The 72,089-nt window shown below is 40.2% G+C and overlaps 4 protein-coding genes and 1 pseudogene across 4 annotated transcripts in view; all 5 read right to left on the reverse strand.

Moving 5' to 3' along the window:
* Positions 1-15,216, reverse strand: part of LOC132889556 (zinc finger protein 585A-like) — a 23,237-nt gene extending 8,021 nt beyond the window's left edge. Inside the window, exons 1-2 of the mRNA XM_060926193.1 lie at positions 14,959-15,216; positions 12,298-14,809 (exon numbers count right to left, since the gene is read on the reverse strand). Of these exons, the coding sequence (XP_060782176.1) occupies positions 12,298-14,669 (2,372 nt within the window). The 5' untranslated portion in view covers positions 14,670-14,809; positions 14,959-15,216. The remainder of the gene's footprint in view (positions 1-12,297; positions 14,810-14,958) is intronic.
* An 18,722-nt stretch (positions 15,217-33,938) lies between these two features.
* Positions 33,939-42,479, reverse strand: LOC132889557 (zinc finger protein 271-like; annotated as a pseudogene).
* Positions 42,480-56,240: 13,761 nt separating this feature from the next.
* Positions 56,241-61,115, reverse strand: LOC132889559 (zinc finger protein ZFP2-like). The gene is made up of 2 exons (XM_060926195.1): positions 60,858-61,115; positions 56,241-60,705 (listed from the first exon to the last, which is right to left on the reverse strand). The coding sequence occupies exon 2, from the start codon at positions 60,571-60,573 to the stop codon at positions 58,444-58,446; it is 2,130 nt and encodes a 709-aa protein (XP_060782178.1). The 5' UTR covers positions 60,574-60,705; positions 60,858-61,115; the 3' UTR covers positions 56,241-58,443.
* A 2,854-nt stretch (positions 61,116-63,969) lies between these two features.
* Positions 63,970-65,171, reverse strand: LOC132889561 (zinc finger protein 501-like). The gene has a single exon (XM_060926197.1). The coding sequence runs from the start codon at positions 65,116-65,118 to the stop codon at positions 63,970-63,972; it is 1,149 nt and encodes a 382-aa protein (XP_060782180.1). The 5' UTR covers positions 65,119-65,171.
* Positions 65,172-65,469: 298 nt separating this feature from the next.
* On the reverse strand, positions 65,470-66,162 carry LOC132888890 (histone-lysine N-methyltransferase PRDM7-like). The gene has a single exon (XM_060924985.1). The coding sequence runs from the start codon at positions 66,160-66,162 to the stop codon at positions 65,470-65,472; it is 693 nt and encodes a 230-aa protein (XP_060780968.1).
* Between the last annotated feature and the right edge of the window lie 5,927 nt (positions 66,163-72,089).

Below are 72,089 nucleotides of genomic sequence, written 5' to 3' on the forward strand. Positions count from 1 at the left end.
GTTCTTCTTACTGGGAAGGCAATTTTGCCTATAAAACACTAGCGGTCTGCTAATGTATTTCATAATGGTCGTATTTTGATGACGTTTAAACGCGCTTCCTGGGTATTTTACTGAAATTTTAAAAAAAGACGAGAAAAAAAATCGAAAAATGGAACTACATCTATTGTCGCGATCCCTTATGTCGATAACATAATGAAAATTGGCAGATGTTTTTTTAAATCCCATGAACGCTACTTTTTTGGGCTCCAGCTCCATAGGCTCCCATTCATTCTGGACTATCTCACGAGCGCCCCCTGCACACCCGGAAGGGAGGTATGAATGGACAGTCACCAATTTTGAAGTCATGAATGGAGTTATTCAGTTAACGAGTGAAGATTAACTGAATTAAAGCAGACTTCTATGAAACATGAACATTGTTTATGTTTTAGATTACCATCTTATCTTTTTTTAAACAGTAGGAGCATTCATTTTCTTTGAAGGTGCGATTTTGACACCTAAAAATTACCCTTTCAGTTGTCCAATTATCATAATGCAGGTATTAGTGTATTGGAAAAAGGTCTTCTTCTTCTTCTACTTCTTCTTTTTCCTTGCGTTAGTCCTACATGGGTGCAGGGTCCGCAGCTCGGCTCAGCTGTCTTCACTTACTCCTATCAAAGGCATCCTCTGGTTTTGCTTTTATGGATTTTAGGTCCTCCTTTATTGAGTCAGTCCATCTCTTTTTGGGTCTTCCATGTGGTCCCTTGCCATGTGGTCCCTTGCCAGGGGGGGAAAGGTTAGAACAATTCTAGGGGCCCAGCACTGCCATGGGGCCCTTTAAGGGGCTGATAATATGCTTTTAATGATTTTAATAAGACTTTTGAAATAACAACAATGCAATATTCCATTTGGTAAAATGAGCTAATTGAACAAGGTTGTCTATTTCTTAAGTTCTTCAACATATTGTCATTTAACCCTCCCCCTTTTGCGAAATGGTACGGTCCAGTTCTCGTAGAAGCGCGATGCGTTAAATCTGTGTGCTGATCAGTGCAACGCTACTTGCTGCTGTGTGGCGGTGCAGCAGCCAGCAGTGGAGTGCGTACAGTCTATGATCGCTAAATATGAAGAGTGGCTGTCAAAAACATAAAGAAAGGCAGCTGAAAACTGAGAGGGACCGGAGAGGCAGGCAACTGGTCACTCAGTTTTTCCCAAAGAAAGGTAGCTATCGCTCACATGTGTGTTCAAAATATTAGCGAATGGTAAATAAACAGTATGAACGTGGTTGGATTAGCCTATCAAGAGAACACTTTTACAGTTTGTACAGTGACATTTTTTCCATTTTAATAACTGAACTGACTTGTGTGATAATAAACAAGATGAAATATTACGTTATGCTGGTGCTAATAACTAGTGCTAATAACCAGTTTCATAACTAATGGGGTGCCCTAAATATGCACAGATTCAGCCTCAGGGCGACCTCCGCCCTACCAAACCACTGAACCCCCCTTTGGAGAAGGAGGTAAGCAGCAATACAACCCATAAATGCTTTAGGATTGAAGTTTTTTAATGAGCGAGCGCCATATACAGTTTTCTAGATTAAAGTGTTGCTAATAACAGACACCAGTCAAGTGTTTGACATGGTTACGTGTTCTGTGATTTATTAGCAGTCACATCACACATTTCACTACCAATTGTACTAGCACAAGAAGGCATGTGGCAAACTCTTGAATTTTCATTTGTGATTGTAAATGCACCAGAATTAGTCACTGACCAGTTTTCATCTAGTCCCTGGTAGGTTAATACATAAAATGTAATAACAAAGTCACAAACTCAAGGTCCATGGGCTATCAAAAGTCAAATAATGACAATAGTGCAATTGTGACGAGGGTGGGCAAAGTTGGGGGGCCCAAAATTCTAATCTTTCATGGGGCCCAAAATTTCTGGCGGTGCCCCTGTCCCTTGCCTGGAATGTCCAGTGCTGTTGCAGATTTAGCCACTGTTCCATCTGAGCTGTATTGGAAAAAGGTATATAAGCATCATTTCACTCTACACAATGCTACAATTTGGAATAACAGGTACATCCTACAGAAGAGGGAAACATTATTTTATAAAGATTGGATGGAGAAAGGAATCACCCTTCTGTGATACTTACATCTGCTGTGCTGTCTATAAGCAATCACAAATTTTTTTGGATCACAAATATAATAAAATTTCAAGATCATTGGTTACAAAATGGGGCGGCATGGTGGTGTAGTGGTTAGCGCTGTCACCTCACAGCAAGAAGGTCCAGGTTCGAGCCCCATGGCCGGCGGGGGCCTTTCTGTACGGAGTTTGCATGTTCTCCCCGTGTCCGCGCGGGTTTCCTCCGGGTGCTCCGGTTTCCCCCACAGTCCAAAGACATGCAGGTTAGGTTAACTGGTGACTCTAAATTGACCGTAGGTGTGAGTGTGAATGGTTGTCTTTGTCTGTGTCAGCCCTGTGATGACCTGGCGACTTGTCCAGGGTGTACCCCGCCTTTCGCCCGTAGTCAGCTGGGATAGGCTCCAGCTTGCCTGCGACCCTGTAGAACAGGATAAAGTGGCTAGAGATGATGAGATGAGATGGTTACAAAATAAAATTGTCCTCTTCCTATTTAAAGAAACATTTTATCTCAAATCTGTGCTCCGGTTTCCCCCACAGTCCAAAGACATGCAGGTTAGGTTAACTGCTCCCTGGGCGCTCTGGGCTGCCCACTGCTTCAGGTGGGTTAAATGCAGAGGATGAATTTCACTGTGCTTGAAGTGTGCATGTGACAAATAAAAAGGTTTCTTCTTCTTCTTCTAAATTGACTGTAGGTGTGAATGTGAGCGTGAATGGTTGTCTGTGTCTATGTGTCAGCCCTGTGATGACCTGGCGACTTGTCCAGGGTGTACCCTGCCTCTCACCCATAGTCAGCTGGGATAGGCTCCAGCTTGCCTGCGACCCTGTAGAACGATAAAGCGGCTAGAGATAATGAGATGAGATTTTATCTCAAAGGTTGTCAAAAGTGGATACGAGTGTGGGGATCTATGTGATTTGTAATACAGGCAGTCACACAACAGACATTCCTGGGAAGATATAAGAGAACTGCTATATCAAGTTTTGGCGATTTTTTTTTTTTAAAGACCTTTATGCTCCCACCCACAATGAGACATGGGCTTATCATCTTAATTCCAAAGCCTAACAACAACATCAGATTTATAGAAAACAGAAGTCCTTTCAGTCTTAGAAACTCGGATTACAAACTGTTAGCCTACATTTTTACTACTCGTCTTCAAATAGGGATTTCAAATCTTATTGCAGAAACACAATCTGTGTGTGTTTTTTTTTTTTTTTAAGGAAGATCAATTTACAATAATATAAGGCTGGTGATGGACATTCCTGAATACAGAAACCTTGTTAGTGATGGATTTCTTCTTTTTTTAGATTTCTATAAAGCTTTTGACTCGGTGGAGCGTTCATTCATCTTATTGGCACTTGAAAATTTTGGGTTTGGAGTCAATTTTCAAAATTTGGTGAGTGGACTTTATCAAAATATTAATAGTTGTATTTATTACCTCATGGCTCCCTCTCAGCTTCAAGATTAATGTAGGAATCTCTTAAGGATGTCCCATCTCACCATATTTGTTTATCTTAGTGACTGAAATGCTAGCAATCTACATTCAAAATTGTAATGACAAAAAATTAAAAGTATTAGGTCGAGACATTATTATTAGACAATTAGCAGATGACAACATTTTTAAAAGATAGACATCAAATTCCAATAACTATTTAATTTTTTAAAATAATCTAAAGCTTCTGGATTAAAATTAAATTTAAAAAAATGTGAATTGTTTACTGTACATGAAACGCCAATGAAAGGCGTATGTAATATCCGTATTAAATCAGAAATCAAATGGGAATACACCTCAAAAAGGACCATTAACCAAGTCCATCACTGAACATTAAAAGCAAACTAAAAAATTTAAAGCAAAGTTAAATTCTTGGCTCCAAAGAGATTTATCAATATTAGGCTGTATTTACCCAGCTTACTCTAATTCTATTCCAAACAAATTAATAAATTCTATCAATCAAATGAATGTGAATTTCATCTGGAGAAGCAAACCACATTATATGAAAAAAAGTAATATAGTTATAGAAATAAAAGATGGAGGCCTAAAAGTTATTGATTTTGATTGCCTTACTGGAACCTTGAAATTAAATTGGCAAAAATTTTGGATCAAACATGGCAATTCCTTTTGGTATTGTATTCCAAATCACTTATTTAATAAAACTGGAGGATTGAAATTTCTTCTTATCTCAGACTTTGACATTAATAAACTTCCTGTATCATTGTCAGAGTTCCATTAACAAATTTTGTGATATTGGAAAATGTACATACATAACTTTTCACACCACACGACCACTCTATGGAATAATAGGTATTTATTGTCCCAGAATAAATCTTTATTTTATATAGATTGGTTTGAGAAGAATATATGGTTTCTAGCTCACTTAATGGATGCAAATGGTAATTTATTATACTATGAACAATTCTGCACAAAACAGTTTCAACCCTTCAAATTCAGACTGTTAAATTACATAGTGATTTTTAATCCATCCATCCTTTATTTTAACAGGAAGGTCCCATTGAGATACAAGAGCTCTTCTTCCAGAGAGTCTGAGCCAAGATAGCAGCAAATAAGGTGAAAAGTTTCATATACAGACACCGGTAACATTACCACAGACACATACTAAATCTCAAAACAGACACAGAGACATAAGGGAATCAATGACGAAAATGAACCATGGAAAATATAAAAAAGGACACTTATTTGAAACAATGACACTATTCTATGAGAACTGAGTTTAGGAGATTTTTAAACACATTCAGAGAAGACAAGGAATCCAAATTCAGAATGTTTTGCAGCTCATTCCATTCATGTGGTGCATATGAACAAAAGGCAGATTTCCCCAGTTCTGTCCGTGTGGTTGGAGACTGAAGGATAAGTTTGACTGATGAGCAAGTACTGTATGTATTAGCACAAAGTGTCAGTAGACTGCATATGTACTGAGGTAACTTGCCCATTAAAGCTTTTGCAAGAAAAAACTAGGCTATGAATTTTCCTTATCACTTATAATGATGTCGATTAAGCCATTTCATATACTTTACATCGATGTATTCTTGCGGTCGTACCAGTTACAAACCTCAAAGCAGAATGATAAACATCAAGTTTCTTCAAATAGGATAAAGATGCATGCATGTATATTTCATCACCATAATCTAATACTGATAGGAAGGTATGCTGAACTAATCTTGTTCTAGCAGTAAAAAGAAAACATTTCTTTAAATGAAAATAAAAGCCTAGCTTCTGTCAAAGTTTTTTTTTAAAGACTATCTATATGGACTCCAATGGGTAACCTCTGGTTAAGCCAGATGCCAAAGTATTTATAAGAGGATACCCTATCTAGATAAGCGCCATCTAGTTTCAAAACTGTATAGTCAAAGGATGAGTGTGAATGTATAAATACAATGAATTTGGTCTTTTGGGCATTTAATACCAGCTTTAACTTGACTAGAGACATCTGTAATAGATTAAAAGCAGACTGTAAAGAATCCATTGCCTCTTGTAGTGATGATGCAGTAGTATAAAGAACTAGAAAAGCACTCGGAGAGCGCAGACCTCCGCCAAGAATCCTTTAAAAAATTCCGGGATCCAGAAGGTGATCCGGATCACCGCCAAAATTTAATGGATTGTTACTTGTGCCCATTCACAACTCTGGAAAAAATTTCAGAGCAATCCGTTCATAACCTTTTCCGTAAGGCCACTCATTTTTTATTTTTAGGTTCACGGATCCGCCGACGTGAGATAAAAACTACCGCTGAAAAAATAAAAAGTCTATGTGTACTTTTATTTTTATTTGAACTGCCGAAACTTGCAATTAGTAGATTAATGATTTTTTTTGACAACGTAATAGCTTCCTTGTAACAGCATTATAGACCCCTTCGCAGTAAACGTCATTCATAAGAAAGCAGAAATTGCGCGCGCAGCCTGGACCCAAAAAAGACTCAGAAATGCCTAGTTGTTGTGTTGTCGGGTGTCAGAATCGTAGCAGTGATGGGGTTAAAATGTCCAGAATTCCAGCAGGATCTCACCCATTCCAAAAAAATCGCCGACGTCTATGACTACAAGCCATCAAACGTGTAGACTGGGATGAAAGCACTATCAAAAATGCACGGGTTTGCAGTGCCCACTTCATCACAGGTAAGATCAGGCTATTTATTAAATCTTTCTTTTTTATTCTTTCTAGTCTTCGTTTATTGATGTAGCAAAATACTTTGGTAACGTTTGTCTGATTAGCTGGGTTATAGTTACACAATGTAATGAATATTGTTAGCATGTTAACTTAGCTTTGCATGCAATTTTGTTTGTAGGAGAGGTTTCGCTTGACTCAAGCAGTCCAGATTTTGTGCCATCATTCATTATTTGTGTATGCCGAAAATCACAATTTTAAAGCAAGGATGGAAAGGTAAAATTGTGTGCCCTCACTCTAAATGCCAACTTGCGTTGACTGCTGTAACCTAGCTCCCGCCCCGTTGAGTTTCATTTCTGGTCTCTGCCTCTCGCTTTTTACGCAGCTCTGATTTCTCTTAGCTGCACTCTTTACACTATCATTCCTTTCATGCCATTACCTCCTGCAAATTGCTCTTTAGTGTTGGTATTTGCTGTTGTAGCGAAAGCCACATTGCCATCACATCACTGGCATAATTTGATTAAAACAAAATGAATATGAATGTCCCATTGTTAATCAAGTTGTACATGCCCGCACATAACATAATCATATGCGTCTAAAGACTTGTAGGCACGAAGTTTTTCGTGGGTGTACACTGAAGTCTTGTCAATAAGGTACGAGTATATATCTGGCCATTGTATACCAGGGAACTTACTAACATCGTCCGTCCACTCTTTAATTAAATGCGGATCCGGTAGCGATGTCCACTTGTTAGAGTTAACTTATTTATGTAGCATTCTCGATCTTGTAACAACAATTGTTTGGCATAATGGTATTTCACCCACGTGACCAAGTCATGTGATGCTGCCATTTTGGACGTCACGGCTCGAATCAGTTTGAATGCGAGGAAGGCGACAAACGAAAAACATAAAAGAAAAAGGAGCGAGATGCAGAAAACATCTTCACTATCCAGTGACGTAGGGCATTTACAGGGTGAGCAGAGGGAGAGGTATTTGCAAAAATTGAGGTTAGCAGGCTTAGAGAACGACGTTTACCTGCTTCCACCAGGATTGTTCACTGACGTACGGAAGTACACGAAGCCCTCATCTTTACCTGACTTCGGCCCAAATGATCTGTATACCTATGTCGTTAAAAACCCATCGCCATACACAGGTATTGATCTGAAAGCGTATAAGAGTTTGGATGCCTATTTGTGTCAGGCTGGGTAACATGCCTACATCAGCGGGTCGTCCCTGGAGCCGGTGGTCGCCATCTTATTACAGCTAAGGTTTGTTCACATTTTCATTTACTTTCGGTCCTCAGGATAAACAAAATGTTATTAAATGTCATTGAAATAACTTCTTAGTCTGTTGAGACATGGCCCGTTATAAATTTGCTGTTACCAGGCAATCACCAAGAACTGTATTATTAGGGTCGGTGTAGTTGTAGTAGTGCACTAGCAGCTAGCTGTTAGCACTAGCTAATGTCAACAACAGTAGCTGGTATGTTACTGTAGCAATGTTTACGTTCAGTCATTTGGATGACTGTTAAAACCTTTCAGTCTCAAGTTTTTCCTTTACTGGATTTACTAGTTTACTGAGCTAGCGCACTCGGGCAAGCTGGGAGCTAGCCAGCCGGTGCGCGCTAGCTCCCAGCTTGCCCGAGCGCGCTAGCTCAGTAAACTAGTAAATCCAGTAAAGGAAAAACTTGAGACTGAAAGGTTTTAACAGTCATCCCAATGACTGAATGTAAACATTGCTACAGTAACATATTAGCTACTGTTGTTGACATTAGCTAGCTTGATGTTCAAAATGGCGGACACCGGGGCGTCACGTGACCCTGTGACGTCAGGTGAAATACCTCAGCGCCATTGTTTCTGGGTCCAGGCTGCGCGCGCATCCTGGCAACGGTCGGTTTACGAGTATACATTTGCGTTCGGTACATATCCTACCATGGTCACAGTGTGCAACAATCTAACCGCAGATGACTTGCAAAGGGTCAAGGTCGGTATCGGAAAAAAAGCCTTTCCCAGTTAACACTGGGGAATAACATGTTGTAAACACTGTTCGTTGTAAATTTCCGACTGGGATACTGGCAATTACCATTGGGAAGTTGCTTATCGAATTCACCAGCGTGATGGCAAAATGGCTTCAGTCAGTTCTGATCGTTATGTCAGCATTTCATGCGGAGATCGCAAATCGTTTCATCGAGTGGATTTGTTAAGTGGACAGAATGTTGGTGAATACATATCGCAAGAATTAAATGTAAGCAATGATAAAATGTGTGTACGCTTCCACAAAGGAGGGTAGATCCGATACCGGTACTAGAGCAGTGCTCGACATGCCAGTGGTAACCTTAGTCAGAGACTTTGACTGCTCCTATATTACTGTTGAGCTTGAAGAAGACGGAGACAGCACAGGCGCTATCGAATGTGAACTGGACGTCAGACATCCGTCAGCACTCGATGTGCTCATGGCAGCATCACGCTCATATGACCACTTGCCTTCACAGAAGTAAGTACTGCCTGGGAATACTAATCAGTGATCAAAAACATTCACTATATATCTATAACTTAGTACAAGCATTATATTTTTCTAATACAAATTAGACCTAGATGGTCTAAATATGAAAGCGTGGCAATAATTCAACGTATTATCGCTCAGTAAATATTGTAATGTTTAATATATTATAGCAGGGCAAATGCCCCAGACCAGCCAGGCTAGGCCGTCGTAAGGGGACATTATGCCCAACTTTTTATTTTCTGAATAGAATTTATATGTGTCGAACCTGCTCATCAGTAATTAGTGACTGTTCATAATGTTTTCTTGAACTTTAATGAAACATTTAAATCTTTTTGCATTTTCTGAATTCTACCTTCTGTTGAGACAACTTGTTTCCAATGAAACCTGGTCATAAAGCTTTCTGTCTGAACTTTTAAGAATTAAAAATTAAAAGTTGAAATTCGTTTTTCATATTTTTGATATTTGTGTTAAGTATAACTGTAGTGACTGTATATATATATATATATATATATATATATATATATATATATAATGTGTGTGTCTTTAATTTATATTATTTTCTAATCCCGACATTGAAAAATTGCCATTTGAAAAAAAAGAAAAAACAGACATTAACACTTTTATTTTTATTTCGACCGACATACTCTAAAATGTGTTGAAAAAATCCGTGAACCTAAAAATAAAAAATGAGTGGCCTAATGTTGCTAAAAGACAAACCAACGCTACCAAAAACATAACCTCCTTGGCGGAGGTAATTATGTTATCTGCATAAAAGGTGTAATTTTGCTGGATCTAAACCCATATCAAGATTTATATAAATAGAAAATAAAATAGGTCCCAAGATTGATCGTTGAGGAACACCAGTTTTCACGACTAGAGAGGCAGAATTACAATTATCTATAGATACACACGGAGTTCACCCAGTCAAATATTTGGAAAACCAGTTCAAAACAGTGTCACTGAAACCTACTGTATGCTTTGCAGTCTTTGCAAAAGAAGACCATGAGCTACAGTATCAAATGCTTTAGACAGATCAATGAAAAGCACAATGCATAGTTTTTTGTTATCCAACACAGTAATATCATTTGTAATTGAATTTATAGCAGTTACATTGCTGTGGTCTTGTCTAAAGCCTGATTGTGTATGACTTAAAATATTATTTTCAGATAAAAAGTGTTGTTCATTTACAAAGGATTCAAACAGTTTAGCTGTAACAGACAAGCTAGAAATGGGGTGATAGTTACCCAAAATAGAGAGATCACCTCCATTTAATAATGGGAGGACAAAAATTGACTTCCAAGAGCTGGGAATTGACCCACTGCATAGACCAAGATTAAAAATGGAGGCAACGGGCTCAGCAATCAAATCTCCCGTTATCTTAAAGAAATAAGGCTCAATCTGGTCTAGGCCAGCAGACTTTTTGCAGTCCAGGTTTAGCAAGGCCTTTTGAACTTGGGAGGTGGAAATAGTGGAAAAGTTGAAACAGAACAACTTGAGGTGGTAACCGCACTATCCCTAATATTTACTGGGAGACCAGACTGAGTGCATATTCCTGCAGTGATTAAATGCTTATTAAAAGCATCTACTATATTTTGTTTACCCTTGATTTCACTTTGATTTATTTTTAGAAATTCAGGAAGGGTAGGGGGCATCAGATCTCCTGCTGATGATTTGACCAACTTCCAGAATTTTCTCAAGAGATACCCCAAGAATTTGTGTTCCTAATGAAAAATATAACGGTACATCCACCAGCTACAACTGGCCCCACTATCAATTCAGGGGATTTTAATCCTGGACAAGAAATGTAATGATTATTTTATTAGAAACTGTCTGAGAAACCATTCACTGGAAGACAGAACAAAAATTGTATCCTACATACGTTTGATAAAAATTCAATCGACAGATTAAGAACTACGTATCTAACATTCACAATTTCCCCCAAAATGAAGGAAACGCTTTAAAATTGTCTGTCATCCAGGTCATTGTAAACTGTAGGTGCTAAAAAAGGCAACTGGACACGCTTGGAATTCTTTCAAAATTATGAATTGGCATTCATCCTTCTAAAGAATGACTTGGACTACATTTTAACATTGATCATTTATGTTCATGTTGTGAAAATGATATTGAAACTACAGACCAGATATTTCTCTCATGTGATGTAATACAAAACATTTTGGTTTGACATTTACAAATGGATAAAACAAAAAGTCTCATTAAGTCCAGATTTTATTTCAGGAAACAAAATAACATTTGGTATGATCTTGCAAAACAAAAATGATGAACTCTCTAGTAATGTAAACTCTACGTCTGGCTAAGTTTTTTTTTTTTATACACAAGAATAGAATTCTAAAACTCACCCCCGCAATTTCTTTCTTTCTTGACCAAATTTAAATTATACTTAAGATCCTTAAAACTTGTAAAAGGAGCAAATGCAAGATTGTATGATATTTTAAAACATTTTCCCACTGAATGAGATAAAATGACAGCATTTCCTGCATAACATTTTCAAATTTGTATTACAAGTTGTTTATCTCATCTCATTATCTCTAGCCACTTTATCCTGTTCTACAGGGTTGCAGGCAAGCTGGAGCCTATCCTAGCTGACTACGGGCGAAAGGCGGGGTACACCCTGGACAAGTCGCCAGGTCATCACAGGGCTGACACATAGACAACCATTCACACTCACATTCACACCTACGGTCAATTTAGAGTCACCAGTTAACCTAACCTGCATGTCTTTGGACTGTGGGGGAAACCGGAGCACCCGGAGGAAACCCACGCGGACACGGGGAGAACATGCAAACTCCACACAGAAAGGCCCTCGCCGGCCCCGGGGCTCGAACCCAGGACCTTCTTGCTGTGAGGCGACAGCACTAACCACTACACCACCGTGCCGCCACAAGTTGTTTATTTTTATCAAATTGTTCCCTTTGATAAATTTCTCTGTTCTTCCCAATATCTACTCAGATAACATGATGTTGCTGCCATATTGGTTTTGTACATTTTCAATAAAATGATTTTATTAAAAAAAAAAGAAAAGAAAAAGTTTCTGGAGCACAGAGAGCTGAATCCAGTCTCAGGTCACCTGCTTGCAAAAGGCCTTTCATAGACACTCATTTGTGCGGCGCCCGTAACCTGGAAACATATGTATTCACACAGAAGTTAAGCAAATATAGTTTGGAATCAATTTATAATGAATGCTGACAGACTACCAGGTGCACTGTATGAGTAAGTTTATATTTCACAATTACTTTGCATTATACAATGAATTTATAATTAAAATGTGGTGACGTAGACCTTCTCTAGATATTTGGAGAATGGGTGGTGCCCCAGTGCCCCGCATTGGCGAGCCGCCACTGGTGAACACATTCATGTAGTTTGATATCACTTGGATGAGTCAAGTCTTCTCCAGTGTTGGCACTGATACAGTTTCTTTTCTGCGCGAGTGCACTGGTGTGTTTTGAGATTAGACTCATCAATAAAACTCTTCCCACACTGTGAGCAGTGATACCGCTTCTCTCCTGTGTGAGTGCGCTGGTGTCGTTTGAAACTGTGATGTTAAGTAAACTTCCTCCCACAGTCCAAGCAGTGATACAGCTGCTCTCCTGTGTGAATGCGATAGTGTAGTTTGACTTGAGTCTTACGAGTAAAACTCTTTCCACATTGTGAACAGTGATACGGTTTCTCTCCTGTGTGAACGAGCTGGTGTGTTCGGAGGTGACTCTGTTGAGAAAAACTCTTTCCACACTGTGAGCAGGGATACGGCTTCTCTCCTGTGTGAATGCGATAGTGTAGTTTGACGTGACTCTTATGAGCAAAACCCTTTCCACACTGTGAGCAGTGATACGGCTTCTCTCCTGTGTGAATGCGTTGGTGTAGTTTGAAGGTACTTAGATGAGTAAAACTCTTTCCACATTGTGAACAGTGATACGGCTTCTCTCCTGTGTGAATGCGATAGTGTAGTTTGACTTGAGTCTTACGAGTAAAACTCTTTCCACATTGTGAACAGTGATACGGTTTCTCTCCTGTGTGAATGAGCTGGTGTGTTTGGAGGTGACTCTGTTGAGAAAAACTCTTTCCACACTGTGAGCAGTGATACGGCTTCTCTCCTGTGTGAATGCGATAGTGTAGTTTGACGTGACTCTTATGAGCAAAACCCTTTCCACACTGTGAGCAGTGATACGGCTTCTCTCCTGTGTGAATGCGTTGGTGTAGTTTGAAGGTACTTCGATGAGGAAAACTCTTTCCACATTGTGAACAGTGATACGGCTTCTCTCCTGTGTGAATGCGATAGTGTAGTTTGACTTGAGTCTTACGAGTAAAACTCTTTCCACATTGTGAACAGTGATACGGTTTCTCTCCTGTGTGAACAAGCTGGTGTGTTTGGAGGTGACTCTGTTGAGAAAAACTCTTTCCACACTGTGAGCAGGGATACGGCTTCTCTCCTGTGTGAATGCGATAGTGTAGTTTGACGTGACTCTTATGAGCAAAACCCTTTCCACACTGTGAGCAATGATACGGCTTCTCTCCTGTGTGAATGCGATAGTGTAGTTTGACGTGACTCTTATGAGCAAAACCCTTTCCACACTGTGAGCAGCGATACGGCTTCTCTCCTGTGTGAATGCGCTGGTGTCGTTTGAAAGCGGTTTCAAGATGAAATCTCTTCCCACACTGTGAGCAGTGATACGACTTCTGGCTTTTGTGAACACACTGGTGTTGTCGTAGACCACTCTGAAGAAGAAAACTCTTTCCACAATCTAAGCAGTTGTGCAGTTCCTTCTGCATCTGTTGTTGAGAGCTGCTAGTGAGGAGAGTACCAGAGGATACTTGTTCAACACTGAAGCTTACTGTGGGTGTCCGATCATGCATAATTGGTTCAGTCGGTTTCACATGCTGTTCAGGGTGGCATCTTCTCATGTGTCTGTGGAGAGTCTTCTCTGACGTATAGGAAAGTGGGCACAAGGAGCACGAAGAGACATGCAACAGGCTGTCATTGATTTCATTTGGAGAACGCTTTTTGTTCCAGAGGTAGTCAAAGACAACACTAAGGTCTTTGGCATACTCCTCATCATACCACACCAACAGCTCCTGTCCTGGATTAATGGGTCGACAGCAACGGTACAGAATCCCCCCTCGATACTGAAAAGCTACCAAGTTCTGCTCCTCATCAATACGAGCACAATTCACATATCTCATCCAGTTAGCATGCACCTCTCTCTTAGCATCTATGTATTCCTCATGCAGACTGTTCTTAAATATCACCCAGGAATACCCACTGTTCTTAGCTTCCTCTCCGTCTACCAGATCTCCCTGGTAGGGTCCAAAATGTGCACCAACTGGAACAGTCTCCCCTTCATTAAACACTCCCAGACCCGCATGAGGAATACCAGACTCCCGTATCTCTAGTCCGGGTGGGAGTGTTTGTCTGGCTCTGTCAGCGACGCCCAGGGGAACAGGAGTATCAGGGATGAAGAGAGCCGGACCATGAAATTCACATTTGTTTATGAAGAAGACCTTACAATACTCACAGTACAAGTAGTCTTCATCTTCCAAGTCTTCCTCTTTTATAGAATTCTTCAGAAAGTCGGCATTCTGGACCATGTGTCCAACAGAGCTCGATGTTCCTTCACAGTGAGAATCTTCCTCTTCAAGTTTATTTTCCAAATCTTCCACCTTTATAGGATTCTTCAGAAATTCCATGTTCTGGATGAAGTGTCCAACAGAGCCCGATGTTCCTCCACAGAGATAATCTTTGTCTTCAGGCTCTTCTTTTAGAGGCCCCATCTTGAATCCTGCATTCTGCTCATCCACAAAGGAGACATGCTCCATGGAGCTCGAGTTCCCCACATCAGTATCTATGCGCTCATCCTCACAATGCTGTGAGACAGCAGGATCAGGAGCATGTGTCCAAGAGCATGAACTATCTGCTGCAGAGCTCATTTCAAGAGTTTTAAACAACGCTGATGCTGGGACTTTAAATGGAAGTAAGCCACTTCAAAAATAAGGATATGGAAAACAGTACTGAGCTTCCCCCCCCCGCACCACTGAGGATGATACTAATATTTCTTAGGCTGGTTTGCCTGAAAAATAATAACAGACAGAATTTCTTTGATTAGTTATGGAGTTATGCAGCCAGTTCGTTGTGTAGCAACAATAAAACAACCCTATGGCATGTCTGAGCAGCTACAGGTAACCATAGAACAGAGAAACGTGTTTAATTATAGCTTACCTGTGTGAAAACGCCGTGAACATACGAACACGTGTCAGGAAATGATGCTGAAGGTGATGTTTACTCGTCTTGCAGCTGCTCCTCATGCCATGCGACGCCTCTTTGTTAATTAACTCAGTGACCAGAGCTTCAGTGTTTTGCTGGAAAGCTGAAAAATCGCACTTTGGTCCTGAGACCGGTTATAGCGCTTAATAAACTACAGCAAGCCTCCACTACTCCAACATGCTTTCAAGTTGAATAATAAAAACGCTGCTCTTCTTCTTCTTCTTCCTTTGTAATGGCGGTTGGCAAACAACTTTTGGGAGCATTACCGCCACCTACCGAAATGGAGTGTGAGTCTGGATAGCTAAGTAATACTAAAATAAATAAATAAATAAACCCTAAATTCTTCTAATCAGATCAGATTCTTCCAAGAAGTGAAACAAAAACCTAAAGCAAACTTCGCTTGAATTTTTCTGAAGAATTGTATTCATTCTTAAAGGCACACTTTCTGCCTCTAGCTCTTGGATAAGTTGCTGCCTCTCCTGATCAAACTTCGTACAGTATTCTATAACATGCTCTACGGTCTCAACAGCATCACATGCACTACACTTTCCATCAGGATGCTTTTTTAAAAGAAATAGAGTACTGTTCAAACCAGTGTGCCCAAACCTCATCCTAGAGATAATATCTTCCTCGTGAGTGGATCTAGCAGTTGGTCTTGCACCGCCCACAAACCTTTAATACTGTCATATTTCTTACCAGCGTTAACATTATTCCAGTCACTTTGCCATTTTTCCTTCGACTTTGACTTGACTATCGTTTTAATTTCAGATTTACTATTATGAATATTGCATAGTGATCTCAGGAGATTCGCATGCCTTCTTAGCGTTCTTATCAGCTAGTTCATTACCTCGTACTCCTAAATGAGCTGGGACCCATAAAAAACTGACATTTGTATCAGAGTTTAATAGTCTACTTATCATCTGTACAATTTCTAAAACAATGTCTTGTCTGGACTGCGACATAGCACTCTGAATGCTCATCAATGCAGATGCAGAGTCTGACGCAATTAGCACCCCATTCCTTGGCCTGTTGCTCTCAACCCAGGACAGGGCAATAAGAATAGCTACTAGCTCAGCTGTGTAAACTACAAGATCATTATTCAATCTTTCTTTTTTACAGATCTTGAGGCTAGGTATTACAAATGCAACACCAACTTTACCTTCTATTGACTTTGATGCATCTGTAAATACCACAAGTTTATCTTCATACACATCTCCAATATGATCCCTGGTGAAAAATAAATGTGCTAAGTATACTAAAATTTAGCATACTTTTGTGTACTTGAAGCCACACTAATCATCAATATACTTCAAGTGTGTTTATGATTAGTTAACTTGAGGCATGCTATTTTGGAACAACTAATTTTGTACTAAATATATTATAATTGTAATTAAATTGTAGAAAAGTGCAACTTGAAGTGTATTTAATGTACTTTTATGTGCTAAAGTGGAACAACTTAAAGTATATTTTGTATACTTTAAGTATATGACTTTTTTTATGTACTCATCTCATCTCTCATCTCATCTCATTATCTCTAGCCGCTTTATCCTTCTACAGGGTCGCAGGCAAGCTGGAGCCTATCCCAGCTGACTACGGGCGAAAGGCGGGGTACACCCTGGACAAGTCGCCAGGTCATCACAGGGCTGACACATAGACACAGACAACCATTCACACTCACATTCACACCTACGGTCAATTTAGAGTCACCAGTTAACCTAACCTGCATGTCTTTGGACTGTGGGGGAAACCGGAGCACCCGGCGGAAACCCACGCAGACACGGGGAGAACATGCAAACTCCACACAGAAAGGCCCTCGCCGGCCCCGGGGCTCGAACCCAGGACCTTCTTGCTGTGAGGCGACAGCGCTAACCACTACACCACCGTGCCGCCCTTTATATGTACTAATATATGCTTAATTAGTACTTTGTATTATAAGTACCTTAAAAATTAGTACACTTTAGAAATTACACATAACTTTCCCTTAAAGTATATTTTAGTAGAATATATTTCTAGAAAGTGTAATATAGTACAATTATTTGAAAGTGTGTTAAAAGTGTTAGCATGAAAGCGTGATGTTAGTATACTTTTTATATATTTACAAAAAGTACAATTTATGTAGCGGCACGGTGGTGTAGTGGTTAGCGCTGTCGCCTCACAGCAAGAAGGTCGGGGTTCGAGCCCCGTGGCCGGTGAGGGCCTTTCTGTGTGGAGTTTGCATGTTCTCCCCGTGTCCACATGGGTTTCCTCCGGGTGCTCCGGTTTCCCCCACAGTCCAAAGACATGCAGGTTAGGTTAACTGGTGACTCTAAATTGACCGTAGGTGTGAGTGTGAATGGTTGTCTGTGTCCAGGGGCGCCACTGGGGGGGGGGAGTTAGGACGATTCTTAGGGCCTGGCACTGACAGGGGGGCCTGTGAGGGATATTAATATTATTTTAATAGTATTGCCTTGTGTAAGTTTTTGAAATAAAATATTTTATTTCATCTGTTAAAATATGCAAATTATACATGGTTATGATTTGCTATAACATCTCATCTCATCTCATCATCTCTAGCCGCTTTATCCTTCTACAGGGTCGCAGGCAAGCTGGAGCCTATCCCAGCTGACTATGGGCGAAAGGCGGGGTACACCCTGGACAAGTCGCCAGGTCATCACAGGGCTGACACATAGACACAGACTACCATTCACACCCACATTCACACCTACGGTCAATTTAGAGTCACCAGTTAACCTAACCTGCATGTCTTTGGACTGTGGGGGAAACCGGAGCACCCGGAGGAAACCCACGCGGACACGGGGAGAACATGCAAACTCCGCACAGAAAGGCCCTCGCCAGCCCCGGGGCTCGAACCCAGGACCTTCTTGCTGTGAGGCGACAGTGCTAACCACTACACCACCGTGCCGCCTTGCTATAACATTTTTATTGAATTATTTATGATATAGACCCTTCCCACTGACGTCACCGGAAACCGGAAGTAAACAAACCCTGCGCCATATTGGAAGACCAACAAACTCGTGATTAGGGGGAAATAACGGCAGCGCGCGGTATTTGAACCCACGAGGCACTTGGATCATCAAAAACCTACAATGGTAAACTTTTGTGCTGTGTTAGGGTGTTCCAACAAAGCTGATGGGAAAGGTGAAAAGAAGTCTTTCTACAGAATACCAGCTGTGATTGAGACACAAGCAAACCAAGGAGCTTTCTGCCAGGAGACAGAGAATAAGTGCATAGCTGAGTGTCTGTGAGCAAAGGAGAGCCTGAACGTTGCAACCTCCCTATTGGCTGTTTGTAAAAATGTATCAATTGTTGCCCTTCATCGTGGACTCGAGAGACGAGACCTGACGAGTTAGTTCGTTGGTAGCAGAACAAAATGTCTGGACACAAATCGGGTTTTCAGAAAAGGAAAGAAAATAAACGCAGGGTCGAAAATACAAAAAAGGAGGCAGAAAAAGCAAAACGAGTTAAGGTAGGACAAATGGTTACTTTTCTGAGGCAGCCCGCCGTGGCTGCAGGCTTTCAGTTGTCATTGAATGGTTACTTTTCTGAGGCAGCCCGCCGTGGCTGCCTGCAGGCTTATTTATTATAGCCCATTTAGTTAAAATAGTTGATATAAAATGTTTATAGTTATGTGATGGTTGTCCTCAGTGTTCGAACTATGCCGATATTTTCGGGGGGGTCCCTTTTTTTCCCTGGGGGGTGCTTGCGCTTGTCTCGGAGCGCGGATCTCCAAACACATGAGAAGCCTATCTTACGCACATATCACACGGACTCCACACCTCCACACACGCATCGCGTCTGAAGTCATAACTCATCAGGGGAAATCGTGTCCGCATTGGCATGTTCAAAAAACAACCTCGTGTCAACAATGATACCACACGCAAGAACAAAAAAAACAGTCAAGCTATTCAACAACCAACCTGGCAGCAGCAGTCGTTGTCATATCGGTTTATTTTATCTTTGATGTAAACACAACACTTCGGATATGCAAATGCTTCCCGTTACACACGATTGCTATGTCAATAAACATCATTTTGCCAATATTTTAGAGACCCCCCAACATTTCCCAAATCATGTTTTCAAGGGATCTCATGTCTGTTTCAGGGGATCTCGGATCCCCCGAGTACCCCCGTAGTTCGAACACTGGTTGTCCTGATTTAGACTGGTGTTTTTTTTTTTTTTTTTGGGGGGGGGTTGCGCGATGTTGCACCCGGGTCCAGATTAGGGCAGAACCGGCCCTGGCTACATTTCAGGTGTAGTTTGTTTTATGTATGTATCAGTGGTGTAGTCTACTTTTTTGCAGTGGGTATACTCAGTGCTTGCCATGCAACGCCCCCCCCCCCCCCCCCCCCCTCCCCGAAAAAAAAAATTATATTCTCACACACACACACGTGTGTGTTGTGGCTATACTGTTATACTTGTACTCATCCATCTTGTAACTGTCCGATAACCTGAAAGCAACACCTCATGAGCACCATCACTGCCTAATGCATAGTAATATGCATCTTGAAAGGATTCTAGCTGTCTGTAAAATGTACATAAATCTCGCAAGCACTTTCTACCCAATGTTGTCACGTTAGCAAAATGAAAGTGAAAACATCGTGTAAGATTTACTAGGCAGTTATTCCAAAGACTATGTAATGTTGAACGAACTCAAAGCAGTCAAGCAATTACTCCCACTACCCAGAATGCCACGCTCCAGCCTTTCGACTTGACCAGAGGAAGAACAGTTCGCTTGTCAGCAAGGTAACGGCGGGTAAGGAAATCTCTTCCAATAAATCCTTAATCTTCCTCTTATGAAACAAATCACAACTCTGAGTAAATTTGTAACATGTTAATATCATACTCTTATTTAGCAGCAGCACACGATATGTTCGATGTTTGATGTTATTAATTACCCTACAATGTAGGCTAATTAATAATAAATCCACAGAGGAATTGGCAAACCACGGTTTTCACCTCAGTGACCATTTTCCTATGAATTCAAAGTGAATTGGTGGCATGTCTTCCAGCATTTATATTCGTGTCCTTGGCCAAGCGTAATGAATCGTCATTTGAAAAAAGCTCATTGCTCCCTTGTTACAGGGGTTAGCACGTGCTCTGATGTGCGGGAGTTTCGCTGGCCTGTGCGCGCTGTTTTGTGGACAGGGAATGCTATGGGGGCCTTCAGGGAAGTCAGTGGACGGGAGCAGTCCTTTTTCCATCCAATTCTGAAGCGACTTAAGCCCCACGTCGACTTAATTTAAAGCGACACAAGACGCACCAAAACCGTTTTCCATCACGTGTGTCGCATTAACTTTTTAATGCGCATCATTTTAAAGCGACTTCATTTTGGATGGAAAAAGGACTTCTGCGCTTTGAAACGAAATGTGAATTGAGCCGTCAGCTTCAGCGAGAGCGGTGTTAACTCTACAGCCAGACCATGAAATCTAAGCGGTTTCTGAACGACGAAGTAGCGTGCAGTCTATTCACCTGGCTTATAAATGGGTGTACTTTCTTGAAAGTTGCACACCTTTTACACGTAGGGTCACCTAACCAAGTAAACCATTGAGTGGCCTTTTAAACAATGTTTTAAAAAGGGGGCATTTTGAAATATCATATTGAACCTAAATGTAACTGTAGAACTATGCAACATGTGATAATCTCACCAATTACAGATATTGTGTTTATTGCAGAAGTGTACAACGTCTTGCAGTAGCCTACTGTTAATGCTGGCAAAAAGTGCAATCTGAGTTCTGGAGTATTTCAGGGTATGTTTTACTATGCTTCCATTTTAGGTGTGATGAATGCAACATACCTAGATTGTGTGCGATTACAGCACAGTCATAAGCATCTTGCATTCACACAGATCTTTCAAGATATAGAATGCTTTGCATATCCATTTGTGTGTTAATCACCAAGACTATTTCCAAAAGGTGTATTCAGTTGAGAATTGTATCCTTGTTGTGATATTCAAACAGAGACGACGATTTCCTCACAGGCAGTGGCTTTTGGGTTACCTGACAGCATCAATGAACTCAGATGAAATCTCTCCTGGAAGATTTCAAGGTATGAACTGTTTTACTGGGCTGCATCTTCCATCTTCCAATATATTAAACCTTTGCAAAATTAAAGTTATAAATAACTATATTAAAGTTATAAATGACATACGTCTTAATACTGATGCAGGCAAAACATCGGTCCTGGTATTACTGGACCTCAGTGCAGCTTTTGATACTGTTGATCACAACATACTGCTATATCAACTTGAACACTGGGTTGGATTGACTGGTAAAGTTATCAATTGGTTAAAATCATACTTAAAAGATAGAAGCTTCTTTGTTACCCTGGGAAATTGTTCCTCAACATCAATGCCCTTGACCTGTGGTGTCCCCCAGGGGTCGATTCTTGGACCATTACTTTTCAACCTTTATATGCTCCCACTTGGGCAAATTATCAATAAAAATTCAATTTTGTATCACTGCTATGCAGATGATACCCAAATTTATTTTGCTCTATCACCTAATGATTATGCCCCCCTTGAATGTCTCTACCAGTGTATCGATCAAATCAATAGCTGGATGTCACAAAATTTTCTTCAGCTGAACACAGATAAAACAGAAATAATTCTATTTGGAAAAAAAGATGAAAGACTCAGGATTACCACTATTCTTGACACAAAAGGGATTAAAACTAAAGAAATGGTTAAAAATCTTGGTGTTTTCATTGACAGCGAGCTAAACTTTGACAGTCACATGAAGGCAATCACTAAAATGGCATTTTATCACCTAAAAAACATTTCCAAACTAAGAGGACTTATGTCAAAACATGATCTGGAAAAACTAATACATGCCTTCATCTCTAGTAGGGTTGATTACTGCAATGGCCTTTTCACAGGCCTGCCAAAAAAGACCATCAAACGACTTCAGCTGGTTCAAAATGCAGCGGCGAGGGTTCTCACACGAACAAAAAGAACAGAGCACATTACTCCAATTCTAAGGTCCCTTCACTGGCTTCCAGTAAGCTACAGAATTGACTTTAAAGCATTGCTGCTGGTGTACAAATCTCTAAATGGTACAGGGCCCAATTACCTCTCTGATATGTTGCAGCGGCCTAACCCAATCAGATCTACCAGATCGCAACAGAAAAATTTACTATTAAAACCAGTTGTTAAAACAAAGTGTGGTGAAGCAGCTTTTAGCTACTATGCAGTACAGCTATGGAACCAACTGCCAGAGGACATTAAAAATGCTCCTGCTGTTGGCAGCTTCAAATCTAGGTTAAAGACCAAGCTGTTTTCAGATGCTTTCTGTTAAATAATTAATATTTTTACATTTTTTATAATCTTTTTTTCTGCATGTTTTAAATTTATTTTAACTTTATTCTATTTTATTCTGCTAGGGTTTTTTTTTCTCTTTTTCTTTTTCTCCTTTTTCTTTTTGGCATTTTAATATTTTATTTCTACTATTGTTTAATTCTTATTATTTTCTTTTAATTCTTTTAATTCTTTTAATTAATTATTTAAGAATAAAGAAAATTATTTTATGTAATTTTATTTCTCTATTGTTTACTGTTTTTGTTTTTACTTCTGTAAAGCACATTGAACTACCATTGTGTATGAAATGTGCTATATAAATAAACTTGCCTTGCCTTGCCTTTGCATGTAATGAATGTAAAATATGAATAACCACAAGATTTGAGCTGCTGAAATATTCAGAGGCAGTCACTGGCAACAACCCTGTTGCATATCCATTTGAGTAGACCAAGACAACTTCTGGAAGTTACATGTCATATTCACTTGCCATTTGTGTCCTTGTGATCTTCAGACAGAGACTGATCTACCTGGCTGGCAGTGGCTTGTGTGGTACCCTTCAGCATCAGTGAGCTCAGGTGAAATCTCTCTCCTGTGATGAATGTTATATGTGTGGCCACTAGGTTTTAACTGTTAAAACATTTGGGTATTAGAGTCAAAGGCTTGGATTGTTTGTTTTGGCCTTTGGAGACACTTGCCCTGTAAACTTGTTACTAGAAGATCTGAGTAATGATGTAGCAATGTGCACTCTCATTCAGACCATACACAGCTCTTGTACACACTAACAGTGTTTTTTTTGTTTTTGTTTTTTTCTGCCTTAAAACACACTTTTAAATGTTGTATTTTAGAAAGGCTTGATGAATGTTACTAAAACCTATCTAGGTGATGTAGAAATGTGCTTGCTCCCTCATACAGGAGGTGGTGTTTGGGCATTCCAGTAATGTTTTACCAAAATCTGTTTGGGTAATAATGCAGAAATGTGTTTTACATGATGTTCATTGTAGTTCATTGTTACTTTCTCCCCATCACTGCAAGCACTGAGCAGATCATTGAGAGGCTCCAACCACTCCACCACTATTAGTTTTCCAGTGCTAAACACTGTCTGCAGGCATGCTGTGTCTGTAAGTGTGTGTTTGTGAGAGAAGAGAAATGTACACACAGACGAGTCATATCCATGCATGCGTCTTTTACAAACATGCATATTTTGTCTTCAAATATTTATAATTTTCATTGTTGTTTGTTTGTTTAGCTGTTTTTTTTTTTTCCCGGAAGAGACAGTTGCCATATCTGTGTGTCGCTTGCATGTCTCCCCAATCACATACATGAACTCTTGTGTACACCAAATGTTTAAGTTTTTATTATTTTATTTATTGCCCTCAAGACACAATTTTAAATGCTGTGCTTTTCTGAATGGCCTGGGGAATGTTCAGAATAAAAGTTCATCTTGAACATCTTGGTTTTGTGGCATTTTTTTTTTTTTAACCTAGATTTATAGCCGGCGGCACGGTGGTGTAGTGGTTAGCGCTGTCGCCTCACAGCAAGAAGGTCCGGGTTCGAGCCCCGTGGCCGGCAAGGGCCTTTCTGTGCAGAGTTTGCATGTTCTCCCCGTGTCCGCGTGGGTTTCCTCCGGGTGCTCCGGTTTCCCCCACAGTCCAAAGACATGCAGGTTAGGTTAACTGGTGACTCTAAATTGACCGTAGGTGTGAATGTGAGTGTGAATGGTTGTCTGTGTCTATGTGTCAGCCCTGTGATGACCTGGCGACTTGTCCGGGGTGTACCCCGCCTTTCGCCCATAGTCAGCTGGGATAGGCTCCAGCTTGCCTGCGACTCTGTAGAACAGGATAAAGCGGCTAGAGATGATGAGATGAGATGAGATTTATAGCCTTTTCAATGCAAGCTTAACTGTAATGCTTTGAAAGTAATTGATTAAAACATGGAAAGTATTTCCACATTAATCAATAGCACATTTCCAACATTATGAGCTCTTGTTGGATCAACTTGAGACCATTGGGATAATCAACCCAGAATCAAACCTGTTGGCTGAACATTATGAGATCCTGTTGGATCAACTTGATTGAATCAGGTTTAGATAACCTGACTCAGTAATGTTGGATCAACCCAAATAAGTAAGGTTACATGAACTGAAGGTAATCCTTTTAAACCAACAAAGTTGCCTAACTTAAAAATAAGAAAGGCGATCATGTGGAAATACTTTCCATGACTTTCTTAAGTAAATCCAACACATTTTTTTTTTTGAGTGTACTGTATGCAAAACAAATGTGGTTTAAATGTACAAAATTTATAAAATTTTGATTCACCGTTCAACTTAAGATAAGTGGGCTTTTCCATCATTGTTTTTTTTATTTTTCATGTATCAAGAAAATTTGACATATTGACTTGTAAATTAAACACATCACACAATAATATATTTTAACATATTAAATGCATTTCTTATTTCTTATCTATTCAGCACATCAGCTTAAATGAACAAGAAAACATCCTAGATGTGCTAAAACAAATGTTTGCTTCAAAGAAGAAAAAATTAATTTAATTAACAAATACGCAATGCCCTTCAGTGTGTTAGTCCACAAGCCCTGCAAAAAAGGTCTACAGGACTTTCCAGGTGTTTTTATATTCTGGCATTTGAGGTCTGCATTGCCTCCTTGGTTGTGTTGCAGAGTGATGGCTGAGGACACTTCTGAAAACACTGAAATAGTGTCGTTTGTTTTCGTTTCATGATTTCGCAAGCTTGATTGAATGCTAGATAATGCCGCGTGGTCTGTCATGACTGAACAAGCACTGTTGCTTAGCAGCTAGACCCCTTCGCATGTTTGTAAACAAACCGACCGTTGCTAGGATGCACGCGCAGCCTGGACTCAGAAACAATGGTGCTGCCCATAGACCGGCATTATGAGCTGTCAGATTATGCCAAACAATTGTCGTTACAAGATCGAGAATGCTACATAAATAAGTTAACTCTAACAAGTGGACATCGCTACCGGATCCGCATTTAATTAAAGAGTGGACGGACGATGTTAGTAAGTTCCCTGGTATACAATGGCCAGATATATACTCATACCTTATTGACAAGACTTCAGTGTACACCCACGAAAACCTTCGTGCCTACATCATCCAACATATCCACAATGATAGTGTAAAGAGTGCAGCTAAGAGAAATCAGAGCTGCGTAAAAAGCGAGAGGCAGAGACCAGAAATGAAACTGAACGGGGCGGGAGCTAGGTTAGAGCAGTCAACGTAAGTTGGCATTTAGAGTGAGGGCACACAATTTTACCTTTCCATCCTTGCTTTAAAATTGTGATTTTCGGCATACACAAATAATGATGGCACAAAATCTGGACTGCTTGAGTCAAGCGAGACCTCTCCTACAAACACAATTGCATGCAAAGCTAAGTTAACATGCTAACAATGTTCATTACATTGTGTAACTATGACCCAGCTAATCAGACAAACGTTACCAAAGTATTTTGCTACATCAATAAACGAAGACTAGAAAGAATAGAAAAGAAAGATTTAATAAGTAGCCTGATCTTACCTGTGATGAAGTGGGCGCTGCAAACCCGCGCATTTTTGATGGTGCTTTCATCCCAGTCTACACGTTTGATGGCTTGAAGTCATAGACGTCGGCGATTTTTTTGGAATGGGTGAGATCCTGCTGGAATTCTGAACATTTTAACCCCATCACTGCTACGATTCTGACACCCGACAACACAACAACTAGGCATTTCTTCCAAATATTTCTTCTCGTCTCTACCGTCGCTGAATCTTTTTTGGGTCCAGGCTGCGCGTGCAATTTACTCTTACGTATGAATGACGTTTACTGCGAAGGGGTCTACAGACGGCTGGCTTGACTGACATAGCAACAGTTACTATGGGGAGCGGAGCTCCCGGAAGGGTCAATTCTCTGCTCTTGGATCAACTCGCAACGCCTTGAGTGCTGAGTCGGGCTCTGTCAGCGTCTAATAAATGAAGCCCATAGGATTTGAATTGAATAGGCGCTTGTAGCGCTAAAGCACGTTTGGTGAACACAGGCATCTAGGAATGGAACTGTGGAACATTCATCTGACAATGTTGACGTTGGTTTGGCCAGTTCAAATAACGAATAGATTTTTCGGTAGGCGTATGCGCATACGCAAATCACTGAGCTCTTCAGTGAGTATACGGAAATCGCTGAGCTTTTCCAGTGGGCATACGGCGTATACCTGCGTATCACGTAGACTACACCACTGGTATGTATGTACTTGCATAGATGTGTACTTGGTCTTCCAATATGGCGACTACCGAAATCTCGCGGCGCGGTGACGTCATGCGGGAACCCTCTATTGTCATTTCACCCCTCCACCCTTTTTACTAATGGTACAGTCTGATTCTGGGAGCGGGACACGTGAAATGTGTAGCTCCGTGTGTGCACAGCGCCGCTATTAGCGCAGCTTAGTTCAGCTGGCAGTTTTTCTATGTGCGCAACAGAGGTGTACATTCTAGAAGTTGCTAAGCAGGAGCAGGTGATAAATTATGAAGTCCGGATATCACACTGTGTGTAAAAAAAAAAAAATCACCTTTTTTTCATAGGTATCTTTATTGTATAATTAAGTCTAGATGTTTTGCCATTGTTCATGTGTGGATTTGTTGATATTAAGTATTTAACTTTAATATTTTGCACATTAGCTGTGGTCATAGATATCATTGCTATTGTTCATGTGTGGATTTATTGATACTGTTGCTAAGTATTTAACTTGAATATTTGAACATTTGCTGTGTTTTCTAATAAATGTGTGATGCCTAAAAGAAACCAAAAACACTTAGTGGATTTCTTTCAGTGCACTCTGTAATTGTATCAAAAAACTAGTGTAGTTATTCGTCAAGGCATACATTTGATCACATACAGTAAGTCAATAAATGGAGGAAATAAAGGAATACATTTTGTAATCCTGATTATTGATGATGATTGCTGGAGGGGTCTGGAGTATCCATAATGTGCATACAGAATGTTATAAATCCATACTGATACAGTGATGCATGCAATTTCTCTCAACACAAACATTTGGATTGAATGAACTCCATAGGCTACTGAGTGGCCTAATAATAGTTGCTCATAAAAGAAAAAATATATTCCATATATATCATGGAATTTTCATTTTAAGGCAGCAGTCTATTCAGTCTAATTCTGACAGTTCTGCATTTAAAATGTTCATATACCAAATAATTGTATCAACTAAACTTTCTAGGTAGCTGATCACATGCATCGTAAAGTAGAAGTGCCAGCCAAAAACAGACTTCAAATTCAGTTGCTTGAGCTTGAAAATTTTACCGGGGGTGGTCCTAAATTGTAATCTTTCATAGGGCCCAAGATTTCTAGCAGCGCCCCTGTCTGTGACCTGGCGACTTGTCCAGGGTGTACCCCGCCTTTCGCCCGTAGTCAGCTGGGATAGGCTCCAGCTTGCCTGCGACCCTGTAGAACAGGATAAAGCGGCTACAGATAATGAGATGAGATGAGACAATTTGTCTAAGTACATTTTCAATATACTATTGAAAATATGAATATACTTTAAATACAATAAAGTACTTTTTTTTGCCAGGGATACTCAACTATATCTCTGTTGATTTCCTCATTCATTTTCAATTCTAACAGGTCTAGGTCAACTAGAGGTTCTCTCAATAGCCACAATGGAACAGCTGGATAAGACACTGATGGACACACATTAAGCAACTGGAGGCCCATTTCACTTGCTTTCTGAGATATAATCCACCCAAAGCTTCTAACTTGAGACTTATCTCTTTCGGCAGTGAATTAAAGAAGAATAACTTATGATTAAAGAATAACTTTGCCCTCTAAGGTTAGCCCAATAAACCAGAGTTAACTGATCCCTCCTGATATGTAGAGGCATTTCACCCATCTCAACCTGAATTGCATTAACTAGGGCAGTTTTCATAGCACCACAACATAACCTCAAAGCTTTATGTTGAATAACATCCAACTTTTATTAAGAGTGACTTAGATGCAGATCTGTAAGCCACACACCCATAGTCAAATACAGATCTAATGAGGCTAATGTAAATAGCTTTCATGGCTGACCTATTTGCACCCCAATCCACCCCACGCAAGCATCGCATCACATTTAAAACTTTTTTACATTTCTCAATCATCTTCTGTATATGTACAGAACATGTTAGCCTCTTATCAAACCATAGGCCTAATATAAACACATCCACCTCCTCCTACCAAAATCCCACAATGCCTTGCGGTGAGCCCGTTGACAAGGAGGCTGGAAACTTTTATTTTGAATCTTATAATTATATCTCATCTCATTATCTCTAGCCGCTTTATCCTTCTACAGGGTTGCAGGCAAGCTGGAGCCTATCCCAGCTGACTACGGGCGAAAGGCGGGGTACACCCTGGACAAGTCGCCAGGTCATCACAGGGCTGACACATAGACACAGACAACCATTCACACTCACATTCACACCTACGGTCAATTTAGAGTCACCAGTTAACCTAACCTGCATGTCTTTGGACTGTGGGGGAAACCGGAGCACCCGGAGGAAACCCACGCGGACACGGGGAGAACATGCAAACTCCACACAGAAAGGCCCTCGCCGGCCCCGGGGCTCGAACCCAGGACCTTCTTGCTGTGAGGCGACAGCGCTAACCACTACACCACCGTGCCGCCCTTATAATTATATATGGAAAATATTTTATTCATAAATGGAGAAAAAAAACCTTTCCACGGATACAATCCAAAAAAGAAATAGAACACTGCTTTGATACACTACAGGGACTGAAAAACAAAAAAGGTGAAAAGATAGATAGATACTTTATTAATCCCAGAGGGAAATTCAAGGTATCCAGTAACATTTCCGCATTGCACAAGATCAATACAAAACTAAATAGCATTATACTTATAAAAAAAACTAAAATACAAAAAAAATACCAAAATAAATAAAACATTACCAATAAGAGCAAGTAATAAAATATACAGCTCTCAGTGTGGGAGGTAGTGAGGTAGTGCAGTTGGCAGTAACCAGTCACAGTGCAAATAAGCGTGTAATGAGCAGTGCAAATACTTTGTGGACAGTTGCATACATGTGCAGTGTGTTTAGTGGTATATGGTAGATAAAAAGCATAGTATATTACATGATAGGCATAGTTAAAGTATATATCAGTTAAAGTACAGTTAAAGTACTGTTAAAAGACTTTGAATATACCGAAGCTTTTGAATATTATTCAATATTATATCAATATATGTATTTATATGTAATTTTTTTCTGTATCCACTTCTTATTTTTATCATTTATGTATTTGTATCTAATTTAAAAAAGTTATTTCAAAAAAGTCTACAGGGAGTTTGTCCAATTGTCATTGTCCCGAAATCTGTTGCAATTCCCCTAGAGGGCGCTCGCGTCCTCAATGAAAGGGAGTCAATGGAGCTAAACGGCTAAATTATTTACACCTGCTTCTACACAAAAAGTCCGAATTGTATCTTAGTTTTTGCAAACATCGTATCGATAATGTATCAGAACTGAGATTAAAAAAAAACTAATGTAATCTGTTCTTCTTACTGGGAAGGCAATTTTGCCCATAAAACACTAGTGGTCTGCTAATGTATGTCATAATGGTCGCATTTTGATGACGTTTAAACGCGCTTCCTGGGTATTTTACTGAAATTTAAAAAAAAAAAAGAGAGAGAGAAAAAAAATCGAAAAATGGAACTACATCTATTGTCGCGATCCCTTATGTCGATAACATAATGAAAATTGGCAGATGTTTTCTTTAAACCCCATGAACGCTACTTTTTTGGGCTCCAGCTCCATAGGCTCCCATTCATTCTGGACTATCTCACGAGCGCCCCCTGCACACCCGGAAGGGAGGTATGAATGGACAGTCACCAATTTTGAAGTCATGAATGGAGTTATTCAGTTAACAAGTGAAGACGGCTGCAGACCAGTGGCATGCACAGATATTTTGGGGGCCAAGTGCTCTGGGGGGAAAAAAGGGCACTTTTTTGCGCATGTGGAACACCTTATTATAAAAGTCTGAGATTTAATCCTCCTCTTGTGTTCGAGTCGCCACTGACCCGTTTTAGTTTTTAAAGGTGTAAAACAACCACTTAATGTTAATTTATTACATCAAGGCTTTTTGACTTTGCCAGGAATCTCTAGTTGAACAAAATAGAAAAAGAAATTTTTGTTTTCCTAAATCTGAAAATGGTCTAGCAAAAAATATAATACAGTGCAGTTGTTTCTGTATGCGACAGGCTACTTCACGACAAAATAATTACAGCTTAGGCTTAGAGGGCAAACAATACATTTTCACTCGATTCATGTGTTACCTGGCTGGTGGGGCAGGGGAAGAGCTGACTGACTGCCCGATGTGTTGTCTGCACTACGACAAGGCCGTGGCTTCCAGGACGCTATGCTGCTGCAACCTCACATTGAATGCACTACACGCTTGTTCACGTGACAAAGCAAGAGAGACAGAGGTCCGGTGTGTGTGCAGAGGGGGCACACATAGGGACATTATTTTCACACACGCTTTTAATGCCGCAGCTTTTCGAAAAGATCATGTCGACATTGGCCTCAGTAAACTGTAAAAAAAAAAATTCAAAAGGGCACTTTTTTGGACAGAGGGCAGAGGGGCAGGTGCTTGAGCACCACCTCGTGTCTATCTGTGCACGCCACTGCTGCAGACTTCTATGAAATATGAACAATGTTTATGTTTTAGGTTACCATCTTATCTTTTTTTAACAGTAGGAGCATTCATTTTCTTTTAAGGTGCGATGATGACACCTAAAAATTACCCTTTCAGTTGTCCAATAATCATAATGCAGGTATTACTGTATTGGAAAAAGGTCTTCTTCTACTCCTTTTTCCTTGCGTTAGTTCTACATGGGTGCAGGGTCCGCAGCTCGGCTCAGCTGTCTCTACTTACTCCTGTCAAAGGCATCTTCTGGTTTTGCTTTTATGGACTTTAGGTCCTCCTTTATTGAGTCAGTCCATCTCTTTTTGGGTCTTCCATGTGGTCCCTTGCCTGGAATGTCCAGTGCTGTTGCAGATTTAGCCATTGTTCCATCTGAGCTGTATTGGAAAAAGGTATATAAGCATCATTTCACTCTACATAATGCTACAATTTGGAATAACAGGTATATCCTACAGAAGAGGGAAACATTATTTTATAAAGATTGGATGGAGAAAGGAATCACCCTTCTGTGATACCTACATCTGCTCTGCTGTTTATAAGCAATCAGACATTTTTTTGGATCACAAATGTAATAAAATTTCAAGATCATTGGTTACAAAATAAAATTGTCCTCTTCCTATTTAAAGAAACATTTTATCCCAAATCTGTGCTCCGGTTTCCCCCACAGTCCAAAGACATGCAGGTTAGGTTAACTGCTCCCCGGGCGCTCTGGGCTGCCCACTGCTCTGGGTGTGTGTGCGCGTGTGTTCACTGCTTCAGGTGGGTTAAATGCAGAGGATGAATTTCACTGTGCTTGAAGTGTGCATGTGACGAATAAAAAGGTTGTTTCTTCTTCTAAATTGACTGTAGGTGTGAATGTGAGTGTGAATGGTTGTCTGTGTCTATGTGTCAGCCCTGTGATGACTTGGCGACTTGTCCAGGGTGTACCCTGCCTCTCACCCATAGTCAGCTGGGATAGGCTCCAGCTTGCCTGCAACCCTGTAGAACGATAAAGCGGCTAGAGATAATGAGATGAGATTTTATCTCAAAGGTTGTCAAAAGTGGATACGAGTGTGGGGATCTATGTGATTTGCAATACAGGCAGTCACACAACAGACATTTCTGGGAAGATATAAGAGAACTGCTATATCAAGTTTTGGGGATTTTTTTTTTTTAAAGACCTTTATGCTCCCACCCACAATGAGACATGGGCTCATCTCATCTCATTATCTCTAGCTGCTTTATCCTTCTACAGGGTCGCAGGCAAGCTGGAGCCTATCCCAGCTGACTACGGGTGAAAGGCGGGGTACACCCTGGACAAGTCGCCAGGTCATCACAGGGCTGACACATAGACACAGACAACCATTCACACTCACACCTACGGTCAATTTAGAGTCACCAGTTAACCTAACCTGCATGTCTTTGGACTGTGGGGGAAACCGGAGCACCCCTAGGAAACCCACGCGGACATGGGGAGAACATGCAAACTCCGCACAGAAAGGCCCTCGCCGGCCACGGGGCTCGAACCCAGGACCTTCTTGCTGTGAGGCGACAGCGCTAACCACTACACCACCGTTGAGACATGGGTTTATCATCTTAATTCCAAAGCCTAACAACAACAACACCAGATTTATAGAAAACAGAAGTCCTATCAGTCTTAGAAACTCGGATTACAAACTGCTAGCCTACATTTTTACTACTCATCTTCAAATAGGGACTTCAAATCTTATTGCAGAAACACAATCTGTGGGGTTTTTTTTTAAGGAAGATCAATTTACAATAATATAAGGCTGGTGATGGACATTCCTGAATACAGAAACCTTGTTAGTGATGGATTTCTTCTTTTTTTAGATTTCTATAAAGCTTTTGACTTGGTGGAGCATCCATTCATCTTGTTGGTACTTGAACATTTTGGTTTTGGAGTCAATTTTCAAAATTTGGTGAGTGGACTTTATCAAAATATTAATAGTTGTATTTATTACCTCATGGCTCCACTCCCAGCTTCAAGATTAATGTAGGAATCTCTCAAGGATGTCCCATCTCACCATATTTGTTTATCTAAGTGAATGAAATGCTAGCAATCTACATTCAAAATTGTAATGACAAAAAAATTTAATGTATTAGGTCGAGACATTATTATTAGACAATTAGCAGATGACAACATTTTTAAAAGATAGACATCAAATTCCAAGAACTATTAAATTTTTTTAATAATCTAAAGCTTCTGGATTAAAATTAAATTTTAAAAAATGTGAATTGTTTACTATACATGAAACGCCAATGAAAGGCGTATGTAATATCCCTATTAAATCAGAAATCAAATGGGAATACACCTCAAAAAGGACCATTAACCAAGTCAATCACTGAACATTAAAAGCAAACTAAAAAAATTTAAAGCAAAGTTAAATTCTTGGCTCCAAAGAGATTTATCAATGTTAGGCTGTATTTACCCAGCTTACTCTAATTCTATTCCAAACCAATTAATAAATTCTATCAATCAAATGAATGTGAATTTCATCTGGAGAAGCAAACCACATTATATGAAAAGTAATATAGTTATAGAAATAAATGATGGAGGCCTAAAAGTTATTGATTTTGATTGCCTTATTGGAACCTTGAAATTAAGTTGGCAAAAATTTTGGATCAAACATGGCAATTCCTTTTGGTATCGTATTCCAAATCACTTATTTAATAAAATTGGAGGATTGAAATTTCTTCTTATTTCAGACTTTGACATTAATAAACTTCCTGTATCATTGTCAGAGTTCCATAAACAAATTTTGTGATATTGGAAAATGTACATACATAACTTTTCACACCACACGACCACTCTATGGAATAATAGGTATTTATTGTCCCAGAATAAATCTTTATTTTATATAGATTGGTTTGAGAAGAATATATGGTTTCTAGCTCACTTAATGGATGCAAATGGTAATTTATTATACTATGAACAATTCTGCACAAAACAGTTTCAACCCTTCAAATTCAGACTGTTAAATTACATAGTGATTTTTTTAATCCATCCATCCTTTATTTTAACAGGAAGGTCCCATTGAGATACAAGAGCTCTTCTTCCAGAGAGTCTGAGCCAAGATAGCAGCAAATAAGGTGAAAAGTTTCATATACAGACACCGGTAACATTACCACAGACACATACTAAATCTCAAAACAGACACAGAGACATAAGGGAATCAATGACTAAAATGAACCATGGAAAATATAAAAAAGGACACTTATTTGAAACAATGACAATGAACTGAGTTTAGGAGATTTTTAAACACATTCAGAGAAGACAAGGAATCCAAATTCAGAATGTTTTGCAGCTCATTCCAGTCATGTGGCGCATATGAACAAAAGGCAGATTTCCCCAGTTCTGTCCGTGTGGTTGGAGACTGAAGGATAAGTTTGACTGATGAGCAAGTACTGTATGTATTAGCACAAAGTGTCAGTAGACTGCATATGTACTGAGGTAACTTGCCCATTAAAGCTTTTGCAATAAAAAACTAGGCAAGGATTTTTCCTTCTCAGATGTAATGATGTCCATGAAACCATTTCATATGCTTTACATCGATGTATTCTTGCGGTCGTACCAGTTACAAACCTCAAAGCAGAACGATAAACATCAAGTTTCTTCAAATAGGATAAAGATGCATGCATGTATATTACATCACCATAATCTAATACTGACAGGAAGGTATGCTGAACTAATCTTGTTCGAGCAGGAAAAGAAAAACACTTCTTTAAATGAAAATAAAAGCCTAGCTTCGGTCGAAGTTTTTTTTTTTTTTTTAAAGGCTATCTATATGGACTCCAAAGGGTAACCTCTGGTTAAGTCAGATGCCAAAGTATTTATAAGAGGTTACCCTATCTAGATGAGCGCCATCTAGTTTAAAAACTATATAGTCAAAGGATGAGTGTGAATGTATTACCATGAATTTGGTCTTTTGGGCATTTAATACCAGTTTTAACTTGATTAGAGACATCTGTAATAGATTAAAAGCAGACTGTAAAGAATCCATTGCCTCTTGTAGTGATGATGCATTAGTATAAAGAACTAGAAAAGCACTCGGAGAGCGCAGACCTCCGCCAAGAATCCTTTAAAAAATTCCGGGATCCAGAAGGTGATCTGGATCACCGCCAAAATTTAATGGATTGTTACTTGTGCCCAGTCACACCCCTGGAAAAAATTTCAGAGCAATCCGTTCATAACTTTTTCCGTAATGTTGCTAAAAGACAAACCAACAAACAAACCAACCCTACCGAAAACATAACCTCCTTGCCGGAGGTAATTATGTTATATGCATAAAAGGTGTACTTTTGCTGGACCTAAACCCATATCAAGATTTATATAAATAGAAAATAAAATAGGTCCCAAGATTGATTGTTGAGGAACACCAGTTATCATGATTAGAGAGGCAGAACTACAATTATCTATAGATACACACTGAGTTCACCAGTCAAATATTTGGAAAACCAGTTCAAACGTTTACTTCCAAGAGCTGGGAATTGACCCACTGCATAGACTAAGATTAAAAATGGAGGCAACGGGCTCAGCAATCAAATCTCCCGTTATCTTAAAGAAATAACGCTCAATCTGGTCTGGGCCAGCAGACTTTTTGCAGTCCAGGTTTAGCAAGGCCTTTTGAACTTGGGAGGTGGAAATAATGGAAAAGTTGAAACTATTTCCAGAACAACTTGAGGCGGTAACCGCACTATCCCTAATATTTACTGGGAGACCAGACTGAGTGCATATTCCTGCAGTGATTAAATGCTTATTAAACGCATCTACTATATTTTGTTTACCCTTGATTTCACTTTGATTTATTTTTAGAAATTCAGGAAGAGTAGGGGGCATCAGATCTCCTGCTGATAAGTTGACCAACTTCCAGAATTTTCTCAAGAGATACCCCAAGAATTTGTGTTCCTAATGAAAAATATAACAGTACATCCACCAGCTACAACTGGCCCCACTATCAATTCAGGGGATTTTAATCCTGGACAAGAAATGTAATGATTATTTTATTAGAAACTGTCTAACTGAGAAACCATTCACTGGAAGACAGAACAAAAATTGTATCCTACATACGTTTGATAAAAATTCAATCGACAGATTAAGAACTATGTATCTAACATTCGCAATTTCCCCCAGAATGAAGGAAACGCTTTAAAATTGTCTGTCATCCAGGTCATTGTAAACTGTAGGTGCTAAAAAAGGCAACTGGACACGCTTGGAATTCTTTCAAAATTATGAAATGGCATTCATCCTTCTAAAGAATGACTTGGACTACGTTTTAACATCGATCATTTATGTTCATGTTGTGAAAATGATATTGAAACTACAGACCAGATATTTCTCTCATGTGGTGTAATACAAAACATTTTGGTTTGACATTTACAAATGGATAAAACAAAAAGTCTCATTAAGTCCAGATTCTATTTCAGGAGACAAAATAACATTTGGTATGATCTTGCAAAACAAAAGTGATGAATTCTCTAGTAATGTAAACTCTACGTCTGGCTAAGGTTTTTATTTATACACAAGAATAGAATTCTAAAACTCACCCCCGCAATTTGTTTCTTTCTTGACCAAATTTAAATTATACTTAAGATCCTTAAAATTTGTAAAAGGAGCAAAAGCAAGATTGTATGATATTTTAAAACATTTTCCCACTGAATTAGATAAAATGTTTCCCCTTGCAGGTTTTTTTTTTTTAATGATTAGTTTTCTTGCTTGTTTACTTGTTTTCCCTTTCTATCCATGGACATCTTTAATGACAGCATTTCCTACATAACATTTTTAATTTTGTATTACAAGTTCATACCTGCCAACCTTGGAAAAAAATTGAGTAGCAACTTATCCCGGCGGTGCAGCGCAGCACAGCACGGCGTGAAGTCAGGCACATTTGCTGATCAGTATTGACTGTAATGAGTGAGCATGTGAACAATGTATTACTAAGCACAGAGTTCCCACTCACCACCATATCTAGTTATTCAACATACAAGTAGACTATGAAGAAAACAAGAACTCTTTTAATGAAAAGGCATGAATATATTTCCAATGAGGGCGGTACGGTGGTGTAGTGGTTAGCGCTGTCGCCTCACAGCAAGAAGGTCCTGGGTTCGAGCCCTATGGCCAGCGAGGGCCTTTCTGTGCGGAATTTGCATGTTCTCCCCGTGTCCGCGTGAGTTTCCTCCGGGTGCTCCGGTTTCCCCCACAGTCCAAAGACATGCAGGTTAGGTTAACTGGTGACTCTAAATTGACCGTAGGTGTGAATGTGAGTGTGAATGGTTGTCTTTGTCTATGTGTCAGCCCTGTGATGACCTGGCGACTTGTCCAGGGTGTACCCCGCTTTTCGCCCGTAGTCAGCTGGGATAGGCTCCAGCTTGCCTGCGATCCTGTAGAACAGGATAAAGCGGCTAGAGATAATGAGATGAGACAGACCTTAAACTTAAAGATAAGGGATAAATATACTGCTTTTGGCATATTGTGTCTTAAATACATTGGGAATTATAAGAATCCCAAATAGCATGCTGTGTCCCTTTTGACATTTAGCATTATATTGTATAGATAACAGAAAAACCAAAGGGCTATAGCTTATGTCTTTTAAAACAGACGCCGGCAGTCTGCAAAATACACACACACTAAATCCTTTTTTCATAAATTTAGTTTTGACCGTAAAAGAGATTCTGTTGCTCCTTGCTACACTTTGAACTAGGCTACACTAAACATCGAAAGTGAATATTTCAGAGTACCTATATAAATATATATTTTTCAATATTAATATTTAGTAAATGCAACCTGATAACCACACTTACAGAAAAATTTACTGAAAATAAATTATAGGCTACTCTGGCCTATCCAATAACATAGCCTTTATAATATTCATATTCACTGACCTGGCCTAATTTGGAAAAAATAATTGCCTAAGTATATAAATGCAAGCATTTCTATGTTAGCAATGTTATTACCTGTATTTCCTTGATGGCTAATGTCAAAATCATAATTGCACACTGTGCAAAACACATGATTAGGCAGTTTAGAGGGGTGGAGGCATGGCCATTGATACTTCGTTAGGAACTTCTGAGGGACATAGACTCGCTTCTTTTTAGATTTGCTTCCCTCTCTCTTTCTGTCAGTATCCTCATCTGACGTCATGTGTATTATTAACTGCAAGACACACACATACACAAACACACATCATCCACCACACGCACTTACATGAAAACACTTCGTGCGCTGCTCATTGAATCTCACATGCATTAGTAGCCTAGTTCAGAAGATTTTAACGCATCTATCGGTTGACTGGATGGAAATGTCAGTAGGCTACTATATTTTCACTTTAGGCTATGCAATATTTTTTGGATTGAGAAGCCTGGGTCAAATATCAAAACAAGCTGGAACAAATATTTCCTTCAGATAAGGCGGAACACTGTGCTTTAAATTATGACGTTAGGACAGTTGTCCTTGCTTTATTCACAATACCCTTGCCCTGCCGATTTACCTTCGAAACGGTGTTTAGCACCGTCCTCCCTTGTAAAACCAGTCACAGTATGAAGATCGACCGAGAGGGATGAAAATCAATTTCGTTACTTTCGTTTTGACGGCTCCTCGGCTCTCCGCTTAGCCTCATAGCCTAAGCCTATTTAAAGAGTTTAAAACTAGCGCTGTGATTGATCGAAGTCTTCTTTTCTCTACAGGTTGCTGGTCAATGCGGTTACACCCATAGACGAGTTGCCTAGTGCGCGAATGCACAGACAGTTGAACTGGAATATTAAAGATCTTTGAACTCAAAGCCATCAATGGCTTTTTGCGTATTTTGAAGTGTTAAATCGTAGCAGAGTAGTTTGATGTCTAAATGCGTATCTGCTACGCAAAATGCGTAAAGGTTGGCAGGTCTGCAAGTTGTTTATTTTTATCAAATTGTTCCCTTTGATAAATTTCTCTGTTATTCCCAGTATCTACTAGGATAACATGATGTTGCTGCCATATTGGTTTTGTACATTTTCAATAAAATTATTTTATTTAAAAAAAAAAAAGTTTCTGGAGCGCAGAGAGCTGAATCCAGTCTCAGGTCGCCTGCTTACAAAAGGCCTTTCATAGACACTCATTTGTGCGGCGCCCGTAACCTGGAAACATATGTATTCACACAGAAGTTAAGCAAATATAGTTTGGAATCATCTTGTAATGAATGCTGACAGACTACCAGGTCCATTGTATGAGTAAATTTATATTTCACAATTACTTTGCATTATACAATGAATTTATAATTAAAACGTGGTGAAGTAGACCTTCTCTAGATATTTGGAGAATGGGTGGTGCCCCAGTGCCCCGCATTGGCGAGCCGCCACTGGTTAACACATTCATGTAGTTTGACATCACTTGGATGAGTCAAATCTTCTCCAGTGTTGGCACTGATACAGTTTCTTTTCTGTGAGTGCACTGGTGTGTTTTGAGATTAGACTCATCAGTAAAACTCCTCCCACACTGTGAGCAGTGATACCGCTTCTCTCCTGTGTGAATGCGATAGTGTAGTTTGACTTGAGTCTTACGAGTAAAACTCTTTTCACATTGTGAGCAGTGATACAGCTTCTCTCCTGTGTGAACGAGCTGGTGTGTTCAGAGGGAACTCTGTTGAGAAAAACTCTTTCCACACTGTGAGCAGTGATACGGCTTCTCTCCTGTGTGAAGGTGTTGGTGTAGTTTGAAGGTACTTCGATGAGTAAAACTCTCTCCGCATTGTTAACAGTGATACGGCTTCTCTCCTGTGTGAATGCGCTGATGCATTCGGAGATGACCCTTTTCAGTAAAACTCCTCCCACACTGTGAGCAGTGATATGGCTTCTCTCCTGTGTGAATGTGATAGTGTTGTCTGAAGTGAGTCTTACGAGTAAAACTCTTTCCACATTGTGAACAGTGATACGGTTTCTCTCCTGTGTGAACGAGCTGGTGTGTTCGGAGGTTACACTGTTGAGAAAAACTCTTTCCACACTGTGAGCAGTGATACGGCTTCTCTCCTGTGTGAATGCGATAGTGTAGTTTGACTTGACTCTTATGAGCAAAACCCTTTCCACACTGTGAGCAGTGGTAGGGCTTCTCTCCTGTGTGAATGCGTTGATGTTGTTTGAAGGTACTTCGATAAGTAAAACTCTTTCCACACTGCGAACACTGATACGGTTTCTTTCCTGTGTGAATGCGCTGGTGTTGTTTGAAAGCGGTTTCAAGATGAAAACTCCTCCCACACTGTGAGCAGTGATACGGCTTCTCTCCTGTGTGAATGCAATAGTGTAGTTTGACTTGACTCTTACGAGTAAAACTCTTTCCACATTGTGAACAGTGATACGGTTTCTCTCCTGTGTGAACACGCTGGTGTGTTCGGAGGGAACTCTGTTGAGAAAAATTCTTTCCACACTGTGAGCAGTGATATGGCTTCTCTCCTGTGTGAATGCGATAGTGTAGTTTGACATGACTTATGAGCAAAACCCTTTCCACACTGTGAGCAGTGATACGGCTTCTCTCCTGTGTGAATGCGCTGGTGTCGTTTGAAACTGTGATGGCAAGTAAACTTCTTCCCACAGTCCAAGCAGTGATACAGCTTCTCTCCTGTGTGAATGCTCTGGTGTCGTTTGAAAGAGGTTTCAAGATGAAAACTCTTCCCACACTGTGAGCAGTGATACGACTTCTGGCTTTTGTGAACACACTGGTGTTGTCGTAGACCACTCTGAAGAAGAAAACTCTTTCCACAATCTAAGCAGTTGTGCAGTTCCTTCTGCATTTGTTGTTGAGAGCTGCTTGTGAGGAGAGTACCAGAGGATACTTGTTCAACACTGAAGCTTACTGTGGGTATCAGATCATGCATAATTGGTTCAGTCGGTTTCACATGCTGTTCAGGGTGGCATCTTCTCATGTGTCTGTGGAGGGACTTCTCTGACATATAGGAAAGTGGGCACAAGGCGCACGAAGAGACATGCAACAGGCTGTCATTGATTTCATTTGGAGAACACTTTTTGTTCCAGAGGTAGTCAAAGACAACACTAAGGTCTTTGGCATACTCCTCATCATACCACACCAACAGCTCCTGTCCTGGATTAATGGGTCGACAGCAACGATATAGAATCCCCCCTCGATACTGAAAAGCCACCAAGTTCTGCTCCTTATCAATACGAGCACAATTCACATATCTCATCCAGTTAGCATGCACCTCTCTCTTAGCATCTATGTATTCCTCATGCAATCTGTTCTTAAATATCACCCAGGAATACCCACTGTTCTTAGCTTCCTCTCCATCTACCAGATCTCCCTGGTAGGGTCCAAAATGTGCACCAACTGGAACAGTCTCCCCTTCATTAAACACTCCCAGACCCGCATGAGGAATACTGGACTCCCGTATGTCTAGTCCAGGTGGGAGTGTTTGTCTGGCTCTGTCAGCGACACCCCGGGGAACAGGAGTATCAGGGATGAAGACAGCCAGACCATGAACTTCACATTTGTTTATGAAGAAGACTTTGCAATCCTCACAGTACAGGTAGTCTTCATCTTCCAAGTCTTCCTCTTTTATAGGATTATTCAGAAAGTCGGCATTCCAGACCATGTGTCCAACAGAGCTCGATGTTCCTTCACAGTGAGAATCTTCCTCTTCAAGTTTATTTTCCAAATCTTCCACCTTTATAGGATTCTTCAGAAATTCCGTGTTCTGGATGAAGTGTCCAACAGAGCCCGATGTTCCTCCACAGAGATAATCTTTGTCTTCAGGCTCTTCTTTTAGAGGCCTCATCTTGAATCCTGCATTCTGCTCATCCACAAAGGAGACATGCTCCATGGAGCTCGAGTTTCCCACATCAGTATCTATGCGCTCATCCTCACAATGCTGTGAGACAGCAGGATCAGGAGCATGTGTCCAAGAGCATGAACTATCTGCTGCAGAGTTCATTTCAAGAGTTTTAAACAACACTGATGCTGGGACTTTAAATGGAGGTAAGCCACTTCAAAAATAAGGATATGGAAAACAGTACTGAGCTTTTTTCCCCCCTGCACCAGTGAGGATGATACTAATATTTCTTAGGCTGGTTTGCCTGAAAAATAATAAAACAGACAGAATTTATTTGATTAGTTATGGAGTTATGCAGCCAGTTCGTTGTGTAGCAACAATAAAACAACCCTATGGCATGTCTGAGCAGCTACAGGTAACCATAGAACAGAGAAACGTGTTTAATTATAGCTTACCTGTGTGAAAACGCCGTGAACATACGAACACGTGTCAGGAAATGATGCTGAAGGTGATGTTTACTCGTCTTGCAGCTGCTCCTCATGCCATGCGACGCCTCTTTGTTAATTAACTCAGTGACCAGAGCTTCAGTGTTTTGCTGGAAAGCTGAAAAATCGCACTTTGGTCCTGAGACCGGTTATAGCGCTTCATAAACTACAGCAAGCCTTCACTACTCCAACATGCTTTCAAGTTGAATAATAAAAACAACAACTTCTTTCTTTTTAATGGCGGTTGGCAAACAACTTTTGGGAGCATTACCGCCACCTACCGAAATGGAGTGTGAGTCAGGATATCTAAGTAATACTAATAAATAAATAAATAAATAAATAAATAAACCCTAAATTCTTCTAATCAGATCAGATTCTTCCAAGAAGTGAAACAAAAACCTAAAGCAAACTTCGCCTGAATTTTTCTGAAGAATTGTATTCATTCTTAAAGGCACACTTTCTGCCTCTAGCTCTTGGATAAGTTGCTGCCTCTCCTGATCAAACTTCGTACAGTATTCTATAACATGCTCTACGGTCTCAACAGCATCACATACACTACACTTTCCATCAGCATGCTTTTTTAAAAGAAATAGAGTACTGTTCAAACCAGTGTGCCCAAACCTCATCCTAGAGATAATATCTTCCTTGTGAGTGGATCTAGCAGTTGGTCTTGCACCGCCCACAAACCTTTAATACTGTCATATTTCCTACCAGTGTTAACATTATTCCAGTCACTTTGCCATTTTTCCTTAGACTTTGACTTGACTATCGTTTTAATTTCAGATTTACTATAATGAATATCCATAGTGATCTCAGGAGATTCGCATGCGTTCTTATCAGCTAGTTCATTACCTCGTACTCCTAAATGAGCTGGGACCCATAAAAAACTGACATTTGTATCAGAGTTTAATAGTCTACTTATCATCTGTACAGTTTCTAAAACAATGTCTTGTCTGGACTGCAACATAGCACTCTGAATGCTCATCAATGCAGATGCAGAATCTGACGCAATTAGCACCCCATTCCTTGGCCTGTTGCTCTCAACCCAGGACAGGGCAATAAGAATAGCTACTAGCTCAGCTGTGTAAACTACAAGATCATTATTCAATCTTTCTTTTTTACAGATCTTGAGGCTAGGTATTACAAATGCAACACCAACTTTACCTTCTATTGACTTTGATGCATCTGTAAATACCACAAGTTTATCTTCATACACATCTCTAATATGATCCCTGGTGAAAAATAAATGTGCTAAGTGTACTAAAATTTAGCATACTTTTGTGTACTTGAAGCCACACTAATCATCAATATACTTCAAGTGTGTTTATGATTAGTTAACTTGAGGCATGCTATTTTGGAACAACTAATTTTGTACTAAATATATTATAATTGTAATTAAATTGTAGAAAAGTGCAACTTGAAGTGTATTTAGTGTACTTTTATGTGCTAAAGTGGAACAACTTAAAGTATACTTTGTATAAAGTATAAAAATATATAAAAATTGTATAAAAATATACTTAAAGTATATTTTGTATACTTTAAGTATATGACGTTATATGTATTAATATATGCTTAATTAGTGCTTTGTATTATAAGTACCTTAAAAATTAGTACACTTTAGAAATTACACATAACTTTCACTTAAAGTATATTTTAGTAGAATATATTTCTACAAAGTGTAATATAGTATAATTATTTTAAAGTGTGTCAAAAGTGTTAGCGTGAAAGTGTGATGTTAGCATACTTTTTATATATTTTCAAAAAGTACAATTTGTGTAGCGGCACGGTGGTGTAGTGGTTAGCGCTGTCGCCTCACAGCAAGAAGGTCCGGGTCCGAGCCCCGTGGCCGGCGAGGGCCTTTCTGTGCAGAGTTTGCATGTTCTCCCTGTGTCCGCGTGGGTTTCCTCCGGGTGATCCGGTTTCCCCCACAGTCCAAAGACATGCAGGTTAGGTTAACTGGTGACTCTAAATTAACCGTAGATGTGAATGTGAGTGTGAATGGTTGTCTGTGTCTATATGTCAGCCCTGTGATGACCTGGCCACTTGTCCAGGGTGTACCCCGCCTTTCGCCCGTAGTCAGCTGGGATAGGCTCCAGCTTGCCTGCGACCCTGTAGAACAGGATAAAGCGGCTACAGATAATGAGATTAGATGAGACAATTTGTGTAAAATACATTTTCAATATACTATTGAAAATATGAATATACTTTAAATACAATAAAGTACTTTTTTTTGCCAGGGATACTCAACTATATCTCTGTTGATTTCCTCATTCATTTTCAATTCTAACAGGTCTAGGTCAACTAGAGGTTCTCTCAATAGCCACAATGGAACAGCTGGATAAGACACTGATGGACACACATTAAGCAACTGGAGGCCCATTTCACTTGCTTTCTGAGATATAATCCACCCAAAGCTTCTAACTTGAGACTTATCTCTCTTGGCAGTGAATTAAAGAAGAATAACTTATGTGATCTTCCTTTTGCCCTCTAAGGTTAGCCCAATAAATCAGAGTTAACTGATCCCTCCTGATATGTAGAGGCATTTCACCCATCTCAACCTGAATTGCATTAACTAGGGTAGTTTTCATAGCACCACAACATAACCTCAAAGCTTTATGTTGAATAACATCCAACTTCATTAAGAGTGACTTGGATGCAGATCTGTAAGCCACACACCCATAGTCAAATACAGATCTAATGAGGCTAATGTAAATAGTTTTCATGGCTGGCCGCTTTGCACCCCAATCCACCCCATGCAAGCATCGCATCACATTTAAAACTTTTTTACATTTCTCAATCATCTTCTGTATATGTATAGACCGTGTTAGCCTCTTATCAAACCATAGGCCTAATATAAACACATCCACCTCCTCCTACCAAAATCCAACAATGCCATGCAGTGAGCCCGTCGACAAGGAGGCTGGACACTTTTATTTTGAATCTTATAATTATATATGGAAAATATTTTATTCATAAATGTAAATGGAGAAAAAAAAAAAAACTTTCCACAGATACAATCCAAAAAAGAAATAGAACACTGCTTTGATACACTACAGGGACTGAAAAACAAAAAAGGTGAAAAGATAGATAGATACTTTATTAATCCCAGAGGGCAATTCAAGGAATCCAGTAACATTTCCGCATTGCACAAGATCAATACAAAACTAAATAGCTTTATACGTATAAAAAAACTAAAATACAAAAAAATATCCAAAGAAATAAAACATTACCAATAAGAGCAAGTAATAAAATATACAGCTCTCAGTGTGGGAGGTAGTGAGGTAGTGCAGCTGTCAGTGTGGGAGGTAGTGAGGTAGTGCAGTTGGCAGTAACCAGTCACAGTGCAAATAAGCGTATAATGAGCAGTGCAAATACTTTGTGGACAGTTGCATACATGTGCAGTGTGTTTAGTGGTATATGGTAGATAAAAAGCATAGTATATTACATGATAGGCATAGTTAAAGTATATATCAGTTAAAGTACAGTTAAAGTACTGTTAAAAGACTTTGAATATACCGAAGCTTTTGAATATTATTCAATATTATATCAATATATGTATTTATATGTAATTTTTTTCTGTATCCACTTCTTATTTTTATCATTTATGTATTTGTATCTAATTTAAAAAAGTTATTTCAAAAAAGTCTACAGGGAGTTTGTCCAATTGTCATTGTCCCGAAATCTGTTGCAATTCCCCTAGAGGGCGCTCGCGTCCTCAATGAAAGGGAGTCTCATTCTCATTATCTCTAGCCGCTTTATCCTTCTACAGGGTCGCAGGCAAGCTGGAGCCTATCCCACCTGACTACGGGCGAAAGGCGGGGTACACCCTGGACAAGTCGCCAGGTCATCACAGGGCTGACACATAGACACAGACAACCATTCACACTCACACCTACGGTCAATTTAGAGTCACCAGTTAACCTAACCTGCATGTCTTTGGACTGTGGGGGAAACCGGAGCACCCGGAGGAAACCCACGCGGACACAGGGAGAACATGCAAACTCCGCACAGAAAGGCCCTCGCCGGCCCCGGGGCTCGAACCCAGGACCTTCTTGCTGTGAGGCGACAGCGCTAACCACTACACCACCGTGCCGCCTGAAAGGGAGTCAATGGAGCTAAACGGCTAAATTATTTACACCTGCTTCTACACAAAAAGTCCGAATTGTATCTTAGTTTTTGCAAACATCGTATCAATAATGTATCAGAACTGAGATTAAAAAAAACTAATGTAATCTGTTCTTCTTACTGGGAAGGCAATTTTGCCCATAAAACGCTAGCGGTCTGCTAATGTATTTCATAATGGTCGCATTTTGATGACGTATGAAAGTATTTTACTGAAATTTAAAAATAAAAACGAGAAAAAAATCGAAAAATGGAACTACATCTATTGTCGCGATCCCTTATGTCGATAACATAATGAAAATTGGCAGACGTTTTTTTAAACCCCATGAACGCTACTTTTTTGGGCTCCAGCTCCATAGGCTCCTATTCATTCTGGACTATCTCACGAGCGCCCCCTGCACACCCGGAAGGGAGGTATGAATGGACAGTCACCAATTTTGAAGTCATGAATGGAGTTATTCAGTTAACAAGTGAAAATTAACTGAATTAAAGCAGACTTCTATGAAACATGAACATTGTTTATGTTTTAGGTTACCATCTTATCTTTTTTTTAAACAGTAGGAGCATTCATTTTCTTTTAAGGTGCGATTTTGGCAGCTAAAAATTACCCTTTCAGTTGTCCAATTATCACAATGCAGGTATTACTGTATTGGAAAAAGGTCTTTTTCTTCTTCTACTTCTTTTTCCTTGCGTTAGTCCTACATGGGTGCAGGGTCCGCAGCTCGGCTCAGCTGTCTCCACTTACTCCTGTCAAAGACATCCTCTGTTTTTGCTTTTATGGACTTTAGGTCCTCCTTTATTGAGTCAGTCCATCTCTTTTTGGGTCTTCCATGTGGTCCCTTGCCTGGAATGTCCAGTGCTGTTGCAGATTTAGCCATTGTTCCATCTGAGCTGTATTGGAAAAGGGTATATAAGCATCATTTCACTCTACATAACGCTACAATTTGGAATAACAGGTATATCCTACAGAAGAGGGAAACATTATTTTATAAAGACTGGATGGAGAAAGGAATCACCCTTCTGTGATACCTACATCTGCTGTGCTGTTTATAAGCAATCACACATTTTTTTGGATCACAAATGTAATAAAATTTCAAGATTATTGGTTACAAAATAAAATTGCCCTCTTCCTATTTAAAGAAACATTTTATCTCAAATCTGTGCTCCGGTTTCCCCCACAGTCCAAAGACATGCAGGTTAGGTTAACTGCTCCCTGGGCGCTCTGGGCTGCCCACTGCTCTCGGTGTGTGTGCGCGTGTGTTCACTGCTTCAAGTGGGTTAAATGCAGAGGATGAATTTCACTGTGCTTGAAGTGTGCATGTGACAAATAAAAAGGTTTCTTCTTCTTCTAAATTGACTGTAGGTGTGAATGTGAGTGTGAATGGTTGTCTGTGTCTATGTGTCAGCCCTGTCATGACCTGGCAACTTGTCCAGGGTGTACCCTGCCTCTCACCCATAGTCAGCTGGGATAGGCTCCAGCTTGCCTGCGACCCTGTAGAATGATAAAGCGGCTAGAGATAATGAGATGAGATTTTATCTCAAAGGTTGTCAAAAGTGGATACGAGTGTGGGGATCTATGTGATTTGCAATACAGGCAGTCACACAACAGACATTCCTGGGAAGATATAAGAGAACTGCTATATCAAGTTTTGGGGATTTTTTTTTAAAGACCTTTATGCTCCCACCCACAATGAGACATGGGCTTATCACCTTAATTCCAAAGCCTAACAACAACAACAGATTTATAGAAAACAGAAATCCTATCAGTCTTAGAAACTCAGATTACAAACTGCTGGCCTAAATTTTTACTACTCGTCTTCAAATAGGGACTTCAAATCTTATTGCAGAAACACAATCTGTGTGTGTTTTTTTTAAAGGAAGATCAATTTACAATAATATAAGTCTGGTGATGGACATTCCTGAATACAGAAACCTTGTTAGTGATGGATTTCTTCTTTTTTTAGATTTCTATAAAGCTTTTGACTTGGTGGAGCATCCACTCATCTTGTTGGTACTTGAACATTTTGGTTTGGGAGTCAATTTTCAAAATTTGGTGAGTGGACTTTATCAAAATATTAATAGATGTATTTATTACCTCATGGCTCCACTCCCAGCTTCAAGATTAATGTAGGAATCTCTCAAGGATGTCCCATCTCACCATATTTGTTTATCTTAGTGACTGAAATGCTAGCAATCTACATTCAAAATTGTAATGACAAAAAAATTAAATGTATTAGGTCGAGACATTATTATTAGACAATTAGCAGATGACAACATTTTTAAAAGATAGACATCAAATTCCAATAACTATTGAATTTTTTTAATAAGCTAAAGCTTCTGGATTAAAATTAAATTAAAAATGTGAATTGTTTACTATACATGAAACCAGGGCCGTTGACCGCTTTGGCTGGGCCCGGGACAAAATGCTCTGAATGGGCCCCCCCTAACTCCTGTAGGATGACCACCGACATGAGTCTGTAAGTTAGGACACTTGTGTCCAAAAGTGAGGACAAAGGCCCTAAAGTTAGGACACCGTCGCGTTATGGGGGGGGTGTAAGAAAAACTTATTAAAAAAAACGTATGAAGTCAATACATATTTATTAACTTGGAACACCTATCAAAAAGAGAAATGTGGAAAATGATGGTCAAGACCATGTCAACAAGAAACAAAACATCACTGTAAAGTCACTGTAAAGAGTTGTGTCCATCTATAGACACTGAAAAAGCAGTCTTTACCATGCCATAGGCCAACATATTTATTCACTTAAAAATGACAATCAAAAAGAAAAAAAAAGAAAAATGAGTCAAGAAACATGTAGGCCTACTGTCATTTAGCCTACTATACTGGCCTTGGCTTATCCACAGGAACTAAACAGAAAACAAAACATTGTTGTGTTCATTTATGCTCATCCAGAAAAATATCAAAAAGAAAAACATGAAAAATAACAGTCAACCATGTCATTTACATTTGGCCTATAACCTTACCTGTCAACTTTTGCAGAGCAGTCTAAACTCCTGTACGAGTGATGGTGTTTAATGGTGTGGAACAATTTAGTCAGCTCAGCAGCAGTGGCTTTGTCATCGATTGGGGTTGGAGCTGGGGCAAAAAACGATGCTAAAGATGACTGTCCAGCACTGCTGGCATTCTCTCTGTGGCGGTCTGTGTCTGTCTATCGCACCTTTCCCTCTGCTCCCCATCAATGTCAATGCGACAGAGCTTGCAGAAGGCCAAGTGTTCTCCTTTTTGGCTCTTGCCGACAAAACGATGCTCTCAGCACCAAGCATTTTTAAAGGATGTCTTTGGTTTCGGCATGAGTATTGTTCAACAGCATGCGCGCCAACATTCATAGGTTTTTCCGTACAAACATTCGCACTGCGCGCGCAGCTCGGAGGAGCAAAAATCAGTGAATCGCGCGAGCGCAGCTTTTGAGTGACAGCAGCTTCCAGCCAATCAGAGGCTGCAGAGGCTCCATCAGCTGCGCGCGCAGCGCGAATGTTTGTATACGAGAAATCCCTGTAGGCTATCTTTGGGATGGGCTGACTGGCAGACAGTTTTATAACATTCACAAAAAAGTAGGAGTACTTAGGCCTACGAGCAGGAGAGAGGAGAATGTATTTTCAAGGATGAGATTTGGACATACCAGTTTGAATAGTAATCTACATCGAATACAGAAACATGCTGATGGTAACTGTGTTTACTGTGGTTATCCAGAAACTGTAGATCATGTTTTTATACAATGCCCAAGGTACCAGGAAAACAGGCAAAGTCTAATAGAACAGTTAGAGAGAGAAAAGATTCAATTTAATTTGCAAGATATTTTACAAAGGAGTACTGGAGAGGTTTGTTTAAATTTTGTTTTTAGATTCCTGAAGAACACAGGACTGTTTCATAGAATTTAGAAGAACAATTTTTATTTATTTATTTTTTATTGTTTTCTTTTTCCTCATATTATTTTGTATTTCCTTGTTAGGGTTAGACTTCAGATTCATACCCCAGTCCAGCTGGTGGCGGTAATGCACCATTAACGTTAGTTTGCCAACCGCCATAAAACCTAAAGAAGAAGAAGAAGGCTATCTTTGCCTGTATGTCATCGCAGAATAGCAAGTGTAAATAATGGGCGGGGATTTGTGACGATTGATGCAACGGTGGCGGCTGAGGGTCCGAAATGAGGACAAAATGTAAAAAGTGAGGACGCGTGATAGACGTCCGGACAGACGGCTCTAAAACCGGACTGTCCGGACGAAATCCGGACGAATGGTCACCCTACATCATCCGAATCTTTTTTTAAAATATTTATGCAGTGAGCCCCTTGGTTTCTTCCTCTCTTTTCTCTTTTCTTTTCTTTTCTGTGCTCCTGACTTGTGCATGTTGGCAAATGGCACGCACGCTGATTGTCGAAGCGCTATGATCGAACGATGTCGTTTTTTCCCCCTTAATCAAAGAGTCAGACCAAACCATTTTTGCATTAGGGGTGGTAGGGGGTTCTTGACGCCTTTTTCAAAGACAATAAAGGCAAAAGATCTAGAAATCATTTATTGAATGCAAATCAACACATTTTGAAATGAAATAAAATGATCACAACTTCATGAGAGCCCAGCAGTGGCGGTTCTAGACCAAAATTACTAGGGGGGCCGAGGTGGGGCCAGTGTTTTTTCAGGGGGGCACATATGGACAAAACATGGCAATATTTAAGCGTTCAAAATGTTTTGTTTAGTTTATTTAAAACCAAAACAAAATACATTGAGCATAAATACAATGAGATAAACATTCTGTCTCAATAGCCTAAACATAAAATAAATTGTGCTCAATAAATCTTAAAACCATGTTTCTCTTTTTTGTAAAATAAGATTTCTATTTTTGCATACAATGAACCTTTTCTTCAGATGTGGCTGCACTGGAGTGTCGTCCAAGCACTTGCTGATATCTGGAGAAAGATGAATACAGTAAATATGAGAGTGCTACTGAGAACAACATTTATTTATCATTATTCATTTATTAATTTATTATTATATCTCATCTCATCTCATTATCTCTAGCCGCTTTATCCTTCTACAGGGTCGCAGGCAAGCTGGAGCCTATCCCAGCTGACTACGGGCGAAAGGCGGGGTACACCCTGGACAAGTCGCCAGGTCATCACAGGGCTGACACATAGACACAGACAACCATTCACACTCACATTCACACCTACGGTCAATTTAGAGTCACCAGTTAACCTAACCTGCATGTCTTTGGACTGTGGGGGAAACCGGAGCACCCGGAGGAAACCCACGCGGACACGGGGAGAACATGCAAACTCCGCACAGAAAGGCCCTCGCCGGCCCCGGGGCTCGAACCCAGGACCTTCTTGCTGTGAGGCGACAGCGCTAACCACTACACCACCATGCCGCCCCATTATTATATCTATTATTTTTATTTTATATTTATTAATTATTATTCAGACTTCACACTTTCAGGGTAGGCTATATGAATTGTAGGCCAACACTGCTCACACACACATTTGTTCAACATCACAAACCTGATGGTGCTGTACTTGATATGCATGGTGAATCTGGTTGTCCCAATGACTCGTTGGGTTGTCCCTCATTCTGTCCCTCAATCTGATCCTGAATGTCTTCATCCTCACTCTCAGATTGCCTTTCAGATGCCTCACTTTCCACCTCTCCAACCACCACCTCTGGCTCTCTCTCCACCTCTGGCTCTCTCTCCTCTTTCATAATCTTTATCTTCCTTACTCTCTCTATGTTGCTTTTTGCCAACAGGGGCAAAAAAGGACATAATGTCCTTCTTGCTCCTTTTCATGATAGCCTACAGTAGGCCTATACTAAAAAGTAAACGGAGAGGAATGTAGCCTCTACATATCACAAGGCCATTCGAGCTTTACAAGAAGGTTAAACACTGTCGGTTATTTTACCCATTTCCCAAAAATATTAAGTTAGGCTACTTATTGCTGTGCAACGCACTTTTAAGAAAACGCAATAAAACGGATTTATTATTGTAGTGAACAACAACAGTAAAACACGGATATGTGCAAACACTGATGTTACAAAATTGAATAACTTTCCTTACCTTCGCCTCTTTGCAGTAGCCTAGTCCTTGCAGGGCTGCAGCTGTTATCTCTCACGTCCGAAGTTTACAATTCGCGCTGCTGCTGATCTTTCTGCTGCAGGTAACAGTGTGCGTGTAGCGCTTTAAGGAGTCCGTGTAGAACACTCCGTCATGTCAGTTCCGATCTTCGAGCCAGCACACGTCAAAATTAATAAAGCTTATTATCTGTTCAGCACAGGGGCCACAACAGGGGCCACGAGCAATTTTACAGGGGCACTGGCCCCCCCTGGCCCCTGTTTAAAACCGCCTATGGAGCCCAGTTCTGCCTGCCCCCCGGGCCCGGGACAACATACCCGTTTGTCCCCCCCTGTCGGCGGGCCTGCATGAAACGCCAATGAAAGGCGTATGTAATATCCCTATTAAATCAAAATCAAATGGGAATACACCTCAAAAAGGACCATTAACCAAGTCAATCACTGAACATCAAAAGCAAACTAAAAAAAATTTAAAGCAAAGTTAAATTCTTGGCTCCAAAGAGATTAATCAATATTAGGCTGTATTTACCCAGCTTATTCTAATTCTATTCTAAACCAATTAATAAATTCTATCAATCAAATTAATGTGAATTTCATCTGGAGAAGCAAACCACATTATATGAAAAAAAGTAATATGGTTATAGAAATAAAAGATGGAGGATTAATTAATTTATTTATTTAATTATTATTATTAATTTATTTATTATTATCTGAACTCCTCCATCCAAATTTATAGAAATAAAAGATGGAGGATTAATTTATTAATTGGTTTAGAATAGAATTAGAATAAGCTGGGTAAATACAGCCTAATATTGATAAATCTCTTTGGAGCCAAGAATTGAACTTTGCTTTAATGAATGAATCTTTAATGAATGATATGTTAAAAGATAACTTTAATTTTCTGAGATGTAGTAAAAACATTTATATGCTAAAAGTTATTGATTTTGATTGCCTTATTGGAACCTTGAAATTAAATTGGCAAAAATTTTGGATCAAACATGGCAATTCCTTTTGGTATTGTATTCCAAATCACTTATTTAATAAAATTGGAGGATTGAAATTTCTTCTTATCTCAGACTTTGACATTAATAAACTTCCTGTATCATTATCAGAGTTCCATAAACAAATTTTGTGATATTGGAAAATGTACATGAGTGATTCCACACTTATGGGTACTGAAATGGGGACATGAACTTATTTTTAAAAATTCACCTAAAACCATTTCTTTTTTTTTTTTACCATCTGGTCACAAAACATGTAATCTTTAATGAATGATATGTTAAAAGATAACTTTAATTTTCTGAGATGTAATAAAAACATATTTATATGCCAAAGTCAGAACGTAACAGAAGTGTTGTGGACATATATATTCTCAATTTTAACAATGTAGAATTACTTTTTGAAACATAGGAAGGAGATGTTTTAGCAAATATAATTAATAAACATGTGTAGTAGAATAAACATACACACTCTTTCAATAAGATTAACATGGTATATAGCTAGATTGTAATTAATTTGTAACAGACGCGAGATGGACAATCGTAACAGAAGTAATGTAACAGACATCATTTTGGAACTCATAGGCTTGACTTTGGCATATAAATATGTTTTTATTACATCTCAGAAAATTAAAGTTATCTTTTAACATATCATTCATTAAAGATTACATGTTTTGTGACCTGATGGTAAAAAAAAGAAATGGTTTTAGGTGAATTTTTAAAAATAAGTTCATGTCCCCATTTCAGTACCCATAAGCGTGGAATCACTCACATACATAACTTTTCACACCACATGACCACTCTATGGAATAATAGGTATTTATTGTCCCAGAATAAATCTTTATTTTATGTAGATTGGTTTGGGAAGAATATATGGTTTCTCGCTCACTTAATGGATGCAAATAGTAATTTATTATACTATGAACAATTCTGCACAAAACAGTTTCAACCCTTCAAATTCAGACTGTTAAATTACATAGTGATTTTTAATCCATCCATCTTTAAAAGGAAGGTCCCATTGAGATACAAGAGCGCTTCTTCCAGAGAGTCTGAGCCAAGATAGCAGCAAATAAGATAAAAAGTTTCATATACAGACACCGGTAACATTACCACAGACACATACTAAATCTCAAAACAGACACAGAGACATAAGGGAATCAATGACTAAAATGAACCATGGAAAATATAAAAAAGGACACTTATTTGAAACAATGACACTATTCTATGAGAACTGAGTTTAGGAGATTTTTAAACACATTCAGAGAAGACAAGGAATCCAAATTCAGAATGTTTTGCAGCTCATTCCAGTCATGTGGCGCATATGAACAAAAGGCAGATTTCCCCAGTTCTGTCCGTGTGGTTGGAGACTGAAGGATAAGTTTGACTGATGAGCAAGTACTGTATGTATTAGCACAAAGTGTCAGTAGACTGCATATGTACTGAGGTAACTTGCCCATTAAAGCTTTTGCAAGAAAAAACTAGGCTATGAATTTTCCTTCTCAGATATAATGATGTCCATTAAACCATTTCATATAGTTTACATCGATGTATTCTTGCGGTCGTACCAGTTACAAACCTCAAAGCAGAATGATAAACATCAAGTTTCTTCAAATAGGATAAAGATGCATGCATGTATATTACATCACCACAATCTAATACTGATAGGAAGGTATGCTGAACTAATCTTGTTCGAGCAGTAAAAGGAAAACATTTCTTTAAATGAAAATAAAAGCCTAGCTTCTGTCAAAGTTTTTTTTTAAAAGGCTATCTGTATGGACTCCAAAGGGTAACCTCTGGTTAAGCCAGATGTCAAAGTATTTATAAGAGGTTTCCCTATCTGGATGAGCGCCATCTAGTGTCAAAACTGTATAGTCAAAGGATGAGTGTGAATGTATAAATACCATGAATTTCGTCTTTTGGGCATTTAATACCAGTTTTAAACTTGACTAGAGACATCTGTAATAGATTAAAAGCAGACTGTAAAGAATCCATTGCCTCTTGTAGTGATGATGCAGTAGTATAAAGAACTAGAAAAGCACTCTGAGAGCGCAGACCTCTGCCAAGAACCATTTAAAAAATTCCGGGATCCAGAAGGTGATCCAGATCACCGCCAAAATTTAATGGATTGTTACTTGTGCCCAGTCACACCTCTGGAAAAAATTTCAGAGCAATCCGTTCATAACTTTTTCCGTAATGTTGCTAAAAGACAAACCAACAAACAAACCAACGCTACCAAAAGCATAACCTCCTTGGCGCAGGTAATTATGTTATCTGCATAAAAGGTGTACTTTTGCTGGATCTAAACCCATATCAAGATTTATATAAATAGAAAATAAAATAGGTCCCAAGATTGATTGTTGAGGAACACCAGTTTTCACGATTAGAGAGGCAGAATTACAATTATCTATAGATACACACTGAGTTCACCAGTCAAATATTTGGAAAACCAGTTCAAAACAGTGTCACTGAAACCTACTGTATGCTTTGCACACTGTAAAACCCGATAAGGTCACTGAGCTCAAAAATTTTATTGAAACCGATTTCGTAAAAATTTTTGAGGTAAGTAACTAAATTTAAGGTAAGATTTCTTAGAAATTACACTATAGTTACACTTAATTGTAATTTTTAAGAAATCTTACCTTAAAAAATTTAGTTACTTACCTCAAAAATTTTTACGTAATCGGTTTCAATAAAATTTTTGAGCTCAGTGACCTTATCGGGTTTTACAGTGAGTCTTTGCAAAAGAAGACCATGAGCTACAGTATCAAATGCTTTAGACAGATCAGTGAAAAGCACAATGCATAATTTTTTGTTATCTAATGCAGTAATAATATCATTTGTAATTGAATTTATAGCTGTTACATTGCTGTGGTCTTGTCTAAAGCCTGATTGTGTATGACTTAAAATATTATTTTCAGATAAAAAGTGTTGTTCATTTACAAAGGATTCAAACAGTTTAGCTGTAACAGACAAGCTAGAAATGGGGTGATAGTTACCCAAAATAGAGAGATCACCTCCATTTAATAATGGGAGGACAAATGTTGACTTCCAAGAGCTGGGAATTGACCCACTGCATAGACTAAGATTAAAAATGGAGGCAACGGGCTCAGCAATCAAATCTCCCGTTATCTTAAAGAAATAAGGCTCAATCTGGTCAGGGCCAGCAGACTTTTTGCAGTCCAGGTTTAGCAAGGCCTTGTGAACTTGGGAGGTGGAAATAGTGGAAAAGTTGAAACAGAACAACTTGAGGCGGTAACCGCACTATCCCTAATATTTACTGGGAGACCAGACTGAGTGCATATTCCTGCAGTGATTAAATGCTTAGTAAAAGCATCTACTATATTTTGTTTACCCTTGATTTCACTTTGATTTATTTTTAGAAATTCAGGAAGAGCAGGGGGCATCAGATCTCCTGCTGATGATTTGACCAACTTCCAGAATTTTCTCAAGAGATACCCCAAGAATTTGTGTTCCTAATGAAAAATATAACAGTACATCCGCCAGCTACAACTGGCCCCACTATCAATTCAGAGGATTTTAATCCTGGACAAGAAATGTAATGATTATTTTATTAGAAACTGTCTAACTGAGAAACCATTCACTAGAAGACAGAACAAAAATTGTATCCTACAGACGTTTCATAAAAATTCAATCGACAGATTAAGAACATTCACAATTCCCCCCAAAATGAAGGAAACGCTTTAAAATTACATCTGTCCTCCAGGTCATTGTAAACTGTAGGTGCTAAAAAAGGCAACTGGACACGCTTGGAATTCTTTCAAAATTATGAAATGGCATTTATCCTTCTAAAGAATGACTTGGACTACGTTTTAACATTGATCATTTATGTTCATGTTGTGAAAATGATATTGAAACTACAGACCAGATATTTCTCTCATGTGGTGTAATACAAAACATTTTGGTTTGACATTTACAAATGGATAAAACAAAAAGTCTCATTAAGTCCAGATTCTATTTCAGGAGACAAAATAAACATTTGGTATGATCTTGCAAAACAAAAATGATGAACTCTCTAGTAATGTAAACTCTACGTCTGGCTAAGGTTTTTTAATACACAAGAACAGAATTCTAAAACTCATCCCCGCAATTGGTTTCTTTCTTGACCAAATTTAAATGATACTTAAGATCCTTAAAACTTGTAAAAGGAGCAAAAGCAAGATTGTATGATATTTTAAAACATTTTCCCACTGAATTAGATAAAATGTTTCCCCATGCAGGTTTTTTTTTAATGATTAGTTTTCTTGCTTGTTTACTTGTTTTCCCTTTCTATCCATGGACATCTTTAATGACAGCATTTCCTACATAACATTTTCAATTTTGTATTACAAGTTGTTTATTTTTATCAAATTGTTCCCTTTGATAAATTTCTCTGTTCTTCCCGATATCTACTAGGATAACATGATGTTGCTGCCAGATTGGTTTTGTACATTTTCAATAAAATTATTTTATTAAAAAAAAAAAGAAAAAAAAAGTTTCTGGAGCGCAGAGAGCTGAATCCAGTCTCAGGTCACCTGCTTGCAAAAGGCCTTTCATAGACACTCATTTGTGCGGCACCCGTAACCTGGAAACATATGTATTCAGACAGAAGTTAAGCAAATATAGTTTGGAGTAAATTTATAATGAATGCTGACAGACTACCAGGTGCACTGTATGAGTAAGTTTATATTTCACAATTACTTTGCATTAAACAATGAATTTATAACTAAAACGTGGTGAAGTAGACCTTCTCTAGATATTTGGAGAATGGGTGGTGCCCCAGTGCCCCGCATTGGCGAGCCGCCACTGGTGAACACATTCATGTAGTTTGACATCATTTGGAGGAGTCAAATCTTCTCCAGTGTTGGCACTGATACAGTTTCTTTTCTGCGCGAGTGCACTGGTGTGTTTTGAGATTAGACTCGTCAGTAAAACTCTTCCCACACTGTGAGCAGTGATACCGCTTCTCTCCTGTGTGAGTGCGCTGGTGTCATTTGAAACTGTGATGTTAAGTAAACTTCCTCCCACAGTCCAAGCAGTGATACAGCTTCTCTCCTGTGTGAATGCGATAGTGTAGTTTGACTTGAGTCTTACGAGTAAAACTCTTTCCACATTGTGAACAGTGATACGGTTTCTCTCCTGTGTGAACGAGCTGGTGTGTTCGGAGGGAACTCTGTCGAGAAAAACTCTTTCCACACTGGGAGCAGGGATACGGCTTCTCTCCTGTGTGAATGCGATAGTGTAGTTTGACGTGACTCTTACGAGCAAAATCCCTTCCACACTGTGAGCAGTGATACGGCTTCTCTCCTGTGTGAATGCGATAGTGTAGTTTGACGTGACTCTTCTGCGCAAAACCCTTTCCACACTGTGAGCAGTGATACGGCTTCTCTCCTGTGTGAATGCGATAGTGTAGTTTGACGTGACTCTTACGCGCAAAACCCTTTCCACACTGTGAGCAGTGATACGGCTTCTCTCCTGTGTGAATGCGCTGGTGTAGTTTGAAGGTACTTCGATGAGGAAAACTCTTTCCACATTGTGAACAGTGATACGGCTTCTCCCCTGTGTGAATGCGCTGATGCATTCGGAGATCACCCTTTTCAGTAAAACTCCTCCCACACTGTGAGCAGTGATACGGCTTCTCTCCTGTGTGAATGCGATAGTGTAGTTTGACTTGAGTCTTACGAGTAAAACTCTTTCCACATTGTGAACAGTGATATGGTTTCTCTCCTGTGTGAACACGCTGGTGTGTTCGGAGGGAACTCTGTTGAGAAAAACCCTTTCCACACTGTGAGCAGTGATACGGCTTCTCTCCTGTGTGAATGCTCTGGTGTCGTTTGAAAGCGGTTTCAAGATGAAAACTCTTCCCACACTGTGAGCAGTGATACGACTTCTGGCTTTTGTGAACACACTGGTGTTGTCGTAGACCACTCTGAAGAACAAAACTCTTTCCACAATCTAAGCAGTTGTGCAGTTCCTTCTGCATTTGTTGTTGAGAGCTGCTAGTGAGGAGAGTACCAGAGGATACTTGTTCAACACTGAAGCTTACTGTGGGTGTCAGATCATGCATAATTGGTTCAGTCGGTTTCACATGCTGTTCAAGGTGGCATCTTCTCATGTGTCTGAGGAGGGACTTCTCTGACGTATAGGAAAGTGGGCACAAGGAGCACAAAGAGACATGCAACAGGCTGTCATTGATTTCATTTGGAGAACACTTTTTGTTCCAGAGGTAGTCAAAGACAACACTAAGGTCTTTGGCATACTCCTCATCATACCACACCAACAGCTCCTGTCCTGGATTAATGGGTCGACAGCAACGATATAGAATCCCCCCTCGATACTGAAAAGCCACCAAGTTCTGCTCCTTATCAATACGAGCACAATTCACATATCTCATCCAGTTAGCATGCACCTCTCTCTTAGCATCTATGTATTCCTCAGGTAGTCTGTTCTTAAATATCACCCAGGAATATCCACTGTTCTTAGCTTCCTCTCCGTCTACCAGATCTCCCTGGTAGGGTCCAAAATGTGCACCAACTGGAACAGTCTCCCCTTCATTAAACACTCCCAGACCCGCATGAGGAATACTGGACTCCCGTATCTCTAGTCCGGGTGGGAGTGTTTGTCTGGCTCTGTCAGCGACACCCAGTGGAACAGGAGTATCAGGGATGAAGAGAGCCGGACCATGAACTTCACATTTGTTTATGAAGAAGACTTTGCAATCCTCACAGTACAGGTAGTCTTCATCTTCCAAGTCTTCCTCTTTTATAGGATTCTTCAGAAAGTCGGCATTCCGGACCGTGTGTCCAACAGAGCTCGATGTTCCTTCACAGTGAGAATCTTCCTCTTCAAGTTTATTTTCCAAATCTTCCACCTTTATAGGATTCTTCAGAAATTCCGTTTTCTGGATTAAGTGTCCAACAGAGCTCGATGTTCCTCCACAGAGATAATCTTTGTCTTCAGGCTCTTCTTTTAGAGGCCCCATCTTGAATCCTGCATTCTGCTCATCCACAAAGGAGACATGCTCCATGGAGCTTGAGTTTCCCACATCAGTATCTATGCACTCATCCTCACAATGCTGTGAGACAGCAGGATCAGGAGCATGTGTCCAAGAGCATGAACTATCTGCTGCAGAGTTCATTTAAAGAGTTTTAAACAACGCTGATGCTGGGACTTTAAATGGAGGTAAGCCACTTCAAAAATAAGGATATGGAAAACAGCTTTCCCCCCTGCACCAGTGAGGATGATACTAATATTTCTTAGGCTGGTTTGCCTGAAAAATAATAAAAACAGACAGAATTTCTTTGATTAGTTATGGAGTTATGCAGCCAGTTAGTTGTGTAGCAACAATAAAACAACCCTATGGCATGTCTGAGCAGCTACAGGTAACCATAGAACAGAGAAACGTGTTTAATTATAGCTTACCTGTGTGAAAACGCCGTGAACATACGAACACGTGTCAGGAAATGATGCTGAAGGTGATGTTTACTCGTCTTGCAGCTGCTCCTCATGCCATGCGACGCCTCTTTGTTAATTAACTCAGTGACCAGAGCTTCAGTGTTTTGCTGGAAAGCTGAAAAATCGCACTTTGGTCCTGAGACCGTTTATAGCGCTTCATAAACTACAGCAAGCCTTCACTACTCCAACATGCTTTCAAGTTGAATAATAAAAACAACTTCTTCTTCTTCCTTCTTCCTTTTTAATGGCGGTTGGCAAACAACTTTTGAGAGCATTACCGCCACCTACCGAAATGGAGTGTGAGTCTCGATATCTAAGTAGACTAATACTAAAAATAAAAAATAAATATAAATAAATAAATAAACCCTAAATTCTTCTAATCAGATCAGATTCTTCCAAGAAGTGAAACAAAAACCTAAAGCAAACTTCGCCTGAATTTTTCTGAAGAATTGTATTCATTCTTAAAGGCACACTTTCTGCCTCTAGCTCTTGGATAAGTTGCTGCCTCTCCTGGTCAAACTTCGTACAGTATTCTATAACATGCTCTACGGTCTCAACAGCATCACATACACTACACTTTCCATCAGCATGCTTTTTTAAAAGAAATAGAGTACTGTTCAAACCAGTGTGCCCAAACCTCATCCTAGAGATAATATCTTCCTCGTGAGTGGATCTACAGTTGGTCTTGCACCGCCCACCAAATTTTAATACTGTAATATTTCCTACCAGTGTTAACATTATTCCAGTCACTTTGCCATTTTTCCTTAGACTTTGACTTGACTATCGTTTTAATTTCAGATTTACTATAATGAATATCCATAGTGATCTCAGGAGATTCGCATGCCTTCTATGCGTTCTTATCAGCTAGTTCATTACCTCGTACTCCTAAATGAGCTGGGACCCATAAAAAACTGACATTTGTATCAGAGTTTAATAGTCTACTTATCATCTGTACAGTTTCTAAAACAATGTCTTGTCTGGACTGCGACATAGCACTCTGAATGCTCATCAATGCAGATGCAGAGTCTGACGCAATTAGCACCCCATTCCTTGGCCTGTTGCTCTCAACCCAGGACAGGGCAATAAGAATAGCTACTAGCTCAGCTGTGTAAACTACAAGATCATTATTCAATCTTTCTTTTTTTACAGATCTTGAGGCTAGGTATTACAAATGCAACACCAACTTTACCTTCTATTGACTTTGATGCATCTGTAAATACCACAAGTTTATCTTCATACACATCTCTAATATGAACCCTGGTGAAAAATAAATGTGCTAAGTGTACTAAAATTTAGCATACTTTTGTGTACTTGAAGCCACACTAATCATCAATATACTTCAAGTGTGTTTATGATTAGTTAACTTGAGGCATGCTATTTTGGAACAACTAATTTTGTACTAAATATATTCATCTCATCTCATTATCTCTAGCCACTTTATCCTGTTCTACAGGGTCGCAGGCAAGCTGGAGCCTATCCCAGCTGACTACGGACGAAAGGCGGGGTACACCCTGGACAAGTCGCCAGGTCATCACAGGGCTGACACATAGACACAGACAACCATTCACACTCACATTCACACCTACGGTCAATTTAGAGTCATCAGTTAACCTAACCTGCATGTCTTTGGACTGTGGGGGAAACTGGAGCACCCGGAGGAAACCCACGCGGACACGGGGAGAACATGCAAACTCTGCACAGAAAGGCCCTCGCCGGCCACAGGGCTCGAACCCGGACCTTCTTGCTGTGAGGCGACAGCGCTAACCACTACACCACCGTGCTGCCCAAAGATAATGTTCTCTGGAAATATTCCTGAGCCCATTTTGTGATTTCCAATACAGAAGCATGCCTGTATGTGATGCAGTGCCGTCTAAGGGCCCGAAGATCACGGGCACCCAGTATGGTTTTCCGGCCTTGACCCTTACACACAGAGATTCTTCCAGATTCTCTGAATCTTTTGATGATATTATGCACTGTAGATGATGATATGTTCAAAATCTTTGCAATTTTACACTGTCAAACTCCTTTCTGATATTGCTCCACTATTTGTCGGTGCAGAATTAGGGGGATTGGTGATCCTCTTCCCATCTTTACTTCTGAGAACCACTGCCACTCCAAGATGCTCTTTTTATACCCAGTCATGTTAATGACCTATTGCCAATTGACCTAATGAGTTGCAGTTTGGTCCTCCAGCTGTTCCTTTTTTGTACCTTTAACTTTTCCAGCCTCTTATTGCCCGTCCCAACTTTTTTGAGATGTGTTGCTGTCATGAAATTTCAAATGAGACAATATTTGGCATGAAATTTCAAAATGTCTCACTTTCGACATCTGATATATTGTCTATGTTCTATTGTGAATACAATATCAGTTTTTGAGATTTGTAAATTATTGCATTCCGGGTTTTTTTTTACAATTTGTACTTTGTCCCAACTTTTTTGGAATCGGGGTTGTAGATAAATGAGATAAAATGTTTCCCCTTGTAGGTTTTTTTTTAATGATTAGTTTTCTTACTTGTTTACTTCTTGTCCCTTTCTATCCATGGACATCTTTAATGACAGCATTTCCTACAGAATATTTTCAATTTCGTCTTACAAGTTGTTTATTTTTATCAAATTGTTCCCTTTGATAAATTTCTCTGTTCTGCCCGATATCTACTAGGATAACATGATGTTTCTGCCATATTGGTTTTGTACATTTGTACTTTTTCAATAAAATTATTATTTTTTAAAAAGTTAATGTATCTGGGGCACAGAGAGCCGAATCCAGTCTCAGGTCACCAGCTTGCAAAAGGCCTTTCATAGACACTAATTTGTGTGGCGCCATTAACCTGGAAACATATGTATTCACACAGAAGTTAAGCAAATATAGTTTGGAATCATCTTGTAATGAATGCTGACAGACTACCAGGTCCGTTGTATGAGTAAATTTATATTTCACAATTACTTTGCATTATACAATGAATTTATAATTAAAACGTGGTGAAGCAGACTTTCTTCTCTAGATATTTGGAGAATGGGTGGTGCCCCAGTGCCCCGCATTGGCGAGCCGCCACTGGTGAACACATTCATGTAGTTTGACATCACTTGGATGAGTCAAGTCTTCTCCAGTGTTGGCACTGATACAGTTTCTTTTCTGCGTGAGTGCACTGGTGTGTTTTGAGATTAGACTCGTCAGTAAAACTCTTCCCACACTGTGAGCAGTGATACCGCTTCTCTCCTGTGCGAGTGTGCTGGTGTCGTTTGAAACTGTGATGGTAAGTAAACTTCCTCCCACAGTCCAAGCAGAGATACGGTTTCTCTCCTGTGTGAACCCGCTGGTGCATTTGGAGGTAGCGCGGTTGATAAAAACTCTTTCCACAATGGGAACACTGATACGGCTTCTCTCCTGTGTGAATGCGTTCGTGTATTTGGAGATTACGCTTTCCGGTAAAACTCCTCCCACACTGTGAGCAGTGATACAGCTTCTCTCCTGTGTGAATGCGATAGTGCAGTTTGACTTGAGTCTTATGAGTAAAACTCTTTACACATCGTGCACAGTGATACGGTTTCTCTCCTGTGTGAACGAGCTGGTGTGTTCGGAGGGAACTCTGTTGAGAAAAACTCCTCCCACACTGTGAGCAGTGATACGGCTTCTCTCCTGTGTGAACGCGTTGGTGTAGTTTGAAGGTACTTCGATGAGTAAAACTCTTTCCACATTGTGAACAGTGATACAGCTTCTCTCCTGTGTGAATGCGCTGATGCGTTCGGAGATAACCCTTTTCAGTAAAACTCCTCCCACACTGTGAGCAGTGATATGGCTTCTCTCCTGTGTGAATGCGATAGTGTTGTTTGACTTGAGTCTTACGAGTAAAACTCTTTCCACATTGTGAACAGTGATACGGTTTCTCTCCTGTGTGAATGAGCTGGTGTGTTCGGAGGGAACTCTGTTGAGAAAAACTCCTCCCACACTGTGAGCAGTGATACGGCTTCTCTCCTGTGTGAATGCGTTGATGTAGTTTGAAGGTACTTCGATGAGTAAAACTCTTTCCACACTGCGAACACTGATACGGTTTCTTTCCTGTGTGAATGTGCTGGTGTCGTTTGAAAGCTGTTTCAAGATGAAAACTCTTCCCACACTGTGAGCAGTGATACGACTTCTGGCTTTTCTGAACACACTGGTGTTGTCGTAGACCACTCTGAAGAAGAAAACTCTTTCCACAATCTAAGCAGTTGTGCAGTTCCTTCTGCATTTGTTGTTGAGAGCTGCTAGTGAGGAGAGTACCAGAGGATACTTGTTCAACACTGAAGCTTACTGTGGGTGTCAGATCATACATAATTGATTCAGTCGGTTTCGCATGCTGTTCAGGGTGGCATCTTCTCATGTGTCTGTGGAGGGACTTCTCTGACGTATAGGAAAGTGGGCACAAGGAGCACGAAAAGACATGCAACAGGCTGTCATTGATTTCATTTGGAGAACACTTTTTGTTCCAGAGGTAGTCAAAGACAACACTAAGGTCTTTGGCATACTCCTCATCATACCACACCAACAGCTCCTGTCCTGGATTAATGGGTCGCCAGCAACGATATAGAATCCCCCCTTGCTACTGAAAAGCTACCAAGTTCTGCTCCTCATCAATACGAGCACAATTCACATATCTCATCCAGTTAGCATGCACCTCTCTCTTTGCATCTATGTATTCCTCATACAGCCTGTTCTTAAATATCACCCAGGAATACCCACTGTTCTTAGCTTCCTCTCCGTCTACCAGATCTCCTAGGTAGGGTCCAAAATGTGCACCAACTGGAACAGTCTCCCCTTCATTAAACACTCCCAGACCCGCATGAGGAATACTGGACTCCCGTATCTCTAGTCCAGGTGGGAGTGTTTGTCTGGCTCTGTCAGCGACACCCAGGGGAACAGGAGTATCAGGGATGAAGAGAGCCGGACCATGAACTTCACATTTGTTTATGAAGAAGACTTTCCAATCCTCACAGTACAGGTAGTCTTCATCTTCCAAGTCTTCCTCTTTTATAGGATTCTTCAGAAATTCAGTGTTCTGGATGGAGTGTCCAACAGAGCTCGATGTTCCTCTACAGTGAGAATCTTCATCTTCAGGCTCTTCTTTTAGAGGCCTCATCTTGAATCCTGCATTCTGCTCATCCACGAAGGAGACATGCTCCATGGAGCTCGAGTTCCCCACATCAGTATCTATGCGCTCATCCTCACAATGCTGTGAGACAGCAGGATCAGGAGCATGTGTCCAAGAGCATGAACTATCTGCTGCAGAGTTCATTTCAAGAGTTTTAAACAACGCTGATGCTGGGACTTTACACGGAGTTAAGCCATGTCAAAAATAAGGATATGGAAATTAGTACTGAGCTTCCCCCCCGCACCAGTGAGGATGATACTAATATTTCTTAGGCTGGTTTGCCTGAAAAATAATAAAAACAGACAGAATTTCTTTGATTAGTTATGGAGTTATGCAGCCAGTTAGTTGTGTAGCAACAATAAAACAACCCTATGGCATGTCTAAGCAGCTACAGGTAACCATAGAACAGACAAACGTGTTTAATTATAGCTTACATGTGTGAAAATGCCGTGAACATACGAACATGTGTCAGGAAATGATGCTCAAGGTGATGTTTACTCGTCTTGCAGCTGCTCCTCATGCCATGCGACGCCTCTTTCAGGCCCGGCGCCGTGGGGGGGCGAAAGGGGGCGTCGCCCCCTCGTGGCTACAGCCCCGCCCTCAACGGAGACTCAGATCACTTAATTGTTTTCTTATGAAAATATAATGTATTATAGACGTATTAATAATTTGCATTTTAATATATAAAGAAATGGCTGGGTGTCCCAAAGTGTCCCAAAGTGTCTGACCAATATCAGCCTCTATGGCAAAGGAGTCCTTGAACTTCTGGTCACAAGCCTCACAGAAGAGTACAAGTGTGCCAAAGTGAGGCTTCACATGACCTTAAAGGACTCCAAAGATCTGATCGTCAGCACGACCGCACCACCTCTAGCAACTGGAAGGAAATGGACAACGTCCAATGCGCTGCAGAGTGCAGTGTCAGGTTTGAGGTATAAGGACATTGTGGGTCATTTCCAGTCTGGAAGAGGGGGATTTGGTCTGTCAGAAGGTAAGCCAACATGGCACAAGGCTTCCAAGGCAGAGAGGAGGAAAAATGGTGGTCGAGGAGATACGCCGCCAGGAGGAGGTTGATCGAACCACAAAGGCTGTCTCACTCGTTAAACAGGGGCAATGGATGAAATGGGAGGGGCTTGAGAGAAGAGAGCTCAGCTGGAGGGAGCTGTGGAAGATGGAGGCAAATAACCTGAGTTTCCTCATCAGGGCCACTTATGATGTATTGCCATCGCCAAAAAATCTCCACCAGTGGTATGGTGAGGACCCAACCTGCTCCCTTTGTCCAGCCGATGCGACTCTCAAGCACATCCTGACTGGCTGTAAGACCAGCCTCACACAAGGGTGTTACACCTGGAGGCATAATCAGGTCTTGAAGTGTCTGGCAGCAGCAGTAGAGACCAAGAGAGCTACGGTCAACTCCTTACCCCAGACAGCAACCAACTCCACCATAACAGCTTCATTTGTCCGAGAAGGTCAAAAAAAGCCTAACCATCCTCCCTCCACACTCAAGCTTAGAGAACTAGCTAAGGCTCGGGATTGGAAATTGTTAGTTGACATTGGGCACCAACTAATTTTCCCTCCTGAGATTGCATCTACTACTTTAAGGCCAGACATGGTACTTTGGTCTCCATTGATGAAGTCAGTGTATATCATAGAACTCACCGTTCCTTGGGAGAATGCAGTGGAAGAAGCGTATGAGCGCAAGAAACTGCGATATACCGAGCTGGCAATGGATGCTCAGCAACGAGGATGGTCGACAAAGATCTATCCTGTAGAAGTAGGATGCCGGGGTTTCGTTGCTTCATCCACTATCAGGCTGCTCAGAGACCTTGGCGTGCAAGGGCAAGCTCTTCGTCAGACAATAAGAGCTGTCTCCGAAGCGGCTGAAAGAAGCAGCCAATGGATATGGATGAAGCGGAAAGATCCTTGCTGGGCTCACAGACCCTATATAACATCGTAACAAACTACAGGGTGGGATTTGGGCTTGGGACACAAGCTCAGGCTTGATCAACCTGTAGCTGGCCACCTTTGAGGAGGGTGTATAGTATCTAAAGGCCGAAACACCCCATGAATCAAGGGCATACTACTGATGATGTGTCCCAAATCAAATCTTGACTGGCAGCTTCTCATGTTGCGCTCTCTTTCTCTCTCTTTCTCTCTCTCTCTTTCTATCTCTCTCTCTCTCTCATGCATACCATCTACTGGCACAATGGACTGTTTAACATCTCGTCCCATGTTTTATGATTCGTGGTTGCGCATTGCACAAAAATACATTTCACATAAATCACTACTAAAACTGGCACGGTAGAACAAATCTGATTGGTTGTTATGATTCTTACGTTGCAATCGTAGAATTCAACCGTATTAAGGTAGGATTATTTCAAATAGCCTGAATTTAATATTAACCCTATTTTAGACATATGCATCAATCCTAACTACTGGGGACTACTAGTGGGTGTATGTGTGAAATGCTGACACAGCCGCGCACACACAGACCTGTGATAAGGACAAGGGGCGGGGTCGTGCGGGCGGGGTTTTTACATGTACACTTAGAAGTGCACTGTCTCTGCAATATCCTGTAATATGCAGTCAAGTTTACGGGAGTAGTCTTTCCCCCTCCGAATTAAACGAATTCAATCACAATATTGTGAATCCATTTTCTTTCTTTGTAGGCTAAGTTTATCTCCGTTTATGTTGGTGTATGTGTTCATATATGGTCCGCTTTGTGCGCAAATAGCGTAAGAATATGTGTCGGGGGTGCAAATTCATCACTTCAGAGTGTTTTGTCCCCTACACGCCTAAACTGGGATCGCAGATTAAGTGGTTGGCGTTGACTCGGTGCGAGTCAGGAAGGCTATTACTGGTGCAGCCGCGGGGTCTGTTGATTTTTTAAAATTATGATTTTGGCCGCCGAGCCAAGTACCTTAGACTTGCATTGACGTTTTGTTTTCATGCCGCGGAGCTATTTGTATGTATTTTAAATGTAAAGGACTTGCCTGTAGGTTTGTGTGTGTTGTTTTATGTTTGGCATCTTTCCGGTTGTACCGCGTGTCTGTGAGAAAATCGGAGGGGAGGGTTAACAGGTGGGCACGGGTGTTGATAAAGCGCAACTGCCCTGGTAATATGTCACATGATTTTCCTGTACTCAAGCAACCTTCGGGGCCGTGGTTTTGTAGCCTGGGAAATCCCATGCTGCTTTGCACAATCGTTCCGATCTGAAAAGACAGCATGGAAACTATGGTCTAAAGGCTCGCCTGAGTTAGGGAGCCAATCAGAGAGTGGGGAGGGGTGGAAAGACGGTGACGCGTACTACTCGACAAACGGAAGCTTGTAGTTTATTTGGGACTGTTTACGGATCACATTTAACACGGCGGCGGGCGATACGAACCAAACTTTCGATCAAGCTTTAGACACTGTTCTGAATAGTTTAGAGCGAAAGTTTGTTTTAAAAAAAGAACAGCGTTTGCCTTCTCTTTCCTTCTCTTCTTCGTCGCTCTAACTACGTCACCGGGTACAACTGCCATGATTGGCCATGGGCTACGTATACGCAAAATGATAGACATTCGCAACGTCCAATAAACGGCCGTTGACAATCGTAAACCACACCTCCCCTACGAGAAATTCATTAGGCGGATTCCAGACCATATTTCACTTGTGATATGGTCTGGTGTTAACCAGACTAGTGGTTTTGTGGTTGGCGCAGTTAATTGTTTGAAACACGTTGTCAGACCGCCATCACTACTACACACTATATGAAAAATATTTGCCCCCTTGCGATTTCTAATTGCCCCCTTAGTAAACTGTTCCTGGCGCCGGGCCTGGCCTCTTTGTTAATTAACTCAGTGACCAGAGCTTCAGTGTTTTGCTGGAAAGCTGAAAAATCGCACTTTGGTCCTGAGAACGGTTATAGCACTTAATAAACTACAGCAAGCCTTCACTACTCCAACATGCTTTCAAGTTGAGTAATATAAACACATCTATCTCCACTACTATTACTACTATTTTTTTTTTTTTTGAGGTTTTATGGCCACCGGTATACTTATAGCTGCTTTGCTGCCACCTTCTGGATTCGTCTATAATTACCTTCCTAAATTCTATTTATTAACCCGGTGTCTTTCAGAAATTAAAACAAGCCAACATTTCCCCCTTCCACTTGACCCAACTTCTAAAATACTATTTTATATAAGATAAATTTGTCTCCTTTGCTAACTCTAGAATAGCCCTGTGTGGGCCAGGGCTAACCCATACAAATCCCACATTGGCCCAGCGCGGGTTTTCTGTGGACAGCCTACGTCTTGGTACGCCCATAGGAATCCCACGTGGGACCACTGTGGGCTAGCCTGCACCAGGCCGATACCTATTTTACCCACACTGGCCCAATGCAGGTTTTCAATGAGCAGGCCACCTTTGGCATATCCACACGAATCCCACGTGGAATGATGACAGGCTAACCTACATTTAGCCAATATCTATTTTACACACAGGCCCAATGCAGGTTTTCAATGAGCAGGCCACTCTTTGGCATACCCACATGAATCCCACATGGGATGACTGCAGGCTAACCTATGTTGGACCAATATCTATTTTACACACACTGACCCAACATGGGATTTCTGTGTGCAGCCCACACTTTCTTCTTATAGGATTCACTCAAGACAGAAGAATATGCAGCCTCCCACACAAAATTCACATTATTGGAGAAAATACATGTGATTGACAGAAGTTTCAGACCAATTAAAAGGCAGTTTCAGAGGTGATGCAATAGATCTGAATAGAATGCAATAGATCCCCCCAGCATTTATTTATTTATTTCTGCACGATTTTTGGCTCTGGATCTGCCATCACCTTGAGGATAAAGTGGTTACTGAAGATGAATGAATAAATGAATGACGAAATGAATGAAAGACAAATTAGCAAATTTGTCAAATTGTTTACTTGATTTCCATAACTATGCCTGTGAAGAGAAATGCCCACTAGAGTATGGCAGAATGCAAAATTTGTAATCTAACACATATTGTACCATTAATTCAAATGACGTGCTACAGTGCCAAGCTAAAAGCCTTGCACGGTTTTTGAATGAAAAACATCTTGCAATCGCAATGAGTAGTAATGTCATCACAATATGCTGCTCATATCATGTGGCCCCATAGGATTTGAACACACTAGTCCTTCTTGATATTGGCTGTTCTGACAGTATTTCAAGTTGAAGGATGTGGTTTCAGATGCAGCACTAACTTGCAAATTAGTGCTGCATGGTGGTGTAGTGGTTAGCACGGTTGCCTCACAGCAAGAAGGTTCTGGGTTCGAACCCAGTGGCTGGCAAGGGCCTTTCTGTGTGGAGTTTGCATGTTCTCCTTGTGTCTGCGTGGGTTTTCTCCGGGTGCTCCGTTTTCCCCCACAGTCCAACGAAATGTAGGTTAGGTTAATATGGGATGGCCTTGGCCTGAGGTGCCCTTGAACGAGGCACCTGACTCCCAACTGCTCCCCGGGCGCTGTTAGCATGGCTGCCCACTGCTCTGGGTATGTGTGTGTGCTCAATGCTCACATGTGTGTGTTCACTGCTTCAGATGGGTTAAATGCAGAGAGGAAATTTCACAAGTGTGTGATGAATAAAGTTTTGCTTTCTTTCTTTCTTTTTTCAAAACTTGAGTGCAATCTGTTAAACTTTACTAAACCTGTATCTGATATAGAAAACTAGCCTAAAAGGTGTCTTCTCCCCTCTCAGATAGATTTCAGCTCTGCATTTAACATCATAGACCAATCCACCATATTTAACACCATAGACCAGGGGTCTCAAACCTGATCCATAAAGGGCCGTGTGGCTGCAGGTTTTCATTCCAGCCATGCAGCAGCACCCTGATTTGGCTTATTCAATCAACTGACACACCCACCCTTTAATCAAGGGTGGGTGTGGCTGCAAGTATTTGACTGTGTGAAGACAGTTCAGTTGATTGAATGAGCCAAGTCAGGTGTGCTGCTGCATGGCTGGAATGAAAACCTGCAGCCACAAGGCCCTTTATGGATCAGGTTTGACACCCCTGCCATAGACCAATCCAGGCTAACATACTCACAGACCT

This window comes from Neoarius graeffei, chromosome 7, assembly GCF_027579695.1.
Source record: "Neoarius graeffei isolate fNeoGra1 chromosome 7, fNeoGra1.pri, whole genome shotgun sequence".
In the NCBI taxonomy this organism is placed as follows: Eukaryota; Metazoa; Chordata; class Actinopteri; order Siluriformes; family Ariidae; genus Neoarius; species Neoarius graeffei.

Bases quoted from the DNA above. Each gene is read 5' to 3' on its own strand.
- LOC132888890 (XM_060924985.1), bottom strand. From the start codon at position 66,162: ATGAACTCTGCAGCAGATAGTTCATGCTCTTGGACACATGCTCCTGAT.
- LOC132889559 (XM_060926195.1), bottom strand. From the start codon at position 60,573: ATGAACTCTGCAGCAGATAGTTCATGCTCTTGGACACATGCTCCTGAT.
- LOC132889561 (XM_060926197.1), bottom strand. From the start codon at position 65,118: ATGCAGAAGGAACTGCACAACTGCTTAGATTGTGGAAAGAGTTTTCTT.